A 60948-nucleotide genomic window follows, 5' to 3' on the forward strand; every position below is an offset into this window, starting at 1 on the left:
GTTAAAATCTTTCTCTTTTTTCAGGTACCACCTTCTTTCTTCAAGTCTTGCCGGATCTTCTCTCCCTCCTCTGATTTTCCTAGAACACTTGTATAGATCTCTTCTTTGCTGCCACCATGCTCTAACTCGTGTTATGCTAATACAGTACTATCCTAGTCTTGTGGCTGACGAGACCCTGACGCTGACTGAAAAGACAACATCCAGGCCTGTCAGGCACTGAGAAAGGGACTTGAGGGCAGAGACTATGGTGTTTTTGATCTTTACATCCATCCTCAGGACTTAATGAGAATTTGTTGAATTGTCTGAATTGAATTGTCTGTTCTTGTCTTAGTCCCTGTATCTTTCTCTCTGTCTCTACCGTTTTGCCCCTGTTTGTCTCTCTATCTCTGCCTCTCTATGTCCCCTTTCTCCTTTGGGGCCCCTGGGATCCAGGATTCCAGCCTCTCCCCTTAAACCAGCTCCAGGCCTTGGGAGTGCCCCTTCCTTTCCCAGAATGTAACAAGGTCCCTTCTGATTACACCCCATCTGCCAGGCCTTTGGGCATCCGGGCAGAGCTGCATCAGCTCCTTCTTCAAAGACAGAGGCACCCTGTGCGTAGTGCCCCCCTTTTCCCCCCTTCCCTCCACCCTTTCCTCGTACTAGGGTTGAGACAAGGGGATCAGGACAATGCAGCCCAACTGTCTGTCCTTGCACCTATGTATCTGTATCTCTGAGGGAAGACAGCTGCTCATATCCCCTGTAAGAGAAATGAGGGTTTTCTGGTTTGATCCTCTCAAATCCTGTGAGAGATGGGGATTAGGATAGGGAGGACTGTCTACTGATTCTTACTAAACTTTGAGCTCGACAAAAATATTGTCTTTTCCCTTTTATATTTCTTAATGTGCTGTATAGGGTTGGTGCTCAGTTGACGTTTCTTGAGGGAATGAATTCATGAGAAAATGAATGAATGGTTGGTTAAGGACTTCCCTGTTTGTGACACAAATTATATCAAATGTGGTATAGGAAAAAGGGCACTGACCTTGGTATCATAAGACTTGAGTTTGAGTGCTGACCTGATGTTTTCTAGCTATATGACATTTGACAAGTTGCTCTTGTCTCTGGACTTCAGTATCGCCCTCTGGAAAATAAGAGACTTTCATTAGAAGCAGGGGTTTTTAACTGCGTGTGTGTGTGTGTGTGTGTGTGTGTGTGTGTGTGTGTGTGTCCTGGACCCTTTGGGCTGTCTGGTGAAGCCTATGGGCCCCATTCCAGAATCTTGAAATGCATAAAATGAAAACAAAAGATTACAAAGGAAAACAATTTTATTGAAATACAGTTATCTTGTGGAAATCAATGTTGAAAACTAAAAATATTAAATAATAAAAAGAAATTAAAAAAGAAATACAGTTATCAAAAAAAATTTTGAAAAACCAAGTTCATGAACTCGAACTTATTTCAATTAAAAGAAACAGGTTCACAAATAGTTAAGAATCCTGTCAAAAATGTCTAAGCCTCCTATTAGCTCTAAATACTTCTATTTATGATCAACAAATAAGCACTTATTAAACAGTTACTATGAACCGGGCACAGAGATGTCTTTGAGCCCGTTTTCTCCTTTCCAAAATTGGGATTAAATAATATTTCTACTGCCTAACTCGCAGGGCAGTTGTTGGGAAAGAACTGGATCACAGAGTTAAAAGATACAACAGCTGGTCGGAGAACCATCCTCAATACTCAACAAGTGGTCACCTAGACTTTGCTTAAAACCTCATCCAGGACCTCCTCCAGGCAGTCCACTCCACTTTGAGACAGCTCTAATTGTAAGGAAGTTTTTTTCCATAAAGCAAGCCTAAATGTACCTCTCTGAAACTTTCCAACTCAGTGCTCCTATTCGGCCCTAACGGGCCAGGAGGACCAATTCTGATTATTATTATTATTATGTTTACGTATGCATTGTAGGGGGAAGGGCCACTGAAATAGAGGGATAGAGGGAGATGAGATGTTGTCAACGGCATGGATGCATGATTGGAGCTCTGAGGGTCTTTTTTGAGAGGTGAAAGAGGAGAGAGAAAGAGAGGGAGGGGAAAGAGAGAGAGAGAGAGAGAGAGAGAGAGAGAGAGAGAGAGAGAGAGAGAGAGAGAGAGAGAGAGAGAGTCTTTAAAGTGAGAAGGATATTGATTAGACAATAGTTAAGACTTTGTGGGATGAGACCCTGGAAAGGGAGGGTAGAATCGGCCAAGGGCAAGTGGGTCGCTATTCTCAGAGCTTCTTCCAGGACAGATTTAGCCTCTTGGGGTGGGGGGAGACCAAGGCGGGGGATTTCCTTATAAGGCTCAGCAAGCAGAGGCGCCAGAGGGTGAGGTCAGGGCCCTGAAGCTTTTGTGAGACATCTCCTCTCCTCCCCCCCCCCCCAACCAGCTCAGAGGAAACAAAAGCTTTGGTGACCTGGGTTCCAGCCAAGGAAAAGGGAATTTGGCCTCTTAAAGGGGCCACCCCAGCTGTCCAGCTTCTGCTTGGCTGGCCTCTAGCCCCTTTGTGTGGAGGGGGAGGGTCCCCTCCATAGCTGGTCCCTCCTAGGGAGGTTCTTTCTGCGGTCTAACCCTAAGCCCTCCCACTGAAGTTTCTCCTTCTGCTTGATGTAGAAATGGAGTTTAGCTCTCTTCCCGCTCAGCTTCCTCCCCCTTCCCCCTCCCCTTCCCGATCCTCAGAGCCCCGTCGTTATCGCCTCTCAGTCTTCTTTTCTTCCCTCCGGACCCTAACAGGCCCTTCTCCCCTGCCCTGTCGTGCTGAGGCTCTGCGGGCCACTCCCTGGGGAGCCAACTGTTGCTCTCCACATGCCCCACCCCCACCTCGGCCTCCTGCTGTCATCTTTCTTTGTCAGCCCCCAGAAGGGAAGTATGTGATTTAATTACAGCTGGAATGTATCCCTTCCCCGCCCCCCCACACATATGCTCCCCAGCCCTAAGAAGCCAGCCAAAGAAAAGGACAGAAAACCAGAGCCACCGAGTGCTTTGGACTGTGGGACAAGACTTCTGAGTGGTCTCCTGACTCTGTTTCCCATTCCTGTTGTTCCTTTCTGCAGGGAAGATGACACCCCCCTTCCCCCTATCCTCGAGGTTTCATCGCAGGAGAGAGGGGTTGTGGTTGTTGAGCTGTGTCTGACTCTTTGTGACCCCATTTGGGGTTTTCTTGCCAGAGATGCTGGAGTGGTTTGCCACTTCCTTCTCCAGCTCATTTTATAGGCGAGGAAACCAAGGCAAACAGGGTCTTGCCGGGGTCGCACAGCTAGGAAGTGCCTGAGGCTGGATTTAAACTCAGGTCTTCCTGACTCCTGGGCCTTGTGCTCTACACACAGAAGCACTTCGCTGCCTTGTAGAGGGTGGGGTCCTGCAATAGAAGTGGAGATCATCAGCACCCTCGTGGTCCTAGACCACGCTTCGAGGGGCAATAACATCAGCCCTGTTAGCCCCATTTAACAGAGGAGGAAACCGAAAGAGAAGGGACTCTGAGCTCCGCAGCTCGTTCATTGTGTGACCTTGGGCAAGTCACTTCTTTCTGGATGTTTGTGGATAACTTCTAAGGGTCCTTCCAGCTCTAAATCCTTTGACTTGCTGAGGAGCATAAGCTAGTAAATAAGAGTCAGGATTTCAATCCAGGTTGCTCCAGACTCCAAGTCTCCAATCATTTTATCCACTCATTGCATCATTCTGAGGTTAGGCATTCAGGAGGCCATGACCCCATGCCGTGGGAAGGATGGAGGGATGTCGATGCAGGATAAGCTGGGAAACTCCGGAGAAGAAACACAGATCTCTTGGAGCTGAGGTGTAGGTTGGTGAGAAGACCCAGCTGCTCTTGGGCTAGGTTACATGTTAGCATTAGCTGAATGTTAAACAACCAGCTCTCCAAAAAAAAGTACACAGGATACACTTATAAGTTTAATCCGCATTTGTTACGTTTCTCTAGCACCGTTTGAAGTCTAGAAATCAGCAAAACGATAAGCCAAGCTCTGATTTATAGCATTTGCTGATTTCTAAGGTATAAATGTTCACACCAGAAATTTAACGCTCATCTCTCTGAGCTGGTCAGAGCTGGCCAGAGCTAGCGCCAGCACATTCCTGCCCATAGGATCTGAGCTGGAAGGGACCTTGGAAATTATCCAGTCAATAAAAGACAAAACTGAGGTCTACAAAGTTTAAGTGACTTGCCCAAAGTCATTCACGTGAAGAGAAGAGTCCAGATTTAAATTTAGGGCCTCTGATTCCAAACTAGGTGCTTTCTACTATGCCAAGCTTTTTCTTATATAAGTCCCATGGAAGGAAGGCCCCAGGACACTAGCTACCACTAGGTTGAATGAATCTCTTTCTGGGAAGATTGGAAGAATAGGCAGTGTGGTGTATATGAAAGAGCAGTGGATGGGGAGTCAGAGGATGTAGATTTGATTCTATGGCTCTGCTTTGTTATTGCTTAATCAATTAGTCAGGTCCTCCTTTTTGTGGTCCCATTTGGATGGATGGGATTTTTTCTTGGCAGAGATACTGGAGTGGTTTGCCATTTCCTTCTCCAGCTCATTTGGCAGATGAGGAAACTGAGGCAAACAGGGTTACACAACTAGGAAGCATCTGGGGCCAGACTTGAACTCAGGTCTTCCTGACTTCAGGTCCAGCTCTATTCACTGTGTCACCGAGCTGTCCATGTGGTCCTGTTCCCTATCACCTAGATGACCAAAGAAAGGAAGAGAGGGAGGGAGGAAGGAAGGGAGGGAGGAGGGAAGGAAGGGAGGGAGGGAGGAAGGGAGGAAGGGAGAGAGGAAGAAAGGTAGGAAGGGAGGGAGGGAGGGAGGGAGAAAGAAAGGAAGGAATGAAGGAAGGAAGGGAGGAAAGAAGGGAGGAAGGAAGGGAGGAAGGAAGGAAGGGAGGGAGGAAAGAAGGGAGAAAGAAAGGAAGGAATGAAGGAAGGAAGGGAGGAAAGAAGGGAGGAAGGAAGGGAGGAAGGAAGGAAGGGAGGGAGGAAAGAAGGGAGGAAGGAAGGGAGGAAGGGAGGAAGGAAGGGAGGAAAGAAGGGAGGAAGGAAGGGAGGAAGGGAGGAAGAAAGGAAGGAAGGGAGGGAGGGAGGAAAGAAGGGAGGAAGGAAGGGAGGAAGAAAGGAAGGAAGGGAGGGAGGAAACAAGAACTTATTAAGCCCCTCCTATGTGCCAGGCACTGTGCTCTGCACTCTATAAACATGCTCTGACTCATCTGATCCTCACAACCCTGGGAGCCAGGAGTTATCATTACCTCCATTTTATAGTTGAGGAAACAAACCAAAAAGGATGAAGTGACTTGCCCAGAGTCGCACAGCCAGGAAGTGTCTGAGGCTAGATTTTAACAGGTCTTCCTGATTCCAGGTCCAGCCTTATTCACTACGAGACCTAGCTGCCACTTGGGTAGTGTGGTATAGTGGATAGAGCATCGGACTTAGAGTCAGGAAGGCCTGGGTTCAAAACCCACCTCAGACACATATTAGTTGTGTGACCCTGGATAAATCATTTACCCTCTCCAAGTCCCAGTTTCTTTGTCTGTAAAATGAGGGGTTGGACTTAATGACCTCTGGAGTCCCTATTAGCCCTAAATCCTTTGCTCCTAAAAGGATGAAGTCCCCAGAGTTGGCTGGGAAAAGGACAGGGTGACCTTAGGAAGGAAACAACTGGGATCTTTGACAAGGGCTTGAGCATTGGTCGAAAGAAGCCAGGGGTCAATTCAGTGCTCTCTCTCAGCTGAACTGAGAACTCCCCAAACTAAGCAGCCCTCCTCGCTTCCATCCTATGAAGATCTCGGTCTGAGAAGACAAGAAGAGCCCTTGCCTCTCTTCCCCCATTCTAGTGAGCTTCACAGGGGAAGTCCCTCTTGTGAGCTGACCTCCGAGAACTGCAGAATGCTAGAGCCTCTTAGAGAGTACCTTTGAGGTCATCAGGCCCAACCTCGTTGGACAAACTGAGGCAAGTGACTCCAGCAAGGTCCTACAATTATTAGTGGTGAAGTCCTCACTGGCACCCAGATCTCTGGGCTCCCAATCTGCTGCTTTCTTTGCCTAGTCACAGAGACTCGATCTCTTCCCCTGAGAGGCTGAGCTCCCTCCTTCCCTCCATACAGATGAATTCCATTGCTTCCTGCCTCCACACGATCCTCCTTCAGAACCTCTTAGTTCCAGACTCTGTCTCTTCTCACTTCAGTCTTCCCCCAGGAGGTCCCAGCCCCCTCCTCCATCCCTCAGCTTTTCTATGACTCAGCCTTGGCTCCAGAAATGAACCCAGACAAATGCCGGCCGGGCCTCTCTCGAGGAACCCCCTCCCCTCCACCTTCGCATCATCTCTCTCTGTCACCATATTCCCCATTTCCCTCCCAGACGCTGGAAGCCAGGGCTCTGTGATTACAGAGGGAGCTCCTTGGGAGGTGCCCCCGGGAGGATTTTTATATAGGGATAAATGCTAGACCCCAGGGCTCCTTGGACCTGGTGTCTCATTTGACCTCCTGCCCCCAGCCCTGTATATGGGGTTTGAGAGGTTTGGAGGGAGGGCTTTAGGAGGCGGAGAATGGAGAAACAAAGCCCCAGATCTCAGCCTTTTCTTTCTCCTTCCTACGGCTCTGCTGCTCAGCTTCCTCCATGCCTCATTCCTCTTTCCCCTCCCCCTTCTCTTTCAGATATCTTCCATTTTTAAAGAATCATGAAACGGTGGACTTTCAAAGAGCTAGAATAGACATCTCTTCTGTACTCCTTTGTACTCTTTTCTCTTGGTCTCTGTCTCTCTCCTGCTTTCCTCTCCCTCCCTCCCTCCTTCTCTCTCTCTCTCTCTCTCTCTTTCTCCTTCTCTATCTCTCTGTGTCTCTCTTTCCCTCCCTTTCTCCCTCTCTCTCTGTCTCTGTCTGTCTCTCCCTCTCTATCTCTCTGTCTCTCTTTCTCTCCCTCCCTCCTTCCCCCATCCATCCTGCTTTCCTCTCTCCCTCTCTTTCTCCCTCTTCTTCTGTCTTTCTCTTTCCTTCAGCCTAGATCCTCCTTGATCATTTTTGAGAGATTGAGTAGAGAAATGGAAAATGTACCAGATTTAGAATCAGAAAATCTGGGTTCCAGTTTCAATTCCACCATGAACTTGCTGTGTTACCTTGGGAAAGTCATTTGCTCTCTCTAACCCTGTTTCCTGATCCATCAAATGAAGGGTTTGAATAATAGCGACAAGGTTCCTTCTAGTTCTGACAGGCTATGATTCTTTTCCTTTCTCAATTCAGCCCAACATTTTTTACCTATAGACAAGTTCCCATGAAACGTTTCTTCACACCTCTCCCTCTCTCCCCTCCACTTCTCTTTTTCAATACCCCCTTCCCATTTGAACTCAGTCCTTACTCTCAACCTCCCCCTATGGCGATGCCCTTAGGAGACCAGCTGCCACTGTAGTGGACAGTATGAAGGTTAGACCTCAGAAATGTCTCCCCACCCATGGAGTGAACAGTATCTTGAAAGAGGACTGAAGAGTTAGCATGTGCCTGGGTCCTACCCTGGGGAGCCCTCTCCACCCCCATAGGCTCTGAGAGGCTGAGCATTTTTGGAAGTCTTTGGGAGGGTGGTGGTGACCTATAGGGCTGTGTCACACTGCTGGGGGCCAGACAAAGGGGCCCATTCTCTCCCTTACTGGGGGCAGACCCACAGGCATCTCAGCATATCAGACAAAGGCTCCAGTGAGGGGGAGAGGGAAATTCACTCCTCCGCACACAAAGAGCAGGAGATAAGGGGTGGGGAGCAAGGAGGGTCACAGCCACTGGGACAAATTAGGGAGAGGGTGGGTGGTAGAGCATCTCCCAAACCCCCCATCTCCCTGAGCACTCCCCAAATTCATCTCCTACTTTTAGATCCCTTGTTTCATCTTTCATAAACTTTCATCCCCCTGTCCCATTTCCCACCTTGTCTTCCAGATCTTATGAAAAGAGAAATAAAAACCCATATTTATATACAACCTTAAAACATTTACAAAGTGCTTTTCTCACTACCATGTTGAAACAGGTAGTATAAATATTATTAACATTTTATAAATGGCAAAACTGGGGCATAGGGAAATATAATGACTTACCCAAGGTCATACAGCTAAGAAACAGAAGAGTAAGGATTTGAACTCAGTTCTTTGGCCTCCATATCTATTTCTCTTTCTACTACATCCTTAACCTGGCATCCATGAAAATGCTTTAAAAATATTTTGACATTTCCATTGGTTATACTTCTTCTTTGCAACACGACTAATATTAAAATATATTTAATGTGAATGTATATTTAGAGCCTATATCAGATTGCATGCCGTCTTGGGGAAGGGAGGAGGGGGGAGGAGGTGGAATGAGAGGGACGGGGAGAAAATTTGGAACTCAAAAGCTTGGGGAACTGAATGTTGTAAACTAAAAATAAATTAATTTATTTAAAAGAAAAAAATAACCCCCCAAATTTTGATGACTGTATTTCAATATATTTGGTCTCTTGCAACCCAATGTATTTAAAAACATTACTCTGAGAGGGGTTTCATAGACTTCACCATACTCCTAAAGGGAATCTGAAAGGTTAAGAGCTCTTGCAGCACACCCTCATGCATCCAAATATACCTGCCTTCCCATTAGGCAACCACGTCGAACCCTGCTAGCAGCAGTGATTAGTCACTACTATTTGGGGAACACTCACCACTGTACAAGAAGATTGTAAAAGAGCAAACATAGGGACAGATATAGGGCCAGACACAGGGGTGGCCTTGGGGAGACCCAGCAATGTCAGTAATTTGTCCCTCAGCCCTGCCTCTGCCTGAGGTCAGATGACAGGCAGCCCCAAATATTCGGTCATCCATCTCTATGCCATATCCCCATTACCACCCCGAACAGCTGATGTCCACAAATACACTGCCCAAGAATAAATGCTAGATTTAATCCCAAGCTGTTGGGTTCACAGTTGTAAAGATGTCTATCATTCAGCTGCCTATGTATCTGACTTAAAGCTTCTCAAGGGTTTCTGATCTCTCACGGCACCAATGGTATTCCATTGACTAGCTTATAAGTCTTCAACCTTGTCTAATCTGTAGACCTTCTGGTTCAGTGTGGCCCCCCTCATTCTGCCTTGCCTGAACATAAAGTCCAGAAGCAATCCTTCTCTTCTCCCCTCTTGAAATATAGCAAGGGGTAGGTTAAAGAGCATTGGATGGGGGCAGCTAGGATAGAGCACCAGCCTAAAGTCAGGAGGACCTGAGTTCAAATCTGCCCTCAGACACTTACTAGCTGTGTGACTCTGGGCAAGTCACTTAACCCCAATTACCTCAAAAACAAACAAACAAACAAATAAAAAGCATTGGATGGAGTCAGAAACGTGGGGCTTGAGTCCTACTTTCTGTTCCTTAGCTGCATAGTTCTGGACAAGCCCCTTGCCCTCTCCCAGCCTCAGGAGCATGTGTAGAATGAGGGGGGCTGGATCTCTAACATCCCTCTCAACTCTAGATCCTGTGGAGTTTTGGGGTCCTCTCTCAGGCAATAGTAGATGATGATGGCTGGTCTGTAGGTGTTATGCTTGGTCCAGGCTGCACCTATGATCCATCATGGCCCCCTCTACCCATGCAGATTATAACCCTTCACCCCTTCTCACGTAGTTAGATTCTTATTCATGTCCATTCATTCTCCATAGAATTTACAATCATACAGAATAATGAATTTTTCAGATATTTCCAGATGAACATTATAACCATTGGGAGATCCCTCACCTCAATAAATACACACTCACCGCCTTTTCTAAGCAGATGTGCTACTACTAATAACTAACAATTATAGAGCTTCAGGTTTAAAAAGCACTTTATAAATACCGTCTCATTTGATTCTCCCAACAACCCTGGTCAGTAGGTGCTATACCTCCATTTTATAGATGAAGAAACTGAGTAAGACAGGTTAAGTGACTTGCTCAAGGTCATACCAGTTAGTAAGTGTCTGAGTCAGGATTTGAACACAGTTCTTCCTGACTCCAGGTCCAGTGCTCTATCCACCAGCTGTCTACCTATTTGATGATGCCCTTTATGGCACTTCTATCATGTCAGTCATTGTTGGTAACCTGACCTCTGTCATGCCTTTCCCCACTGCCCTTTGGATCATCAGCAGCTGGGATTCTTTTGAGATCCTGGTGCTTCATGTCTAGCAGGAGTTAGAAATGCTTCTGGGCTATTCAATATGGAAATCTTTGTAGAGGAGAAGAAGTGGTGGCGGGGAGGGAGGGATTGAATTAGATGACTTCTTAAGATGTCTTCTTGCTCTAAGAGTCTATAAAAACTCCACTTGGGGCAGCTAGGTGGTACAGTGGAAAGAGCATCAGCCTGGGAGTCAGGAGGACCTGAGTTCAAATTTGACCTCAGACACTTACTAGCTGTGTGACCCTGGGCAAGTCACTTAACCCAGATTACCTAAAAAAAAAAAGAGAAAGAAAGAGAGAAAGAAAAGAACCCTACTCCAAAGCCTGAGACACTATTGCCACTACATGGTTACCTTCTCTGGCCCTTATTCCCCAGTCCCTCTGTGCTGTATCCCAGCATCTATGCTGCTGATTAGCAGCCAATAATGGGTTAATGCCCCATCTGTCCTTTAAGATATGAGTTCGGGGCAGTTTGCAACAGGGATCAGTTTTCTATGCATGGAACTGAGTCACCATCCAGGCCAAGCTCCCTGCTTCCCTAGGAAACCCAGACAAAGCCTAGAGGAAGCTCCCAATTTCCCAATCATACCCAAGGACTGCTTCCCCACTCCGAACCCTCTGCAGGTGGCCAGTTCCCTCTCCCCAGGGCCAAACTGCAATCTTTGCCCTACAGAGATCTGCTCAGTCTGTATTAAACATCTATTAGGTGCACTGTGCCAAGCTAACCTGGATGGGAGTAGAGCTACAATCAGCTTATCCAAATTCTTCCTGACCCCTGTGTTTTCTTCCTTCTCCCCCTTTTGCCTCAAGTTCCCAAATCTTCAGGATGTTAATTCCCAGGAAGTCATCTCTGCTGGCCAGCTAAGATGACTTAGGAGAATAAGGGGCTCAGAGGACTCTCAAACCCCTCCTCTTCCCTTCAGAGCCCTGGATGTCTTCCCCTAACTCCACCTCAACTTTCTCTTCTCTGGAGCCCAGAAGCCCTTGGTGTTTCCTCACAATCATAGACCTCTTTGGCAAACTGGTAAGCCCATGACCCCCTTCTCAGAATAATGTTTTTAAATACACAAAATAAGATACATAATATTTGAAAGGAAACTAATCATGGTGAAAAATAATTATCAAAATATTTTAAAAACCAAGTTCACAGACCCCAGGTTAAGAATTTCTGGGCAAAAGGCAAAAGGCTCTCTGAGAGATAACAGAACAGGCACCTCCTGAGTCCTGTTAATGCAGGATCAACTTGGTGTCTGAGGTGCCAAGATGTTCCCCCTCCTTTCGGCCTTCTTAGGAGATAGCTCCCCCACCCTTTGTGGGCTCTGACGGGGAAAGAGGGGCTGGAGCCTCCATGGCTACCAGAGAGGGAAGAGGAGAGAGACCCCAGAGAGACTCCTGAGCTTTGGGCTGCAAATGTGGGAGGAATGTGAAGGCTGGTGAGGGAGCAGCTGAGATTCCAGGGTCAGCATCTCCAGAGACCCAGCTGACTGAGATTTTGGTTTCTCTCTCTCTCTCTCTCTCTCTCTCTCTCTCTGTGTGTGTGTGTGTGTGTGTGTGTGTGTGTGTGTGTGGCTACACATGCATAGTTCAAACACTGGAGATTAGGGGCCCTGCTAGCTCAATCCTTCTTTGTAGCCAGTTTCAGAGCTGAGGGAAGAAGGCAGATCCTACCCTTCCCCTGGCTCACTCGGTAGTTCCTGTCCCCCCTCCCATCCCCATCATCTGTCACTGCCTCTCAGTTTCTCAGCCCGATTAACTTTCCTTCCGCCTATCTCTTTCTATGTCTCAGTTTCCATATGTCTCTGTCTCTCTCCATATCTGTACCTCTTTGTCTGTCTTCACCTCTATTTTGGTCTCACTTTCCAGGGATGACCACTTTCCTGGCAAAAGGGATGATGTATATGTATAAGAGTGTGGATGTATGTGTGTGTGTTTTTTTGCTGCATACATATGGTAGGCATTAGGGGTAGCGAGGTGGTGCAGTGGATAGAGCACCAGGCTTGGAGCCAGGAATATGAGTTCAAATGTGACCTCGAACACTTACTAGCTGTGTGACCCTGGCCAAGTCACTTAACCTCTATTTGCCTCAGTTCCTCATCTGCAAAATGGGAACACGCTGGAGAAGGAAATGACAAACCTCTCCAGTATCTTTGCCAGAAAAAACCCCGAAGGGGGTCATGAGGAGTCGGACAGGACTGAAAACAACTGAACAACAATATGTGCATATGTGCGTGTGTGTGTGTGTGTGTGTGTGTTTTCCTTTTGTGTACTGTCTGTACATGTTGTAGATCTGTGTTTATCTGCAAATCTAATGTAAGTGAGATGCAACAATCACTCTCACTCCGGATCTTGGGATGACCTCATCAGTTTAGCCTTTGCTGAATCACAGTCAGTTCATGCCGGACAGGAAATGTCGGCTCACATAGTCCTACTCCCCTCCTCCATCCCCCACATCCTCCCTCTCCACTGGCCAAGACCTCCTACTCCTCAGCTAAAGGGCTTGAAACTGACCCTAGAGAAAATACATCTAGTCAGAATTTATCCGGGCCCACAGCACCCTCTGTTGGCCACTCTGAAGCACACAGCCCACCCATGTTCCCAACAGGTCCCTGACTCCAGAGATGAACTCCATCCTCGCCCCTGCCTCCATACAGGACGACCCATCCTAAAGCTCAGACACAGCAGGGGTGGAGGTGAATACCTCTCTCTTAATCCCAATCCCTTTCTTGATTTTCTGCCACCTCTGATGGCAGAAGCTCTCCTTATAGCTGACTGCCGTTCCTCCTTGTCCTAGGAACAATCCCCTTCCCAGGGGCTCAGAGCTAAGAGACACAATCATTTCAAATGTTTCTTTTCCATTCCTCAGGTTCCAAACCCTCTCCCCTCCCTACCACCCTGGGCTTCTCATGACTCCCTTGAGTTGGAGCCTATAGGAGGTGGTTTAGACATTCAGTATTCTTTCGTGTTCCTCCACCCAACTCCTTCTACAATATACTAGAAAGAAACAAAGGAGTTGGAAACAGGAAAGCAGGGTTTAAATACTGCCTCTACTACTTCCTGACTGTGAAGACATTGGGCAAGTTATTTCACCTTTCTAGAACTCAGTTTCCCTCTCTGTAAAATGGGGACAATAACATTTGATCTACTCACCTCATAGTGTTACTGTGAAGATTAAATTAGATAATGGACAAGGCCTTGTGTAAAAACCATAAAGTCTTACGTGACTGCAAGGTAGTAGTAGTTGTAGCAGTAGTAGTTTAGAGTCAAGAAGACCTGAGTTCAAATCTGTCCTCAGACACTTCTTAGCTGTGTCTGTTTGCCTCAGTTTCCTTACCTGTAAAATGAGCTGGAGAAAGAAATGACAAACCACTCTAGTATCTCTGCCAAGAAAACCCCAAACAAGTTCACGAAGAATAAGATACAACAGAATAACAACACTAAAGGAGAGATCTTTGCCCAATGACTTGATACAGCGCTGGGGAAATGGCCTCATTATTGACATCACCACTATAGATTAAACCAGAAAGTATATTTCTAAGGGAGTTGTAGCTGAATGGAAGCAGAGTCCACTGATCCTTTCACAGAGGTCAACAACTGGAATTAGTGGGATTTTCCATCCTGTACCCAAGTGAAAATATTATTTCATGAGATATTCTGTCCCCTCATTTGGAAACGATCACAATAAACAATTGCAAAAAGATCGCTATAAAGACAATTGCATTTTATGTACTAACATATCTATTGCAGAGGATGTTAGAAGATCCTCCAACAGACTCAAGAGATAAGTAAATTTGATACTCAGTCATTTCAATGTGAAGTTAGACATAAGGGAGGAAAATAAAATATTGCCATGGCGGGGTCATTTCAAAAGCAACTTTCTGGTTGTATTATTCAGATTGCCAACTAATTAGAGCAAAGATAACAATCAAAAGGGTAAAGATACCACATGCCAACCTATTCTTCTTTTTGAAGAAGTTCTGAAAAATGGGAGATAGATGAAAATAAAGACATTGAGTCTATCACCATTTCTTAGGGAGATTTAATCAGTGTAAAACATTTACCCCAATGAGATTGAAACAGCCTAGAAACCACCTTAGCCAACAAATGTGATCTCCTTGTTATGCAGACACGGAAGCAACACGGATTTAGAGTAAGTTAGAGCTATTTGCAAAACATATCAGAGGATGATGGTGGTAGAATTGTGAGCAGTGATGACTTAGAAAAACAGCACACACACACACACACACACACACACACACACACACACACACAAATCAACCAAAAAACGGTACCTGGGGGAAATGAGGCTTCAATAAGCTAGTTGTGAGATTCATTTAGACCAGAAGAGCATGTATAAATATAAAGGTGTACAACAAATAGGGGCAAAATAAAACAGATTTGCCACCCTCTTTTTTCATCATCGATGATAATGGAACCAGCTAACACATCTGGGGCCTAACACCTTAGCAAGTGAAGTACTAGATGAAAAGACAGAAATGACACTTAGGAAGAAGGATTAATGGCATTTTCTAAAGTTCACTAAGAAGACATTGGCAACTACCAACCCATAATCCTACGTTTATTATCTCTTCCAAATTTCCATGAGAATGGTTTACATATGTTACCAAGGATGTCATTGATGAAAATATGAGAAAACACCGATAGGCTTTTGTAAATGATTTTCTAAGGCAGACCCCCTCTTCACAGTTACACAATTGACTAAGAGGTGTAGAGACTACAAAATCTGATATATTAATTGTTGATTACAAAAAGTATTCGACTCAATGGAGCAAAATGCGGTCTTATTCATCATATGTCAAGGTCATCCAAGATTGTCCTTGATAGAGGCTATAATAGAACTTTGTCTAACAATCCTCTTATTCTTAGTACGGGCTGAGGTATACAGCAGGGAGATGTATGCTTACTGAAAGTTTTGGTCACTGTCCTGGAGGGTGCCTAGAACACAGTCCAAACGAAAGAGGGATTCCCTAGAGATGGCAAGGTCCCTCAGATGCTTCTGGTTTGAGGATGACATTATGCTGATGGTGCCAAGCCTAGATCCACAGTTACACCGAAGAGGTCAGTCTAGCAATCGCACAGGACAAAACCAAACAGATGAAGAATACCCAGATCATGGTATGAAACTGGATAGGTGACCCATTGAGTTAATCCAATGATACCCATGTTTTGGTGGATAGGTACTGCAGATGGACAATGGCCTGGGCCCAGAATTGAGGGCAAAGAGGAGAGTGGAATGGGAAATTCCATTACAATTTGGAAAGTTGTGATGCGTCTGTAATGATTTCAAGCTGTTGCCTGACACAAAAACCCATTTTTCTCTGCACTGATATTCTCTCTTCTCTTGAGCTATGAATCATAGAACAGTGTCATCACTAAAGAATTAGAATGGTGGGTGATGGAAAGGGCAGTGGAGAGACTCATGGTGGGTAGAAACAGGTCACATCATGTCATTCATCATGATTGTAAAGGAAGTAATCAAGGGTGAAGTATTCAGGGCAAGGGATAGATAGATAGCTCAGAGGCTGTCCTGGTACCCACAGATTGCTTCAAGGCCTTCAGGGAGGCCTCCAGCATATAGGATAGATACTCTATGAAGAATTTAGGGGACAACCTCGGCCTTTGTCACTCTGACAATCTGGGGTCTGCTCAATCCCCAGATATTCCTCTGCTACTTTAAAAACAAAAGTTGATTTTTTCCTAAGTGGCAACAGCTACGTGACAGAATGGGCAGACTGGGAGACTGGGAGTCAGGAAGACCTGAGTTCAAGTCTTGACTCAGACTTGAGTCACCAAACCTCTTTGTAGCTCAGTTTCCTCATCTGTGGAGTGGGAATAATAATGGCGCCTACCTCATAAAGGATCAAATGACGTAAAATATCTTAAGCAAACTTTAAAGTGCTGTATTAAGGCTGGTTGCTAATATTACTATTATTAGTCTATTATTAGAAATTCCCTTTCCCCTTTCGTCCAAGCACAATCTCACCCCCAATCTCAATGTCAAATAGTTTTATTGCCTGTTTCCCTCTTGAGGGCACTCAGACCAACACCCCCCTGCCAGGAACCCATCCGTCCCCATGGATCCCACTTTATACATAGCTGGGTCTTGTCCTTTAACAGTAAGGGAGGACCAGGCCTCAGTAGGCACAGGATCCCCTATGGAAGTGGAGAGGAAGGGCTGGGGGAGCGGAGCGGACAGAGGCATTTGGAGACTGACGGCTGTAACCAGGGAAGCCGAGCCCCAGCAGGAGCAGGGAGGGCCCAGTGGCCTTGCAGCGGGAAGGACCCGGGATTGGCACCTTTCCCTAAGCAGCCTGGCAGGAGCAATGAGGTTTCTTCTGGTCAATTCCCACTGGTCCCTATTCATGATGAAACTCCCTGCACCAAGGCCATCCTGGTTACAGCGTCGCATCCTGTGACCCCAAGGGGGAATACTAAGAAAAGCACCAACCAAGGAGCTGCCTATCAGGGTAGACGTGTTGAGTTGGGGGCGGGGAAGGGGGTTTAGGTCGATGAGCCCATGTTCGAGGCCCTGCCCCGACAAGAGAAAGGGAGGGAGGAAGAGAGAAGGTGGGGCCTGGGCATCCTGGGGCCTGGGATGGGGGTCAGCAGTGTCCACCTGTTGCCCGGCAGCCTCCAGCCCTCCTAGCTGCCTGTCGCTCCTTCAGGGCCGTCCTCCGGAGCTGAGCTCGAGCCTGACGGGGAGAAACCCATTTCTGCTGCAATCTTTTCCCCAACCTTTCTCCCCACCCTTGGCCCTCCCAGTCTGACTCTCAAGCTCAGAGAGACCCAGATTTCTAGAGCTAGGAGGGATCTCAGAAGCTCTCTAAGTTATTGTCCCATGCTCCTGCCCAGGAATCTCTTCTGCCATATAATGGCAAGCGGTCATACATGGCCTTAAGTAATGAGGAACCTATCACTTTGTCATTGCTATTAATATCGTTCTGTGGCAGCTCTTTACGTCCATGGAAATAACCGGGACATCCTCCATCACCCTCCTCTTATCCAGGCTAAATAGCCCCAGCTGATCCTCTTGTGTTAAGGTGTCTGACAACCTATGACCTTGATCTCTGGCCCCTATACATAACCTCCACTTGGCTGTTCTGGCCTAGCTGCACACCCTATTTCCTCCCAAACCCCTCTAGACTCAAGTACTCACAGGTCGTTTAGGCACACAGGAAATCTGAGGGGGCTCCCACTGGCCATCCTCAAGGCACCGGATCATGGGAGAGTTACGCTGGGCCAGCCCTTCCCGGCAGTGATAGCGAAGCACATCATCCACTTCATAGCGAGACCTTGGCCGGCCAAAGACCAGTGCCAAGGGCAGCTCTGGGGGTGGTCCACAGGACACTAGGGGGAGGAGATTGTGAAAGGCAGTCAGGGAGGGAGAGTCCTAGCTGGGACTAGTGACAGCTGCCACAACAGGGACAGCAGGGATATCACCCAGACACATACCTTAGGCCTTTCAGCTCCAAGTGGAGCCCATATCATACTGATTGATAATCAGCCCTCTTTTCCCTTCCTGGGTCAGCGTTGCCAGTTCAGTATAATATGCCCCAACCACAAGGTTAGTACAGCATCTCTAGTCATCATGGCACCCATTTTACAGTTATTTACTTGGCAACCAATCATTCTATTGTCCCCAGCTCCAGCCCCTCACCCCAGTATCCTCAAGCCCCTACCCCTTTCCAGTCTGTCCCATCCCCCTTCATCTCTCCCTCAGTATCAGCCCTCTTTTTCCTTTTAGCTCCAAGTGGAGTCCATATCATACTGATTGATAATCAGCCCTCTTTTCCCTTCCTGGGTCAGCGTTGCCAGTTCAGTATAATATGCCCCAACCACAAGGTTAGTACAGCATCTCTAGTCATCATGGCACCCATTTTACAGTTATTTACTTGGCAACCAATCATTCTATTGTCCCCAGCTCCAGCCCTTCACCCCAGTATCCTCAAGCCCCTACCCCTTTCCAGTCTGTCCCATCCCCCTTCATCTCTCCCTCAGTATCTTTCAATCCTCTACTCCTCCTCCCCAGTATCTGCTAGTTCCCTGCCTGTCTCCCCTAGTGCCTCCTAGCCCTCTGACCCTCTTCCCCATGGTTTCTCCTCTCTCTCCCCGTTCCCTTCCCTCTGGCCTCTCCTCACCCAGCCCCATCTTGCAGGTGTAGGATAGGTGGTAGTTGCAGGGAACATCACTCCACTGTCCCTGGTCATGCCAGACCATGACCACACAGTTTTCTCCAGATAGGAAGTAACTGTCTGGCTGCCCTGGGTTCCAATTCTCATAAAGCTAAGGAAGGGAAGAAAGAAAGAAGACATCTGTGGGACACTGAAGAAGGGTAAGAGATGAGGGAAGAGGGGCAGGATCCAGGAGACACTAAGGAATAAGGGAAAGGGTGTGGAAGCCCTGGGAGAGGGCAGAGCTGGGGGACATGGTAGTGAGATGAGCAGGGGGAATACTAAAAGAAAAGAACAGGGCTTAGGGGTAATGGGAGAGAAGGTGACGTCTGGGAAGACACTAGGAGAGAGGGACAAGGGCTTTGGGGGCATGGAAGGAGAAAGCTAGGGACTGGGGGACAAGGGAGAAGGGGAGGGGCTTGAGGGAGACACTAAGGGAAGAAAAGGCTGAGAAGAAACCAGTATGTGTATGTGAAGACTTGGTTCTCCTCTCACCAAGGGAACTCCATCTGACCACAGAAAATCTCCTTCAATGGTTCTGTCATTCAGCCCAATCCATTGGTATTCTCTGTATTGATCTAGAGAACAGGAGACAGAGATAGAGATTTTAAAGAATGAAGCCTGCAGTGTGACTGCAGGCCAGCAGAGGGCACCATTTCCCTGTTAGACCAGCATACTACATTTAACTGCTATGGGAAGTTGTTTTTAAATTTGTTCTCAATCTCTCCTGCTGCCCTCTTCTCATTCTTCCCTATGTGGGAGTGCGACCCAGCCAAAGGCAAATGGGGAAATGATAGTGCTTGATGTTTGGCAATCAGGGGTGCAGAAATGAGGTTATAGAACTATCCAGAGCATGAAAGAAAAGGTAGGGGATTGACCCTAGAAAAAAAAAGGAAACTTTTAAACAAAGCCAGGAGTTCTGCAGGACAAACTGGAACATAAGAGTAAGAAAAGGAAGACTAGATGACAGGAGAAGCCAGAGGAGCCACAGTCAATAAACACTGGGGGCTGAACCTCGAAGGTCCCTTTTCCAGCTCAAAATCTATTATCTTATGAGCTGCTTTCCTATGACTTAGAAGATGTAGTATCTTTTTCCTTTCTTGTACACCCTCTAAGCTGTAGGAAAGCTGTTCGTATGATCATAGATTTAGAGGGTGGAAGGCATTAGAGAGTCAACTCCTTCATTTTACAGATTGGGAAAATGAAGCACTGAGAGGTTGTAACTTGCCTGGTTGTACTGGTAGTAGATGGCAGAAATGGGGTTTGAACTAGGTTCTCTGACTCAAAATTCAGTTTTCTTTCCTTTGCATGCAATATCATATCATAACCCAAAACACCTAATTTCTATCCTGGTAGCCTGTTCCCCAAGAGGAAAGAGAAAGGAATATATTTATAGGGGGGAATGGGGGGTGAGGAACATGGTAATAGCATAGGTATCCTGGATCTGGGCTTTTCCTCTTCTTCTAGAATGTGGCATTAAAGGGAACAAGGCTTAGAGACCAGGGAGTAAATTCTGACAACCAGAAAACAGGAGGGAGGGGAAAAGGTACACATATGCAGGAATGATAGAAAATAGAGAGTTCCTGGTTCACTGGGGAAAAGAGAGTGGGGGGAGGAGGAGAGGAATTGGAAGACCATCAGGGACTAATTCAACGAGGTAACCAGAAAAACATGGTCAATTATTCCAAATATGGATATAGGACAATCAGGTTCTAAGTAGCAGAGCTAGAAATGAAACCAGGTCCTGTGACTAAATTCTGAGCATTTTCCACCATACCAATATGGCTATTACTTCTATATTCCAATATTGGTATATTTTCACTATCACAATGTGAGACAGGAGAACATTAAGTGCAAATCATAACTCATATACTTACTGGTTGTGTGTCACTGAAAACACTATCCGCCACCAAAATTTTGGCCATCAGAAATAGGTGTATTTTGGTTTATTTCAACATGATAAATAGCTCTAAGCCAGGGCTGACCCCTGGAGTTATGACACAATATTGTGGCCAGGCTCAGTGTATATAAGGGTGCAGCATTCTTGGTCCAGCCTGGCTGATGGGGCTTCAGGAAGGATCATATTTCTATTTTCAGCACCTTGGAAAGCACAGGGCCTTCCATGACCACAAGCATACAAGTGTTTGTTTAATCAATGCATTAATATCACCAGTGGCTTCCCAAAGTCCTCCCAGGGCCCCCTCATCCCTGCCCACAGGGGCCCAGCTTACTGTTGATGAAATTCTGCTCCTCAGGTGTGCTGATGCTGGTTAAATGGGCTCCATGAAGCCGGCACTGAGTTTCGGCTTCTTCCCAGTTCCTCCGAGTTGAAAAATGCTTGTAGCAAGAGCCCTGGAAGGCATCCCAGCCAGAGCTGCAGGACCGGAGTCCTGAAGTAGAAAGGGGAGTGAGGTCAAATGGAAGGGAAGTGGGGGAGGAGCACCTCTTGACCCTACTGGCGGGGTTATTGTTGCTGGTCAGGAAGGTTCAGTTTAGCTACCTTCTCCTCCACAAAACATTTCCTTATTTTCTTGGGAGGTATAAAAGCATTCTCAAAACTCAAGCTCCTTCCCTTTCTCAGGAGAAAAGTGGGAGAGGTTACTTAACAGGTTATCAAAGGCATGGTAGTAGGAGTGGGAAAAGCAGGTGGTCCTGATCCTACCCCGCCCCCCCCCAAGCTGACAGCATTTGAAATTCCCTCCTAAAATTTTCCTAGAGTACTTTATTTCTGGATTTCTCTTTATTTTTTAATCTAATTACAATTAGATTGTAAACTCCTTGAGGCCAGGGACTATCTTTTGCTTCTTTTTGTATACCTAGTGCTTAGCAACGTGCCTGGCAATTCACAAACATTTATTGATTGATCTCCATCACACTGTACTTTGTGTCATACTTATGTGTATATACTAATGTACCATAAACTCCCTAACAGCAGAGAGCATTTTGTTTTCCACTTTTGTATCCTCAGCACCTAGCTGCCAGGGCTATAGGGCACATAGCCAATTAACCAATTTAATATAATTCAAGACAACGGCATTTATCAAGTGCTTACTTAAGCACTGTGCTAGGGGTTAAGGCAGGGGTGGAGAACCTACAGCCTCGAGGCCACATGTGGCCCTCTAGGCCCTCAAGTTCAGCCCTTTGAATCCAAACTTCACAGAACAAAACCCCTTAATAAAAGGATTTGTTCTGTAAAACTTGGACTCAGGCAAAAAGCTGCACCCAAGGACCTAGAAGGACACATGTGGCCTTGTGGCTGCAGGTTCCTCACCCCTGGGTTAGGGGTACAGATGTTTGTTGAGGTGACGTGAATTGAGGCAGTGACAGTTACAGTCCAAGGACTAGGAAAACAGTGGTCAAGTTACCAGAGAGGAAAGGGGGAACAGGGACACACTTTGAGGCTTTCATATCCTTTCTCTTTCTAGCCTTCTTCCTTGACTTCTCTCCCCCTAACTTCCAAGATGGGACTGGCCTCTCTGATCTTATATTGTGGAAATTTGAGGTCTGGATCCGTAGGAATAAAAACTCTGGACCCTAGGGCTCTCAAGATTTATCCTCCTATCCCTTATGCTTTTAGAATCTTAGAATGCAGGCTGGGGGCAGGAGGGGGGAGGGAGATGTGGATTTGGTTCTGAGTACACCCCCACTAGTTGAGTTGCCTGATCCCCTATTTCTCTTGTCCCTTCCCATCTCCACTCACCAATCTCGCACAAGTTCCCCCCATAGCCGGGTAGACATAGGCAGTGGACGCCATCACCCTCCTCGTAGCATGTCCCCCCATTGTGACAAGGGCTGGGGACACAATCACCTGCAAGGGGGCAGAGGCATGAGACATGGCAATTGTGGTGCTAGGAGTTCAGGCACTTGTAGGCGATCTCAAAACACATGTGAGATCCATCCCAGAGTAGGGCCTTGGCCATAACCAAACCTCCTCCCTGTCCAGAGCTCTCATCTTTCTCCCCCTCCCACCACCTCCTAGATCCCTACCCCCAATCCCTCAACCAATACCAGACTTGGATAGGATTCAATCCAGCCCAGACCCCAAGTCTGCCCTCCCATTCCCACTAAGACCAGGACCAAGCAATGGACAGAAGCCACAGGAAGGGCATACGTTCTCCTCCCAACACTCTAACTTTCTAGAAGTGGCCAGTTAGAAAATCCTGCAGGTACCCCTGGTCATCCCTGTTTGGTTCCCAGGTATTATAATTTACAAATCTCACTGAGCCTGGGATTCCATATGGTAAGTGCCAGGTGACTGAAGGTAGGAGGAAGGGCAGCAGTCAAAGCTTCAGAGGAGAAATTTGACTCCCCCCTTTGTCTGCCTACAGTATCAGCCTGTTCTGGAGGCCACCGGAAGCAGGAATTCAAATCTGGGAATTCTCAGACATCATTTTCATTCCATACCTTTCCTGCTCAATATTTCTGGACTTTTGACCCTTTGTTTTCCAGGACTCCTTCTCATACTCTTCACTCCTGCTACATGAACTTGCCCTTGACCTCATTCAACATCACAGCTCTTTCTCTAAGTCTTCTGTTATATAAGATTCTGTATTTCTTCCTTTTCCATTAGTTCCCCTCCTTCCCGACACTATTCCATATTCCCTTCCCCAGAGAAGCTTTCCCAGCCATCACTGCCATCCCCCATCCAGCTCTATCTCTCCCCCAAGGTGATATCTAGAATATTTACTGACATGACCATCTGTTCTAATCTCTGTACCTGGTATAAAGTGGCAGAGGATTCCATATCCCCCAACAAAGTAGGAGCTTCCTGAGGACAGAGATTCTGTCTTTTCTTAGAGATTGGGAACTTTCTGGGAGTTGGCACTGTCTTCCTCATCAAACTGTTGACTTCTTAAGGGCAAAAACCAGTCCTCTTCCTTCTTCTGGATCCTTTCCACCCTTTACCTTCCCCCCACCCCAGATCCTAGGCCAGTTATCTACTAATAAAATGTTCTCAAGATAGAAATATGAGGTGAGAAGGACTAAATGACTGAAACACGAGTGGACAGAGCTTATTTTCTTGGAAGGTCTCAAAATGCCTTCTTTCAGAAAAGATGTGTGGGAGACCAGGGAGTAATCAAAGATGATGAATAGGAAAACCAAGGCAAGGTTGTTGCAGAGTAGGTAGGGCAAGTGGTTCTTGGTTATAGAAATAGGCAAAAGGTGATCCCTACTGTGCAGTGGTTCAGGGATCTGTGCTCAGGTAGCCTTGTCCCCACTGGCTGGCTGTCTGCCTGCAGAGAAACTCAGTAAAAGTGATATAGATGATATCAGGGATAATCTAGTTCACATTTTCTAGAATGAACAGAAGTTTACAAAGTACTTCTCAACAACCCTGTGAAACAGGTATTAAATTATCCTTAAAACCACTTTGCAAACAGGAAAGCTGAGGTCCTAAACTTAGAGACAAGATTCAAGTTCCAGCTTTGCCGTGTTCTAGCTGTGTGACCTTAGGCAAGATGCAGATCACCTCTGAGGCTTTTTCCTCATCTGTAAAATGGTGAAAATCTCTATCCATATTATATAGCTATTATGAAGAAAGTGTTTTGTAAATTCGGAAGTGTTACAGAATCAAGTGATGTCCCAGGGGCACACTGCTAGTGGGTCTGAGCTGGGGTTAGAACCCAATCTCCTGAACAGAGCCAGAGCTCTTTCCATTGCATCAGGTCATCCCTCTAGACTAATGGAGAATGTATGACCTTGGGCAAATTCCTTCCCTCTTTGGGCCTCAGTTTCCTCAACTGTAAATGAAGGGATTGCCCTAGATAATCTCTCTTATGCATGCCAGTTCTAAGTTTATGATCTTTTTAACATCACCCATCTCACCTGCTGCAGTCTCAGTCACTTCGTAAAGTTCCAAGTCTACACTGCAAAGTGGAACTATAATATCCTCTACAAGGGAATTTGAGCTCACAGAGTTAAGAACCAGCAGGACCTTACCAACTCCATGGTGACAGTGTATAGAGAAAATGTCCCCTAATGCATTAATTAGTTCTATAACAGGACAACAAAGGGTCTGGGGAAGAAGAAAGGATGGAATTGGTTCAAATAACTTTCCTGGAATGACAAGGCCAGTTCTGGAAGAACGGTCCAGCTGATTCAGTCCTATACCCCTCTATTCTCCCTCTACTAATCCAACCATGTTGGTTTCTCCCAATATGGTCCATGCTGCCCTCTGCAGGGGATGGTTATTTCTTATATTAACTCCTTAAACATCAGATCAGGTGAAGGTTGTGAAGGGATGACCCTTGCTTGCTATAGCAATACTCCGGCACAGGACCCTTTCCTACTAAGAACCTTCAGATGACTCAGTCTGTTCTCCACCCCCATTTCCAGAAGAACTTTCCTCATCTCTCAAGTGATCTGGGTCCCACATCATCTTCTTCCTCACTTTTTACTCTGTTCTTTGTCCAGCAGGGAGATGAAAGACATCTGTCTTTTCCATCTTTCCTACTCTCCCAATCTCCCATTCCTGGCATTCCAAACTCCTGAGAGTAGAGAAATGCTTCTTGCTACTTACTTATCATCTCTCTTGCCTAGCAGCTCTGTCCTAGATACAACATGGACAGGGAGCATAGGAAAAGTCCAAGGGGACATTTCTATGCCCTCTTCCCCCTAAAAAAGTGGGGATCATCATGAAGAGAAAGAATGAGAAAGCTTAGAATTGGAATGAATTCCAGGGTCTAAAATAGGAAAGTCATTCCCACCCCATCGCCATCCCTGTACTTTTGAAGAGACCAGGAAGCAGAGTAATTGACATAATAAATTTTCATCCTGAATTTCTGCCGTGAGTGTATTTGAGTGGTAGAATATGTTCTCCCTTTCCTTTCTCTCCAAATCCCCAAATCTCTCCTCCACCCACAGCTTCAGTTCTCTCTCCCTCAAGGGCTCCTCCCATACACCTTGTACATACATAAGTAAAATGAGTGCTTTGAGTACACTATGGCCTAGAAAGAGGGCATAAACCCTCCCAATTGTGAGAGGAAAGTTATTAATAATGAGGACTGGAGTAGTGTAGATGGGAAATCCAGGTGGGGAATAAAATGCTGATTATGGATACCAATATATACTGCTAAGATAAAACACTGATGTTAGGGAGGAAACGGGAGGCCCTGCTATGGTTTAGCACGCTAATGTTGGCTCTCCCCAGGGACCCAGGAAAAGGTCTCTCCTGTGAAATTGTCCCTTCAAAGGAGAAGGACTCACTAACTCATGTTTATATCTACACTGGAATGACGTAAGTCATTGGGAAATAGAAATCTCCCCCCACCCCACCACATCTGCCAACCTTTATTGATTTCTCCCAACTGGGAGTGAGACAGCATGTTTCTTTGCTTCTTTCCCTTCACCACACACATTCCCAGACTGGTAATAAATACTCAGAGTTGGGACTTCAGAGGGCTGAGTGAGAGACAGTTAGTGTAGACATGGCCTGGGGTGGGGTAGGAATGGAATACTGGTGAAGAAAATGAGAGCACAGCATGGGGGTGTTAGAACATGGATCAGGGGCAAAGGCAAAGAGGCTGATGAGATAAAAGGAGAAACATAGAGAAAATAGGGAATCAAAGTCAGCCACTGAGAGAAATAGAGCCAGAGCCAGAGGCAGAAAAAAAAAGACAGAAAAATAGAATCCTTCATAGAGCAGAGGAGACAAAAAAGCAGAGATGGAGAAAGGCAGAGGTAGAGTGACAGACAGAAAAAGGCAGAGAATAAAGGAAAAGACAGAAACAGAGAAGCAGACAAAGGGTAGAAAGGGAGAGACAGAAACTAAGAGTAGGACAGAGAGCCAAAGCCAAAGACAGAGAAAAAGAGACAGACAAAAAGACAGACAGAGACAAGAAAGAAATAATTCTTCAGAGAAAGAAGAGAGGCAGATTGGGGGAAATGGAGACAGAGGGACCCGGAGTTTGGTTATAAATTGGTTTTAATTGAGATTTATTTCCGAGGCTTGTTTTCCATGAAACAGTCATAAAAATACTTCACAGAAGTAGTGTCAATTAAGGCTCCTGGGGGAGGGGTTTGTTCCCTGGGACTGAGAGAAGGGGCTCCAATCCAAAGGCTTCCCTGATATCATCCAGAATGGGATACATGGTTGAAAGAAAGGGAGTGGGAGTACATGGAGAGGGAGAAATGGAAGTAAAGGTAAAAAAAACTGGGAGACTGGAGGAGAAAGGATACTAAACTGGAGGGAGGGCTGAGGGGCAGAAATAGAAGTCACAAACTAGGAGGGTATTACAGAGTGAGGAGGTCTTGGGCAAAAGGAGGATTCCAGAATGGACGAGCTGGGGAAGTCAGAGGGGGTAAGCTATTAGGACCTGGGGAAATGACAAGAAGGTCTCAGAGGGAGCCACAAAGGGAGTAGAAAGGAGTGCACCAAGCCTGGAGTAGGGAAGAGGAGAATTACAGAGGGGACATGGAAAAGAGGCATGGTGCTCTTAGGGTAAGATAAGGGAGTCAGAGTGGAAGGGAGAGGAGAGAAGAGGAGTCACAGGGCCAGGGGAAGGTGGAAGAGGGATCACAGGAAACCATGGCAATGGTAATGGAAGGGAGATTACAGAAGGAGGCTGGAGAATGGGGGGAGGTGGAAATAGTCATAGAAGAGCTTAGTACTGTCTGGAAGGCTGGAGATGGTATGGGACAAGGGGCAGGTTAGAAGACAGCAGTCCAGAGCAGCAGAAGGAAGAGGGAGGCAGAGTAGTGGGTTGGATTACCTGGTGAAGGGGCTGCAGCCCCCGCAGCTCCCAGGCCTGCGCTCTCAGTGGGTAGCGCTGGCTGGGCCCTGACGGAGGTCTCCACAGGTGCTGTCCTTCCCAGAGCCTCTTCAGGGGGGGCCACCCTGTCCCCTGCCCCCTCCTTCCCCTCCACTCCTGGAAGTGTCCCAGTTGCTGGAGACAGACTGGGTGCCTCTTCTGAGCTCCCCATTTCATCGCTTTCTCCATGAGGGACCCAGGGAGGAGTGCCCCCAGACAGCTCTGGTGCCCCGACCTCTTCCTCATCTTCTTCCTCAGTACGGACAGGTGTAGTGGGTGGAGGGGATGCTTGACTCCCTTCCCCGTGAGCCATAGACCCAAGGGTTGGTAGGGTCTCGATGGACTGCCCCCTGATTCTTGGATGCCTGGGCCCCTCTGGCTGCCCCCCAGGAGAGGGCATGGCGCTATCATGCACAGACACCTGGGCCACCAGAGGAGACTCAGACAGCCTTTTCTCATGGGGAGGCTCAGTGGAGAGGGAGCCATTCTCTATGGCTACTTCCTGGATCTCACTTAGTACGGGAGAAGGAGCTTCATCTTCCACTTCCTCCTCCTCTTCTCCCTCCTCTTGCCCTTCCTCATCCTCTTCCTCTATTACCTTCTCATCTTCCTCCTTCTCCTCCTCCTCAGAAGACCGCATGGTCGGGGTAACTGATGGGTCTCCATCCTCTGAACAAATGAAAGTAATATCAGGACCATGGACAGCATTCTAGGGGCAGATTGACTAAAGAGGAACTCGAGACCCAGGGAATTCTCAGGGACCCAGGGAGAGGAGTGTGGCCTAGGGAAGAGAGGATTGTGGGTCACAAGGGGAGAGGGGCATTGGAGACATTGGGTGGGGGATCACCTGAGAAGAGTCAGGAAACTGAGGGGTTTCCAGGGAGAGGAGAAGGATGGGGAGGGTGGGGTGGACACTGGAATAGAGTGGAGGGAACTGTTGGACCCTGGAGGGGAGGGGAGGGGCTGGGAGACACAGAAAAAGATGAAAAAGGGTTGGGGGACCTTGAACTTGAGGTGAGGTGATGAGGAGGCAACTGGTACATGAGTAAATATGACTTTCTCTTCCTTTCTCCAATTCAGCACTTTCTATGGTGGAGGGGAAAAGGAAGAGGTGCCAAAGAATGGAAGCCTCTCTTTCCCAGCCAATATCTTCTTAGGTTAAGAATCCTCAGGCCTTCCAAACTGGACTCATATAAGCTCTTTGTCTCTGCCCAAGAACACCATCTTATCAGCAGGAGGGATAGAGGCTGAGGAGGGCAGGTAGAGATGCTGGAAAAGTAAATTTCCTCTAATTTCTGAGTTGGGAGACAGAAGAGATGTCATCCAGTCTTAGACTTGGCCAAAGGAGGGGTTGCAAGGCACAGATGGAGTGGTAGGGATGGGTGTACCTCAAGAGCACACGACTGATGAAGGCTCTGGTCCCTACACCACCTTTACCCTTTCATGTCACTGCAATTTGCAGGGCATAAAGAAGGATTTACCTAGGAATGTCTTGGGGGCCTCTTCAGGGTCCTCTGGGGTGGAGCTAATTCCCCTGCTGTCCTCTGAAATGGGGACAGAGTAGATGGCTCCTCGAGACTCACTCTGTGTGGCCTCCTGAAGTAGCTGAAGTTCCTGAAGGGTCTCTGTCACTGTGACAATGGTCTCCAGCCCATCTGAGGCTGGATAGGAATTCCTCGGGGAGACAGAGGATTGAGCAGGGTCTGTAGTTGAAAGGAGAGTGAGGAAGATCATCATATGACCCATCTGGGTTTGAGTGGGTGGGGCTGGATAGGGATTTCCTCCATCCTTAGCTACCCTAGGCCCCTGAGACAGAGGTATCCCCAAGGCACAGTCAGTGCCTTGCACAGATAAGGCACTTGATAAATATCAAATTGAGTTGAACCAAAGAAGTGCCCAAAGGTTATTTTGTATCATGTAATCCTATTGTATGTGAAGTGAACACATGAGTTAGTAAACCAGACAGTTTTGATGAAGTGGAGAGGGTCCTCAATTATGAATTAGAGAGCTTAGTTTCAAATCATGATTGCGCCATCTTGGACAAGTCATCTCCCCTCTTTCAAATGAAGGGAAGAGACCTACTAATCAGTATCTACAGAAAGAATTTATTGAGAGAAAATGGGCTATGCTTACAGCAGAAAAGATGATAGTAAGATCATAGAAAGGACTTTCTAAAAGTCAGAACTAGAGGCAATCTCAGAGTTAGGGAAGCAAGGTAGAGATAGACTTTCTTAAGAATCTGGAAAAGCATAATCCTTCCTTCCCCGTGAAATGAGCTGAGGATTATAGAGTGAGTACAGTTGGGTATAGAAGAAGTGGAAAGGCCATAATGATCCCAGGGAAGAGAATGATAACATAACTGCCCCTACTGCTCTTCAGGACTCCCTGCATTGGAAGAACCAGAGGGGCTGGAAATGAATCATTTCAGACTCAGAATGGAAAAAAGGAAAGGAGAAAACCAGTGAATTGAGATCAGGGAGGCAGGGGGTGAAGCTAAGAAAAGAAAGACTTCATCATCCCTGCCCTGCCCTCACCCTGACTCTTAGACCATCTCTCCGCCCAGCCAGGCGAGACAGGAACAGCACGTCTTCTCACCACCTGCTTACAGCTCCACTCCAAACTTGCCATCTCCCTCCCTTGCCAGCCTCATGTAGGTCTTGTCCTTTCCTCTCCCTGCACTTCACCTTCACATAGTTGCTCCTTCAACCTTGGACAACTTTCTCCCCTCCTCCTTGCCCAATGTACCTATCCCTCCCCTCTTTAACTTAATACTCATCTTCTTCAAGGGAAACTTCTTTGACTGACCTCTCTCAATCAGGACTCCACTCCTGAAAATCCTCCCCCATCCTTCCAGTACAGAATTGCCTGCCCTCATTCCTGTCCCTGGGTTTGTGTCTGTGCCCAAAGGGTGCAGGCTGAGGTATCAGGCTGAAGGCCCAGCAAGTGCAGGGACTATGTCTCCCCATGTTTACTCCCAGTGCCCCTTGAAAACAGAGATTTCCATTACTACAATTGGAGATTCCATAAGGGCAGAGGCATTCTCCTTCATCAGATGGGGGATGGGGAAGGTGACCTCTCTGGTTTCCTCTAATTCTCCTTTGCACAGCTCTAGGCTATAGACAGGAGGACTAAGGAATGGAGAATGAGAGGCTAGAAGAAAACTAAGAGATATCTTCAGTACTGCTTCCACACAGAACACTTTGCCCTGGGACTATCTGTTATACTTTCTTCTCTTTGACTTTGGTCATACTGGATCTATTCTCTGGTTGGAGTCCTTCCAACAGCTATCCAGAGGTCATAGAGACTTGCCTCCTACCTGCACACTAAACTCTTCAAGTCCAGTCTGACTTAGGGGTCCTTAACTCTTTCACCTCCATAATTTTCTCAGTTCTTCATAATTCCTGTTGCTTTCCAGTTCCAGGCACCATATTTTAGGAAAGACACTGACAACCTGGAGCAAGTCCAGAGGAGGCTGACTAAGCTAGTGATGGGCAATCATATAAGAGATTGGCAAATGAAATAGCAATTTTCATCTGGGGGAAGTGAAGCTTTAAGGAAACCATTATTTCAGTCTTTAAATATTTTAAGAACCTTCAGGAAGAAGGATTACACTGATTCTGTATATCTTCAGATTGTAGAACTAGAACCAATGGGTGGAAATTTCAGAGTGGCAGATTTTGTTTTAACAAAAAGAACTTTCTAGCAATCAAGGCTATCCAACATGGAAAGGACTACCCGAAGTGGGAATGAACTAACTTCCTATTCTTTAAAAATACTCAGACAGAGGCTGAATGATTATTTGTAAAGGATGTTATAAAAAAAGACTCATTCATTGGAGAACCTCTACCCTCTACCCTCACAGTATTTCAACTCTAAAATGACATGACTCTTTGTAAAAAAAAAAGACATCTGAATAATCCTAGGGGCGCTTAAGTTATAAGTGACAAAAGAGAATGGAGGAACGGGCAGGACTGGGAATCTGGACTGTCAAATACAGTATCCCCTGTTGGACTCAAAGTATATTAGTCATTTCTGCTCTTACAAATTATCTGAGACCCAAAAGCTCCTCCCCTTAGTCAAGAAACATTTGGGATGGTCCAAAAAAAGGGGCAAGCACTTGGAAATAGGAAGAAACTGAGAGTCTGCATAAACCATTAAAGGAAGTCAACATCATAGAGGGAAAAACTAAGGTTGTCACAGAGGCCATTATGAAGACTTGGCCTATTGAGAGACTAGAACAATAGGTGATGAAGACAAGCTTCATCAAAGGATGGATCCAGCTTATCAACCAACTAGTAAGGATGTTTCAGGGAAACCTAACAGGTCAGAGAGAAGGTACCTGGCATAGTAGAAAGGACAACAGACTAGATATCCAGAGATGAGTTCTAATCTTACCTCTGCTACTTACTACTTGTGTGACTAAGCAAATCATTTAAAATCTGTGCCTCAATTTCCTCCTCCATAAAATTAGAGATCTAAATGGTCTAGATGATCTAGAACTTGGGTTTCTTGGGGGCATATATTATTTCCTTTTTGTCTTTTTGTCCCTTGCACCTAGCAAGTGTATCCTTAGCACCAGAGTCTATTCTTATTTTTTGTTGTATTTTTCCCTCAATCTCTCCCTGTATCTTTCACTATATATTTTTTCTTTCTAAGTCTTTCCATTCTCCTGTGCCTCAGTTTCTTTGTATGTATACCTAAGCTGATACCAAATGCTTGTTAGATTATATTGAATACTAAGGTAATGATTGCTAAGTTCACAATGAAAACAATTTAAAAAATAAAAAAACAATTCTAAGGACTCTTCTAATAACCTATTAATTTAGGAAATGGGTCAGAAAGAAGGTAGGACTTCCAGAAGTGAGAACCATGAAGACTTCTAGGAGGGACAAAGGCAGCTATCAGGTTTGGTGTAGGGCAGCTAAACCCCACTCCAATTGAGGGATCTTTGGGGCCAGATGAAGAAAGGCCTTCTTCACCTGGAGGGCAGGGACCAGGGAAGACCCAAAGGGTTCAATACAGCTGCAGAGCAGGTGTCCAGTGCAGTCCTCCTCAAAGCCTGATGGAATCAGGTGGGGGCAGGTTCTGGGAGGCAGTAAGGATTCCATCCAACCAGCCTTAGAAACAGTGCCAGTCTAAAGCTGCCTATGGCTGTGGGTCTGGATAACTCTGTTTAGCAACAGTACGCCATCTAGCTTAGATGGCTGAAAAGAGAGGAGAGCTGAAGACTAGAACAGCCAAGCCAGACTAGGACAGGAACAGCACTCTGCATTCAGTGAACACATTCTTTTCTAAGCTTGTGTAGTTTGTTTCTTGAATTTCCTAGTGAAAATTCCTTTGGAAAGATTCCAACCTTGTCTCAGCAAAACTGAAAGAGAAAGGATTTTTTTCCATCTTTCTGGAAGAACAGGCAAGGGAATCATCATGCAGTGATGGCAATGGAACCAGAGTGGCTCCAGGAGAGGCAGGTGGAATTGGGGCAGTTGGAATCTGGGAGAGGAAGAGTGGGAAACAGCTATGATGATACTCTCCTGCCTGGAGACATCCCCGTGGTGTTCCATCTCAAAGCATCTGAAAGTCTACCCTCCTATCTAAACTGTGTTCTTATTACATGACCAGAATGTTACACACACACACACACACACACACACACACACACACACACACTTTCCTTTTCCCTTCCAGGTACCTCAGTGGGTTCCTCTCTCTCTTTCTGTCTCTGACTCTTTTAATCTCTGCCTGTTTTTGTCTCCGTCTCCCTGCCCTCTTCCTCTATGTATCTTTCCCTATTTCCATCTCTGCCTTCTTCTGTGTTCCTCAGGGTTTCCACTTCTGTTTCTATCTCTATCTCCAGCTCTCTTATTCTGCTCCTCTGTTTCAATGTCTCTCTGTGTGTCTGTCTTCCTCTATCTCTCTGCTTTTATTTCTTTGTGTGTGAGTGGATTGTTGGTCTGACTGTCTTTAGTTCTTCTACCTGATTGTGTTTCTCTTCACCTCTTTGTCTCATTCTATCTCTATCTTTCTATATTTCTCTGTGCCTCTGTATCTTTTTTTGTTGTTTTCCCTTTGTCTCACCCTGTATCTCTTTCACTATATATGTATATACATATATATATATATTCTTTCTAAGTCATTCTTTTCGCTTATGCCTCTGTTTCTTTGTATGTGAGCTTCTCTATGCCTCTATGCCTCTGTGTCTCTAGCCCTTTCTCTCATTATCCTAGAAGGTGTAAGTCTCTTAGGCAAGGCTCACCTCTGAAGCAGTAGACGTTGAAACGGCTGTGTGCATTAGGAAAGCCAGTCTGATTGGGGAAGAGGAAGAGTGTTTTGACTCCAGGCAGGCCTCCCCCACAGCGCTGTCGTGGTGTGACGATGGGGTAGCGCACGCTGCCATCAGCTAGCCACCCAGGGCTACACCGGTCCAGGCCTTCATCCCAAGCTGCATAAAGCTGTCCTGTTGTGGCGATCTCTGCTCCCCGTTCCCAGCAATAAGCCCGTGCCTCTTCCAAGGTCAGTTTGTCCGGGGTAGAGCCCAGAAATAGCTCCCCTAGGAAGCACAAGGAAAGAAGACAAGGCTACTTAGAGGAAGCAAACAGCCTAGGCAGGGATGTCAGGATTGAAAGCTAGAAGGGGTTTTACAAACCATCCAGCCTTGCTCCATTAATTTCATAGATGAGGGAATTGAGGCCCAAGGAGGTATAGTGACTTGTCTGAGATGATACACGTATCCCAGTTAGTTGTGATTCGAACCCACTGACTCCAACTCCAGAAATACAACTTTTGGGTTGTCCCCATTATAGATTTAACTCAATGTGTAACCGTCAGCAAATCATTCAACTTAACTTGGGTCTCAGTTCTTTCATCAATGACATGGGATCAGTGAATTTAGAGCCAGAAGAGACTTGAAGACTTTCTCCCTGCATTCTAGGGTTGGCAAAAAGATATAATCACAGGTAGAGGGGTCTTAGAGATCATTTGTTCTAACTCCTTTATTTTGTGAATGAGGAAACTGAAGTCCAGACAGGGATGGGGTAGGTCCCGAAAGCCTCACTCAGGGCTTACATGGGAATTTTCCACTGGATTTGGGTCATCTCCTTCCCTGGAGATTCTGAAAGGGGATCTTTCCCTTACCCACAAACCCTAATCACCATTTAGATCCTCAGCATAGCAGTAAACATCATACAGATCCTCTGGATCCACCATGCCATAGTTACGAACTCCAGGGAATCCATCCATGTCTCCATAACAGGCCTCTCGAGGAGTCTGGATGGGATACCTGGAGAGAAAAGAGGACCCAGGGTCAGTACATGTGTGTGTGTGTGTGTGTGTGTGTGTGTGTGTGTGTATAGGGGGGACAATCCCAGGCAACACACCTGTTCGGGACAGGAACTCATCATTTCCTCCCAGTTTCCCTAAAGCCCCTCCCCCCTCCAATGTCTTCCAATTCCTCTTAGGGTCCCCTTATTCCAAGTCTTATCAGCCTCATATCCTCTTACCTTACAGTCTGGTCTGATAGCCATCCTGCATCGCACTGCTCATAGCCCCCCAGGTAAGCAGCATAGAGCTGCTCAGGGCTAGCAATTCGGGCCCCAATACGGGCACACGCCTCTTTTGCACGGGAGAATGAGAAAGCATATCGGGCAGATCCCTCTCGGTACAAAAAGACGACCCCTAAAGGACAGAGAGCCCCCCCCCATCCAAGTGTTCAGCCCACCCCCCTCCATCACCTGCCTACCTACCCCACCCTACTTAAGACTCAAATGAGATAGTATGTATGAAACCTTAGAGGAGTGCTTGGCACATAGTAGGTGCTTAATAAATGCTTGTTCCTGCCCTCTTCTCACCGTTACTTATTACTCCTGAGAGACAAAAACTAAAGATCAAACTCAGATTATCTTATAGCAAGAAGGATTTAGGTTAAACCTCACACAGAAATTCCTTTCCATTAAGGAAAGGACTAGAGACAAAAATCTATCTACCCATGTTTCTCTGTTCCCCTCCCCCTCTCCCCCCACCCCTGTCCTTTGCCCCACCTCTTCCTCCACAAGACTTGGAGCTTCCTGAGGACAGTGACTGTCTTCTTCTCACACTGCCCCCACCCCACCCCTCAGCCTACTCAGCCTACAGGCGCCTACTCACAAGGCACTCAGGATAGTGGGGTTTGGGGGGAAAGATGTTCTTTTTGAGGTTTGACTTCTGCACTCCTCACCTTTAACCTTGACCTCAACGGCATCACTGCCATCATCAATCCCATGCTGGACTTCACAACGATACAAGCCAGAGTCATTGGATCTCAGTTCACTCAGTACCAGAGAGACATCAGTGGTTGAGGCTGGATATCCAGGTAGAGCCACCCGGTACCTGTAGCCTTCACTGACCTTGACCTTGAGTCCACGGGCCACCAACACCTCAGCCTCCCGACCCCCAGACAGGAAAGTCCATTTGACTCTGGGAGAGCCCAGGACAGCCCTGCGGCCTGGGGGAGGGGTTGGGGGTGGTGGCCTAAGGTAGGAGATGTGGCAGGGGATAGTAATGGAGCCCCCGAGGACTCCTCGAAGTGGGGAGTCACCCCCAATGGACACTTTGAATGCCTGATCCTCTGTAGGGAGAAGGGAAGAAAGGGGAAGAGGATGGATTCTTTTCATGTTATAACTGGTCCCCCCTCCCCCAGTGTTCCCAAGGCTCCTCCTCTCCCCACCAATAAAACTTAGTCCCCTTGGTTCTTCTCTAGCATCCCCCCATTCTCAACCCCTCACCCCCGAGTCTCCTAAACATTTCCCGATTGTTACCTGAGCTGTCACCTGTGAAGGCCACAGATGAGGAAGTTAGGGCTTGAACCAAGGCAGTCAGGAGCAGCAGGAGCATCTGTGCCATGCCCAGGGCTGCTATTGGGAGGCAGGAGAAGCAGGTGGGATGCTAGTCTAACCTGAAGTCTAACTTGAGAGCCAACATTTTCCCTGATGGAGAGACCCTGGCTATCACTTTTCCCCTGGCTCACATGTCTTCCTAAGAATACCTCCACTCCATCGTCAGGGAAAGATTTTGAGGCAGAAGACCTGGCTTCTACTACTTACCCCTGTGACTTTGTATAAGTCACATCACTTCTGAAGGCCTCAGCTTTATCTATAAAATTAGAAGGTTGAACTAGACAAACTGGAAGGTCCCTTCCAGAATGAAATCATATGATTCTATGATCCTATGATTACCCCCTTGTGGCTCCTTGTTTCCATCTTCCCCTCTGACTTTGCTCTCTCCAGGCTGTACTCTCAGGGCTCTGAGTTCCCTTTCCATCTACTCTCCTCCCCCAGCCCTTTCTTGCCCTTTCATTCCTAATATCGGTAACCAAGGCTGCCGACTCCAAGAAGGGCTCTGGGATTGAATCAAAGCCAGCTTCCCTAAAATACTCTCTTAACATTCCCTCCCCGCCCCCTTACGTAATGAATTCCCCCCTTTCTCCCCAGACCTTGCTCCAGGGAACTCCACGACTCATCCTCTTTCCTCTTAATACCCTGTCCCTCACCCCCTCCCCCTCCCTGACAACCTCTCCTTTTCCCCTGGCACTGGCTTTCTCACCAGATCTCCCCAGCTCAGGAACCAGCCTGGGACAAAGCCCCTCTCTCTGGTTTCCTGGCCCCCTTCCAGCACTTTCCCCCTTCCAGGCAGCACCTTTTGTAAAGGGCTATTCTCCCTCCTCAGGGAGGGGGCTGGGCAGCTAAAGGGATATTAAAAAATAAAAAAGAGACCACAGGACATTCTGTTGCTCAGATTAGTGGCCACCATAGATAGGCTAGCACTTTCTTCTATCAATCTCAAAGCAAGTATAAGAATGGATCCTTCGCTCTAACAGGCTCTCCTCACGGGCCAGAACGGAAGCTCAAAAAGGACACATGTCCAGAGAGAGACACTAAGGGTAGAAGGAAAGGTAGAGGAAGAGGATCCAGGTGTTCAAGAATCCCTTGCCCTTGATTTTCAGAGTGGTCTTCATGTCATCAGGCCCTGGAGCTGAAATTCTTTAAACATTTAGTAGCTCTTATCTTCCAGAGAGACAGAGATGGACACCATCTAGCTGCCATTGTATTGGTCTCAACTTAGGGAGGAGCGTGGGGGAGCCTGCCATAGAAGCAGGACAGTGCATGGTCTGGAGAGACGGAGGTGCAGGAAGGCTGATGTAGGAACAGAGAACTAATAGATGAAGTGACATCACTCTCTCCCCCATTCATTCCGCACCTCCACCCCCACCTCTACCACTACCACCAAGTTGAGTCAAAGCCAATTTTCCTAGAAACCTCTGGGGTTAGGGAAGGGAACATGGCCAGGGAAACTGGAAGCCTGGGGCTTCTTGCTAACCTTGGAGGACAGGGGTCTCTCAGTCAGTGAGGCCTCAAGGATATTTGAATATCTTGAGACCTCTTACTCTCAGAAACATAGGAAATTCATAGAATCTTTCAAGTTTGGGGGCGGGGAATCGACAAAAAGCTATGCCCACTGAGTGCTCTGGAGAGTTTTTCTCCTTTCCCTTGGAGCTATGCCAGGGAAGTGTGCCAGGCCTAGGCATCCCCCCTCCCCTTAACTGTAGACTGTCTCACCCCAATTTTATTTTCCTGATTCTCCCTTCTCTCTGGGACTGGCATAGCTCCCCATATCTGGTTTTCTCTGCCAGGGAGCACAGGAACCCCCATTCCTGGCATTGCTTTCCCTCCAATGTCCCACAGACTAAGAGTCAGTTGGGCCCATATCCTGCAGCAGTGAGTAAGGCAGTAAAAGGAAAAAGTAAGAGAAAAGAACTCAGGCACCTGTGCCTTTCTTTCTCCTAATTTTAACAATCCTTCCTTTTCAGTTCTGGAAATTTCAAAGCACGTAGCTGATCTGATTTCACCCTCACCTTCTCTTTGCCATTTCAGTCAATCATCTGCAGTTACAGTGTCAGACACTCCCAAGCTTCATCTCTGCTTATAGACTCCTCCTCTGCTCCCAGCTTCTGGAAGGAATTGTCTCAATTCATCCAGTCTTGGAGCTGAACCCAGAAAGCCTTCTCTGTTATTGTTTCCTCCAGCCTTTTCCCTATTTCACCATGTTTTGCACACCAGTCTTCTATCATGTTATTGGATGGGGAACATTAAGGGAGTCTAAAGGCCTTGGAGGTTGGTCTGAGGTAGTTTGGGACCCCAAAGTCATCCCAATTCCTCTTACACTTAGTGTATCCCTGGTCTTTGAACCACACTCTCATAATGAGACACTATTGCAATCCTCAGCTGCAAGGGCATCCACAGTTCTCATGCCACAAACCAGTGACTGGGGTGAGGGGAACAGAGGGGTCTCTATGTGCCTGAGAACCTAAGAATGGGTGTAGTGTGTGTCTGTTTCTATGTGTGTAAGTATGTTTATATGTCTGTCACTTGATTTGGAGTCAGACATGAGTTCAGATCCTGAACCTGACACTTAGTATGTGTACATCCAATTATACACATTTCAATTCTCTATTAAAATGGGGATAACAATATTTGTACTACATACATCACCTATTTGTGAGGAAAGTACATTACAACTCTTTAAGCACTATGGAATGTGTACTATAGGTTATTAATTCATATGGTGGCATGTGCTTATTCGTTGTTCTGTATCTGTGGGTACGCTCCTATGTCTGTCTGTTCCTGTGTATGTTTCTGAATATGTCTATATACATGGGGATCTCTTGATATATGTCCATCTGGGCTCTCCTGGCTCCTATTCCAATTATTTCTCCTTCGCTTTCCTAGGTGGTGAATGGGAAATGGAGGTTGGAACTGAAGGGAAATGGAGGTTGAGCATATACGGATAGAAGATCTAGGTGGGGAAACTTTTTCCCTTCCCCACTCTTAAGGAGACACAGCCTCGGATTCCCCATCTCATGACCAGAAACCCTGACAGATAGATTGAGGGGTACCTCTCCCTCCCTAGATCTGGACCTGGGTGAGGCTTTTCACTCAGGCTGTACCTTTCTCCTAACCCTCTGCCTCCCGAGTCCAAAATATCCCTAAATTGCTTAGGGAGCTCCTCCAAATGGGAGTCCCCATTTGATTATCTGCTCCCTAAACTCAGACTGGGGCCTCAACACTGCTCTTCCCAATTCAAGACTGCATCATTCAGAAGCCCTAACTGCCTCTACCCTCTCTATCTAAGCACACCAGGCTCAGAATTGGGTTAACCAAGTGATTAGCCTTCTCTCTGACCTCTCCCTGCATAACCACCAGGACTCTGCCAGGACCTCCTCAGCCCTTCCATTAGATATCTCAGAAGGAAAAAAAGTATTACCTCTACAACTCACCCCAAGGACCCCTGAAGTCTTCCCGTACCTCTCTCTTGCTCCTCTTCCTCTCCCTCTCTCCCCACCTCCTATGCACCTACATGCATGTCCTTGTCTGGGATACTCCCAGCTGTTCGAGAATGTCCATTACTATTACATCATTCACAGAGCTTGTTGAACATCCTGCCCACAGTCATTAATATCACTCTAAGACCTCACTGAAGCAGTTCTCTATCCAGAGAACCATGGCTCTCCTCTGAATTACAGCATGCACATCCAGCCCCCTTACATTTCAGCTGATAAATCCAGAACTAATTATGTCCGTATCAGCCCTGCCTGTAATGTCAGCCATTCTAGAAGCAATAATATTGGTAATATAGTTCATAATACCATTCATGCCATTCATGATCATATTAGTATGAATATGATCATTAATAATGATGCCAATAAGATTAGCAATAACAGTGAACATACTTTGATCCAATGTGATGCAAGTAAATTTTTTGAGGGGATGGGACTTGTAATTTCATCTTTGTGAAGAACTCCCAATGTAGAAACTCTTCACTAAGCAACTTATCTGTAACTTAGTCTTAGAGAGTTGTTTGGGGGCACTGAGAGGTTAAATATGGTCATGATCATAGTCAACATAGCCAAACAACTAGCTTGTATCCAAGGCAGAACTTTAATCCAGGTTCTTCTGACTCAAAGGTAGGCAGACCTTCTGTCTGCTGTGCCACAGTCCCAGCAAGACTATTAATAGGATGAGGACTAGACTTGAGGTTTCACTGGTATAGGGAACACCCTGATGAGGGAACTCCATCTACTAATGCAAGCCAATACTTTCTTGACAACTTAGAATCTTAAGAGAGTTGCCTAGGGTACTGAGAAGCTAAGTGATTTAACCAGTAAGCGTCAGAAATGGACCCCGAACCCAGGTCATCCTGGCTCCAAGGCTGGCTCTTTATCCACTACTATACAATACTTCTTTTAATATTAGCAGCATAATTAATTGTACTAGTTATAATCTCAGTAAAATGAGCCACACTGTTGGCAATATTGCAAGTAACAACATCAGCAGTGTTAGCCATGGTGCTTTTAATGAAACTGGCCACACTGCTAATTAATACTGTTAATAATCAATTCATGATGTTATTGGCAGTATTGCGGGCAATGCTGTTGGCAACACTTTTAGTGATAACATTAGCTTACCAACGGTGGTATTAATACATCAGGCAAGAATACTATTAGTAATAGTAATAGCGCTATAGCTAATCCTGTTAGTAACATCATTAGTAGAAATATGACCAACTTTATAATAATAGTAGCTAGCATTTATATAACACTTTTAGGTTTACAAAGTGCTTTGTAGATGTTATCTCATTTGGTCCTTACAACAACCTGAGAGGTAGGTTCTATTATTATCTTCATTTTACAGATGACAGAACTGAGGCAGAGGTTAAATCACTTGGCCAAGGTCACACAACCAATGAGTGTCTGAGGCTGGATTTGAACCTAGGTCTTCTTGACTCCAGGTCCAAAGCTCTGAGCCACCAATACTATTAGAGATCATATTAATACTAACTAGGATTAAGTACTACTATGAAGTGCTAATAATCAGTATTTGCAATTCTGTTATCAGTACATTAGCAATGCTAATAAAAGTACTATTAATGGTATTAGTAGGAGTCATGTATTGGTAACAGCCCTATCATGAGCAATGCCATTGGGACTGGTACTGAACCAGTCCATGCAATTATTGTCAACACAATTGGCAATGTAGCATCAGCACTACAAAGATCGTTGGTAGCACACTTGATCACCCTGTTAGCAACTGTTAACAGAACCGGCAGAACCTCCTAATAACCACGTCAGTCATAGCAATGCTAGGAGAGCTCCCCGTGGTACTCATGCTAAGACTGTAACTGTCCGGTAGTAATGCTGTCAGTAACGTTAGTTAGTCATACTATAAGCAGGGCTTAGTTCCCTCACCCCCGCAATTGACTCTCTAACAGCCCAGGGGAGCCCGGCAAGCAGTGACACCCGTGTGAACGAGCAGAGGCTGGCAGGAAACTCCCGGTGGATCAAGGATACTGTGTCCTGGGACACAGGGACCCCCTGGGAACACCCCTTCCCCGCCCCCTTTCTCCTTCACCTGTACGGTCTCTCCTGCGGGGGCTGCTGGAGCACGGCTGTGGGCTTCTTTTGCAAGGTATCTCCCCTCAGCTGGGGTGGGGGAGGGAGATGAAGGGTAGCCATTGCTCAGCTCTAGCGGGTTGGGGATTGCGGGATGGGGAGGGAGAGCTGAACCGAACCGGGACCACGCAGGGAGCATAGCATAAACTGTGTGCGTGGGGTGAAGGCAGAAGGCATGGCCATCCGGGGGATCTCTCACTCACCTCTCAGGAGAAAGACGAGCGGAGTCAGGGAGGCGCTGAGGCTTGGGGCGCGGAGCCCGCAAACTTTGGCGCCCCCGGGGGCTGGTCCTGCAGCAGAAAGGAGATTGCAGAGGGGACTGCAGAGCGAGAGGAAGAGTGAGAGCTAGAGGGAGGGCGAGTGCAGGGAGAGGACGCTATAAAGAGGGCGCGGAGCCGGGCCCCAGAGCACCGCACAAAACCCCCTTTCTTCCCCCCGGGCGCCCCGGCTTCCCTCCCCTCCCCTCCTCCCTCTCTTCTCCTCTCGCCCCCCGCCCCTCTGACAAGGCCGGCTCCGGCCAAGAACAGCCTCTGTCGCCCCAGCTAGGGGGCTTGGAGATCACGGGTTATGGCTCTTTCTCAGAGTCTGGCCCCAGTAGCACCACAGAAGCGAGACAGAAAGGACAAGCGAAGTAGGACATTATTCTGGGGACAAGGAACACAAGACAGACCGAGAGGGAGGCGGAGGGAAGGGGGCGGGGCGGGCTCCTTAGGGTAAGGCAAAGTAAGAGGCTGCTACTACAGCAGAACGGATGGAGATTAGACCGCAGGAAGGACTTCCCATTAACTCAGGAAAGGATGGTTAAGGGGAGCCAGGGAAGAGCAGTATATCCCTGGAAAGCAGACCTCTCTATTTTTCTGCCACCCCCACCCCCACCCACCACCCAACGCGCATAGTTGGGGGAAGAGGAGAAAAGCGCAGTGGATAGAGTGCTGGCCCTTGAGTCAAGGGGACCTGAGTTCAGATGTGACCACAGACACTAGCTGTGTCTGGGCAAGTCACTTAATCCTGTTTGCCTCAGTTTCCTCATCCGTAAAATAAGTTGGAGAAGGAAATGGCAAACCACTCTAGTATCTTTGCCAAGAAAACCCCAAGTGGGGTCATGAAGAGTCAAACACCACTGAAAATGACTGGTCATCCTCATACACTGAGATGAAATGAATTGCCTCTGCTCCACCTACTTTCTGTAGCTTGGGGTTGACATTGCAGCAGCAGGGCAGAGAGTTAGACTTGCAGGTGTATTGGGCAAGCAAAGAAAGTAATGAAACTTTTGGAATTTTCCGAGCTGGAAGAGGGGTAGTATCTAGGGGAGCACTCTTTGGTCAGAGGAGACTAGGAAGGGGCTGGTGGGCTGATATGAGGGGGATCAGACGAACCAGCTCGTATAGATAATGAGCAACGCCATATGCAGTTACCGAGTGTGGAGGAAGCCTCCTGGGCCAAGCTGCTTCCATAAATGAATGTGGCAGACACCTTGGTGCCAGGGGGTGGATCAGAAACACTGGCCGAAACAGAATGCTGCGGTGCCCAGAATACTAACCATTTCCCCTCTACCATCCCCCAGGACCCAGTATCTTTGCTTCCCTTCTCCTTCAGGACCTCGCCGGGGTCTTTCCCAGACTTGACTTTCTTTACAGCACCAGGGAGACCAGACATGATCACTGGCAGGGACAGAAGGCTGGACAGATGGATGCCTAGAGTCTTCCAGGAGCTGCTCAGCTATTCTCTGCCCACCCGTTTTGTTTCTCCCCTTTGTGACATGGGAGATTTTGCTCAAAAGTACTTTGAAATCTTCAGCAAAGAATCATACTACATCATCTCCGTGTCAATGAAGAGGGGAAAAGGAGGGGCATACAAAACTAATCCTGGGTCCATCCCAGGGGAGGGCAGAGAAAGGCTGGTGGTGGAAGAAATTAGGATTAGATAGTAGGAGGGATTCCCAATAGTGAAAAGGGGGAACAGAGAATTGCCATCTCTTCCCAAAATGACAGAAAAAAAAACAAAGTGTTGGAACCTGGATATTGGAGTGGATGCTTGAGGAATGGCACAATGATCTCTAGAAATTTAAAAAAAAAACATTCTGGGTTGGAGATGGGCCGGAGGAAGGTGTGTGGCGGGGGGGGGGGGGGGGGGGGGGGGGGGGGGGGGGGGGGCAATTCCCTTCTGTGTTGGGTTAACCTCCAGTCTCTGGCCCAGTTTAGACCCTGCCAGACATCAGCCAAGGGAGTGAAATTCAATCGCACAAGCGGTTCATACTTAACCACTGGCCCCTGTCTCTTGGGAGCTGAGCAAGGGGAGCCCCTCTGTTTCTTGGTCTGGGACTCAAAGTCATCTACATTGCCACGGTGCAGAGGCTAAGGTACATATAATAACTCTGAATACCAGGACTGTCAGAGTATCTCCTCCCGGGTCCATTCTGAATTCACTCTAACAGCATCAGCCCGCCAGTGGCAGCGCAAAGTAACTAACTTTTCTGAGCTGAAATCTTCTGTGATATGACTGGCATCATTATTATTTTAGCCGCATTAGTATCATTAGGAGGCTTCCCCTCCAACTATCCCCACCACACTACCATCACTTCGGGGAATTTCTGATCGCTAGAAACTGTATGTTTTAGGACAGAGAGGTCAACATATCCTTACAGCTACGCTACAGGGATACTGCACACACACCCCCACCCCCACCCCACCCCACTGCAGCCCTGCCCAAGAGAGAGGGTGGGGCAAAATGAATCCCCTAAATATCCGGATTTTCCGGGGAAGGGGATTAGGTTCCTCGCCAAGTCGGTTACACAAAACCGACTTCAAAAAGCTGCAGTCTATCCTAAAGCCCTTCTTGCTCTCTCTTGGTTACTCTTCTATTTATTCATTTATCTATCTATCTATCTATTGTCATTGACTTTTCAGCAAGCTTCCTTAGACTAAAGCCTCTTGCTTTCAGGGATTTGAAGAATGCCAATCATCTCGCTCCGAGGAGGGCTGGGAAGCCAGACTTTCTAACGACTATTCCTCCTTCAATTTTCCAGAAACCCATAGTCCTCCTTAATGACTGGTTGGTGAAATTGTACCGGGAAGGATGAAAGTTTAGACACAATTACCTAGTTACAGTAGAGGGGCATGTGAGCCTTTTCAGTTCCATTTAAATGACTTCATATGTATAATAGGTATCATATTTCTTGCCTTTTCAATGAGTGAGTGAGGAGCTGGAGGGAAAGAATTCGGAATTGGAAATAAAAATTTAAATAAAATGTATTAAAAGGGCGTTGGATAGGACGATTGTAGATCCTGTCCTCGCCCCTCGGATGGCAATTAACTCCCAGTCTATCCCCTCACCTCAAAGATCGGAGGAGAAACCGAAGCCACTGAACACCAACCCCCACCCCCCGCCCCGGCTCTGCACGTGGCAAGGACACCTGGGGCCTTTGCCAACTCTGTGCCAGCCGCCACCTCTGGGGGAGCGGACAGGAAGGGGGCTGGCAGCGGAGGGGGTGCGGAGCGGAAGCCGCCAGCACGCAATTGCCCAGCAGCTGCGCGGGGAGAATTGAGGCTTTGAGAGAAACTGAATAGCGGGGTGAAATGCCTGGGACCTCGGTTCCAGAGGAGGAGGGGGAGGGGAATGAGTCTAGGGGAAGGAAGCCTGTACTCAGACCTAGAGCAGTGGGGGGTGGGGGGGGGGGTGAGTGCAAGTTTCTTGGGCCCTATACCCTCCCTGGTAAAGGAAGGAGATGGCTTTCCTGCTCTTTCCTGACTTTGCCATACCCTGCAGTGGCGCTGGTCTCTCAGCGTCTTCCATATCGGGCCCTGGTCCATCTCATCCCGGTCTTTGTATCTCCCTGTTTTTCCCAACTCCAATTGTCTTTCCTCCTTCTGAAAATCTCCCTCCCCCCACTTGACCCCAATTTCATAAGAAAGACCTTCCTCATCCTCCCCCCCCCCCCACACACTCGAGCTCTCAAGTTGCGTGTCAGGACACCTAGGTTCTCGTCTTCCTTCTGTTTCCTGGGTTTCCTGCCACATGATTTAGAACAGGAAGTGTACTTTAGGCTCCCATTTGCAGATTGCTCCCCTTTCACTACAGCCTCCCTCCCACTATATGCCTCGGAATGGTCCTTTACAGACCCCTAAGTGAGGGTGATGGAGGAGTGGGAGCCGATGTAGTTAAATGCTTTTAACTTCTCTGGAAAGCGAACGTCTCCACGGTTATTTTATTAATCTACAAAGATCAGTTAATATTTCGCCAACAGACTTTGTTCAGTTCTCGCACGCCGGACTCGTTCTCTCCAGGGGAAGCACCATTCAAATGCTATTAGCCCTCAGGGCAGGTGCACCCGGTCACCCCAAAGGCCTGCTCTAGCCAAACCACATCCAGGAAGGGCAGCGGCCCTGGAGCATCCACAATGCCTCCCTCCCCCGCCCCGCCCGGACTTTGGCACAGCTATCTGCAGTGCGGGAAATGGAGAGCGTCAGTAAGTCCTTCACCGTCTCTCCCAGTCGGTCTAGCAGGAAGGAGAAGCTCGGAAAGGAGGGAGGCAGAGCAGACACACCCTGTCCCCAACTCGACTCTCAATCTCTTTCCCAGTTGGACTTAGATCCAACAATGGGAAGAAGGGTTGCCATCTGGACTGGGGCTTTGGAGAGGATGTCCGCCTAGGTCTCGGCAAAGCAGTAGGTCCCATAAGCCGGCTGTTCCGGACTGGGGAACCCGAAGCTGCGGACTCCGGGATCCGGGAGGCCCCCACAGCGAGGCCGTGGGGCGGTGATGGGGAAGCGCACACTGCCGTCCGCCAGCCAGCCCCCGTCGCAGCGGTCCAGGCCCGAGAATTTCCAGGCCGCATAGAGGTGACCAACCTTGGCCAGCACAGCCCCGCGCCTCGCGCAGGCTCCTCTAGCCTCTGCCAGTGTCAGACGGCCCGGCACGAAGAACACGTGGCCTGGGAGGAGTAAGGGGGCGAGGCTAAAACGAGGCCTCGCCCAGAAGGCGGAAGTAAGGGACTGGGGCTGACTCTGGCTGGATGAAAACTCCATGGACCGGCCTTTTAAAACTGCCCTTTTCCCCAACCCGCAATCCCCACCTTGTTCCCTAAACCCTCTCCCTTTTCCCAACCCGCCTCTTTTTCCACCACCCTCTTAACCAAGCCTCGTGCCCTGTTCCCCTTTTCCACCTTTCTCTAGACCATTCCACATTTCTCACACCTCGCCCCTGTTTCCTAGCCCTGCTAATTTCACCGGCACTTCATCTCTTTAGCCCTACTAGACGCCCTTTCTTTTCTCCTAAATTCTGGCCCCGCCTCTATGTAGCCGCGTATTTCTCTTCTTTTTGTAGCTTGGACCCCTCCCCCCCTTTTCTAGTTTAGCCCCAGACCGGGCCCTGCCTCCTCCTCTAATCCCGCCCTTATTCTCCTAACCCCACCTCATTTAGCCCTCCCCTCCTCATCTTCTCTATCCCTCACCTCATCCTAGGCCCCTATTTTTTTCTAGTTCCAGACCCCACCTCGTTCTCCAATCCCGCCCCATTTTGATGGTCCCTTTTCTTCTCTAGCTCCATGTAGATCCAGACCTGCCCTTAGCCTCTTCCCATTTGTTTGCCCCATCCCTTCTCTAGTTTAGCTCCATCTTCTTCTAATCCCGCCCTTTTTCTCCTAGCCCTACTTCCATTGATCTGCCCCTCTCATCTTCTAGCCCCACCCCATCCCAGGCCCCACCTTTTTTCCAGTTTCAAGCCCCATCTTATTTTCTAATCCCGCCCCATTCAGATGGCCCCGCCTCGTCTCTAGCCCCGCCCCACTGGGCTCCTCCCCCTCCCCCGCCTCTTTGCTACCCCATCCCAAGCCCTTCTTCTCTCTCTAGGCCCGGACCCCACTAATCCCGCCCTTGTTCTTTTAGCCCCGCCCCATTGATTGGTCCCTCCTCTTTCCCAGCCTCACCCCAAACCTCTATTTTCTTCCGCCTCCCGGAGTCCCAACCCATTTTGCTCGGGGAGCTTCAGTCTGCTTTCCTCCTCTTTGTCGCTCCCATCCCGCTCCCTAGCTCCCACTCCCCGTACCCTGCAAAGCGGAGGTGAAACAGAAGGCGTCGTAGCGATCACGTTGCTTGTCTCTGGGTCCATAGCTGCGAATCCCTGGCCGGCCCCGACCCCCGCAGGGTGCTCGAGCTGTCAGTACCGGGTATCGCACGAAACCCTCCAGGAGCCAACCGGCGTTACACCAGTCCAGGCCCTCAGTCCATGCTATGGGCAGGACCGGGAGAGGACGGGCTGTCACTCTCCTCTCCGCGTCGTCGCCTTCCCCCTTTTCTCATTCCCCTCTTTGCCAAACATCTCCTTCCTCACACCCACATCTCCTATTCTTGCGGCTCCCAGGGCGATCCGGGGCCAGGGAGAAGAGGATGGTGCCAAGAGCCAGGGAGAGGGCCCAGCCCGCCCGGGGCTTTAACCCGAAGTCTGCTCACCCTGGTAGAGCTGAGGGTACGTCGCCAGCCGCCCGTCCTGCTCCGCACATGCCTGCTTAGCTTCATAGTAATTAAACTGGTATCGGCCCTGACTGGGTTGGTACGGGAAAACTACACCTGGAGGTGAAGAGATAGGGGCTGACGGATCCTGGAGGTGGGGTATTGGAGGGTCAATGGGGGAGAGAGACACCTGACTTCCTTACCCTCCAGCCTGAGGGTCAATGCCAAGCTCTCATCTTCCAGTCCATTGATGAGCTCGCAGCGGTATCTCCCCTCATCCTCCAGCGCCACACTCGTGATCACCAAGGAGGCATCCAGCCTGTGCCCCCTTCTCATCTTAGCACGGTCTCCCAGGGGCCCGTAGCCCCGGGCATGGTGCCCATTGGTAATCAAGATCAGTGTTTCCCGTAATTCCCCAGGCTCCACTTTGCTCCAGCGCACCTTGTAGCTGGGGGGTGGGGTGCCCAGAACGCAGGGTAGGGTGACCGTGGCACCGCGGCGAGAGTGAATGACCTCGTGGATGGGGGGCAGGAGGTAGTGGGGACCAGGGTGGGGTGCTGGCAAAGGGGGCCAGATTGACAGGGACACCCTGGCCCCAAACTGTCTTCTGTGACCGGTTCCAGCCCCTGCCCATCTCCCTACCAGTGTCCCCCTCCCCACCCCAATACCTGTTCCCTCCCTCTGGGTGTCCCTCAAGTCTCTGCCCCTTCCTCTCAATATCTCATCAGTCCCCGCCCTCCATCCTTCCAATGTCTCTCACCTAGTCCCTGTCCCTGTACCCCAGAGTCTTCCCAGCCAGCCACTCCTGTTCCCTGGGCTGGGGCCATCTTACCTGGGTTCCCTATGCCTTTGTGATAGATAGCAACACTTAGAGGAAAGAGGAGACTCCAGAGGACAGGGAGGATTAGTTGATTAGGCATGACAGGAACTCAGCTAGAAGGTGATCTACAACAACAGTCATAATGGGGCAATCATGACTTCAGAAAATGAAAACGAAACATCGTGGGGTGAGCAAAAAGATAGGTAATATTTGTATGGTGCTTTGTATTTTTCAAAGCATGCCCACATACATTATCTTGTTTGAATACCTCTAAGCACGGAGAAAGGTGGGAACAGGGATCTACTTCCTTACCAAGAAGAAGCTAGCTCCACAGTAACAGAGTAAGGCAGTAATTAGTAACCTCTTGTTCTGTTTGAAAAAAAGAGAATCCTATTGAAAATTGCTCCCATCTCCAGATCTCCAAGTACTTTATAGCACAAAGATCTCTTACCATCTTACAGATCTAGTCTCTACTGTCTTCCCCCCACTCTCCCAAAAAAGGTGCTTGCTCATTTCCAAGACTTGAAGAGAGAGACTGAGATTCCAAGACTCATCCTAGGTTATTCCATAAGTCTAGGCCAGGCATGGGACTCAGATGTCCAGCTTCCCAGACTGGCACTCCATCTGCTAGAGCTTATTGCCATAGGAACAAAGGGAAGATGCCAGTCCTGGATGGGAGGGGTGGTACAATGGGGACCCTGAGAGATCTGTAGGACTATAATGGGCACTTAGTAAATATTTGTTTGGCTGATTGCAAGTCAGTTGGAGGACAGAACTGACGCAGGATATTCTGACAGTTGGTATTGAAGAATGGGGCTGTCTTCCCCCGAAGATCTCTAGAATGCCCAATGGACTGTGCTGGAGGAAGGGATGAGCTAGCTTGCCTCACTATGGTGTTTACATCTGTGAGAGAGGAAAGGTTGTCTGTAAATTACAAATGGGTATAAATACCTATCATGTTCCTGCTAACTCCATACTCCTTTATAGACCTCCCAGCCAGAAGCTCTCTCACCTTTGCACACTGCGTCCTGGTCCTGGCCCCGATCCGAGCATTGCTTGGTAGAAGGGATTCTTGGGGTGAGACCCAGACATCCAACAGCTTCAAAACCGTGACCTCTTCTGCCCAACCCCCTGTCTGTCTGTTTGTCCTTTACTTCCCTGTCCCCACCCCATCGGAAGCACAATTTCCCATTGTCTTTGCCTTTCTCCCTATTGTTGTATAACAGATGCCCTTTCTTTATCTGGTGGGGAATGTCAACGAAATGTCAACAGCTGGGGATGTGGGATGCAGGGCTGGCTGGCACAGGCCACCGGAAAAACTGGCCAGGGATTCAGAGAGGGGGGATAGAGGTCTTCAAGGACAAAGAAGGAATGGGGGTCCAGAGAAGAGACAGTTAAGTGGGACAATATCCCAGTCTCTGAATTTTCTTTTGGGGGGGGGGAAGAGGGGATAATTCGAAGCTAGGTTGCACAGTGGATAGAGTGCTAGGCCTGGGGTCAGGAAGACTCAGCTTCCTGAGTTCAAATCTGGCCTCAGATACTTACAGTGATCCTGGGCAAGTCACTTAACCCTGTTTGCCTCAGTTCCTCATCTGTAAAATGAGTGGGAGAAGGAAATGGCAAACCACTCTAGTATCTTTGCCAAGAAAACCCCAAATTGACTCATAAAGAGTTGGGCACAACTGAAATGACTGAACAACAACAAAATAATGGGCACTGGGCCCACCTCCACAGAGATTGAATGAAGCTACTACTACAACAGAAGAGACCGAAGTTAAACAACACAGATGCATGTCTAGGAGACACTGAACTAGGGAGCTGAGGTTTTGAGAAACTCTCTGAAGGAGTCATTTGTTCATTCATTTCTCTCTACTCCACTTTCTCTAGCTGTAACTGATAATTATATCTTCTGAGGTGAAATTTCTGTAAAGAAGGAATTTCCCTGTGTGATAAATCACTCATTTTTGCCATTGGGAAGCCCATTCTGGCCTAATTTCAGCATCCTACTATTTTGAAAATGATTTTTTATTGATTTTTCATTTTTATAACCACTAACCAGTATTCACCCTTCCTCCCCCAGAGGGCCACTCCATATAATAATATTTTTAAGGAGGATAATCCACAAAACCAATCAATATATCTAAAAAATCTGAAAGCATATGTAATGTTCCCACACCTCAGGACCTCCCACCTCTGCAAAGGCATGGGGTGGAGGCAATGTTGTTCTCACATCTCTTCTTTAAGATCAGGCTTGTTCCTTGTAGTTCTACAACATTCACTTTCAGTTGTGGTTGTTCTTTTGTTTACACTAGTATAGTGACGTATGTTATCTTCTTGGCTCTGCTTACCTCACTGTGCCCTCAGTTCGTGTAAGTGAGCTACCACAAAAGTGCTGCTATAAATAAGTACATCTTGCTCTCATTTGAACCCTTCTCCTTTATTCTGTCCATAGTATAAAGAACAGTGGAGCCCCATACTCTGTAGCACAGGGTTTAAACAGTGTCCCAGATCTTTTAGCTTCACATAATGTTCTGCTGCTTTCTTGCTGGATCTCTCTTCAGCCTTTTCTCTTCATTCTCTGTACCCTTTAGATTCTGGGAAACCTTAAGATTCTCACTAGGACATGACTGGCAGAATCCAGTAGGAGGGGACCCATTCTGTCCTACAAAAATCAAAGAGTCACAGAATTTTAGCATTAGAAAGCATTTCCACAACCATCTAGTCCAATCCAAAAGGAATCCCCACTATATTATATCTGACAAGTGGTCATTCAGTTTTTCTTTGAAGATCTCCTGTGAGAAGAAACCCTACCTCCTAAGGCAGCCCACTCCAATTTTGAAGAGCTCTAATTATTAGGAAAATCTTCCTGATGTTAAATCTAAATTTGCCTTTTATCTATTCCTATTTCTAACTTCTGGGGCCAAACAGAACAAATCTAATCCCTTATTCACATGACAGCATTTCAAATACTTGAAAACAGCTATCAAGTTACTCCCCACTCCCCCACCTCTTCTCTTCTCCAGTCAAGAAGCATTTATTAAATATTTACTATTGGCGAGGCACTGTGCTAAGCACTGGGGAATCAATTATAGGAAAAAAGGCCCTCCAGGGGGCCAAGCCAAATATCCCCAGTCTCTTGAATCAATCCTTACATGACATTGACTCAAGGCCCTTTCACTGTCCTGGTTGCCCTCCTCTGAAAGCTCTCTAGCTAGAGTTCAGAGTTGAACACAATATGCCAGCTATGGTCTGATAAGGGCAGAGTAAGGAGGGACTATCTGCTCCTTATTTCTGGAAGCTATTCTCCTCTTAATGAAGCCTACATTTGCTTTTTAAAAACTCACATTAAAAAAGAAAATTAATTTAAAAAATAAAGCTCACATTAGCTTTGCTGCCTGCCACATCCTACTGCCCAGCTCATATCAAATCTTCAGTCCACTAGAGCTCTCAGTTCTTTTTCAGACAAATTGATGCCTGTGATTCCCTCATCTTGTACTCAAGACATTGACTTCTGAATCCAAGTATAACATTGGTCTCTATTGAATTTCATCTTATTAGAGTCAACCAAATGCTGTCAAGATATTTTTGGATCCTCTCATCCTCTAGTGTTTTGACTATTCAGCTTTGTGTCATATGCAAATCTGATGAGCATGACATCTATGCTTTTATCCAAATCACTGATACAAATGCTAAATGGTTTCTATTTTTCCCTCCACTGATCTTCACCCAAAAGCTCTCCATCATGCTTCCCCCACTCTGGTTCCTAGATTTCCTCACACTAGTGTGCCTTCTTAATATACAATGCTATGCCCCCAGCCATCACCCCAATTCCCCTTTTATCTATTCTGTTTGTTTTGAAGAAGGTATCTATACTCTCCACAGCTACGGTCTAGCCATAGGTTTCATTCCACCCAATTTTGCTTACTTGAATTAAGATATCTTGCTTGTTGTATAAAATTTGAGCATTTGTGGATAGACATTTGAAATTATGGGTTTGACTACAGACTCCTTTTTGGGAGATTTTGTGAACTTATGTAAATCCAAGAAGCTATTCTTCCTTTTCTTCAGCTGCTCTCTATGACATCTGGTTTAAGGAATACACCTAGGCATGCTCTCCTTCCCCCATCCTTTTTATTTTAAAGCTCTTTTTTTAGATATGCAAAATACTGAGCCAATATATCCTCAATACCCTTTGTTAAGTACACTCCATCATTAGCAAGTGGTCTCTGATCCCTACATTGTAAGTCATGGTCCAGAAATCCAAATCCTATTCCTGGATACCATCTTCTTGGCCAACTGTTCATTTCCCCAAATAATTTTCAGTTTTGTATCCTTTTCCTTCAATTTGCAGCAGAGGGGGAAATATAACCTGCCCCCTTATGGTCTTTAGGTTTTGTTTTTGTTTTTCCAGGACTTTGTAATCTTTGGCAATATTTCTTAGGTTCTTTCTGGCAGTATCACTTGTACCTTGTGAATCACCACAAGTGGTTTAGTGTTAGGGTCTTGACCAGCAAGTTGCCCTATCTCAGTACGCAATGATGAGGCGGGAGCCAAGATAGATATAACTCCGATTTATTGGCAGACATTATCCAGTTTTATAGAGTTTTGCACTACATAAGCAGAAGCAGGTGTTCAAGGAGTAAGGGGATGAGAGCATGGGAAGATCGATATCTGGTGGGAAGAATGTGGATTGTTGTAAACTATGTTTCCTACAAGCATATGGGAAAAACTAGGGCTGTGGTAAGGTAGTTTCCATGGGAGTATGGGAACAAAGCGGGGTGCTGTTCTACAGTATCTACGGAGGCATGGGAAGGCTCAGGCATGTAGCCAGCTGATATCAGAGCTGTATGAGCTATGTGAGGCATGGGGCAGGATGCCCTTGTAAAGTATCAAAGAAGTTCCCGTTAATTAAAGCATGTTTGTGTTAGGCACTGGTTCAAGAGCATTAGGTAGTGGCCAGCTGTGTTCTTCCTTCTGGGCTTGTGAGTCCTTGGTGAATGGACTCTGCCTGCATGAGAAAGGATGGCTATCAGAACAGGAGGGGGGGTGCTGTTAGGGGGGCTGCTAGGGACGGAAGTCTTTCCTCCAGGCGCCTACCGTTCCAAATCCTACTAAGCCTGTCTGGTTTTACCCAGGGAACAGGCCAAGCACTAGGGTCCGAGCAGCCCCGGGGTCGGCACTAACTCCCTACAGTTTAGTAGTCATCCGTTTTGACAAACCTTAAGAGATTCTCTTTTATTTCTTGAATATTTGCTCTAGGAAGACAACACACCTCTTTATTGTTATTGGTTTGACAAATAACTGTCTCCACCCTCCTGATCAGAGAGCCACAACCTATCAACTTTTTCCCCCTCTATTTCCTCTGCCATTTACTGGATGAACTCTTACCTGGTATCTTTTGGGTTTCCACTGCTTTACTCCTTGGAGTATAAGCAACTGCTTCTTCCTCAGAACCTACAGATACCCTCTTGAAATCCAGATATAAATGCCATCATCAAAGAGATGTATCCTTCCCTTAGAGCTTGGAGTATGAGTAGGCAAGGTAACAGTATATACAGGAGCAGAAGAGGGACTTAAGATTATTTTTTTATAAATGCATCTATTTTTAATGCCAGAAGAAAAAACATGACTGTGCTCATTATGTCATGTAAGTATTAACTCTGTGGTAAGTCAAGTTGCACGTATTATAATGAAGGCTCAGAGTGATCAGTAATCCAGGGGGTGCACAATTTTCAACCCTTCCCTTTGGCTTGAAAATGCCTTGTCCCAGCTCTGCCTTCCCTTTCCTCTCAATTCCTTTTGTCCCTGGTCCTTTCCCTCCTCCCCCTGGACCAGTGGCTCTCTAGAAAGAGGACAAACAACCTCCTGTCTCCTCAAACAGGACACCCTGAGCCAGATCATCTGCTTGGCCCTAAGCCAATCTAACCCAAATAAACAGGCTTCCTTTAGGAGTGTGAGCATGCCAGAGGCTCTCTACGCCTGGGTCTAATCTCCATTTTAGGCTCTTGGGCAACAATACTATTTTTAACAATTGAATGGCTCTTGGTAAGTGCTTTGAGATCTTCACGGGACAGGAAAAAATAAACAGAATGTAATCGATAAGGGAAAGAAGGACTGTTTCCTGGAATCTTAGAGTTGAAGGAAACTTCATGATGATGATGATGATAGCTAATATTTATATAGTATATATGCTTTACCTATGTTATCTTATTTGATCCTCACAACAACTCTGTGGGGGAGGAACTAATATTATTCCCATTTTACAGATTAGAAAAATTAAGTGACTTGCCCAGGGTCACATAGCTACAGTGTCTGAGGCAGGATTTGTACTCGGGTCTTCCTGACTCCAAGTCCAACACTCTATTCACTGCACCACCAAGTCACCACAGAGACATTTAATAGCCCAACCTATTGCCTGCTACCAGGCTTCTGGAGAATCCTCTTTAAAAAAATCCAAACCAATGCCAGGCCTTGCTTATGCTTGCCAGAGGTAGAGCCCCAAGACATGCCACTCTCTGCCTCTTGGACTCCCAGACTCCATGGAACATACCCCTACCTACTTGTGCTTGCCATGAGGCAGGCTTCCTGAGACTTCAGAGAGTGCAACAAAACCACCTGTCTGGAGGTCACTGAGAGATGACTTTGAACTTTTAATTATCTTCCTTCCTGAGTAGACCTCTCCTCATCCACTGATACCTGCACTCATCCTCCAATATTCACCATACTTCCACACCCTTTTATTTTCAACATCCCATTTTGAACTCCCTGCTATGGAAAGACAAAGTTTCTCCACAACCTCATCTGTCCATTCCCTCATTTTCATTTACTCCAACCTTATCCCACAAATGCCCCATTCTAAATCTACTCACATCATTCCATCGTGCCCTCTGGAATGCCTGCTCCATAATTAACAAACTTTCTTTCATCTTAAACCTCTTCCTCTCTCACACTTTCCATCTTCTGGCACTCAGTAAGATCAGGCTCCCTTGCGATGACATTTCATTCTTGACCACCCTTTATAGCACCAGCTGCACTTTCTCTTATACCACAATTAACTGTTTGTGTTGGGGGAGTCAGAATACTCCTTGCTCCCCATTGCTGCTTATAAACTGTCCTGCCACCTCTTCTCCTTTGAAGTTTATAATATCTCAATAGATCACCCAATCCACAATTTGGTGGCCATTTAGGATTAGGGGGAAATACACAGGTGGGGGATCATGACTGAAAGTGCTAGAAACACCCACCATTCAGGATTAGCTGGGATCCCTAAGAAGTAGTAGCCAGCCATCTTTGGGGGATCATGACCTGCCGGTGCAAGTAGGAGTTGGAGAATTTTCCAGAATAGGTGCTACACATACAAAATTTCTTGAAAGAAGTAACACAGATAAAATTTTGTTCAACAGCCCTTTGACTATTTATATTAAGAAAGACATAAAGCAGGGAAACATACTCACCAAAGTGTTTGCTATTGAGGACATTGTACTTATTACATCAAGCCATGGAACATTACAAAGCCTTCTAAACAATATCCATCAAGAATTCAGGCTAACTCTATATGAAAGACCAAGTGGATGAAGAATGTTCATTGTTTGAATATGGTATGAAGTTGGATGGGCATTTCATAGAGCTGGTCCAGTAGTATGAATCTTGAACAGACACTAAAGATAGACAATGAACTGGCTCAGAACTGAATAAGAAGAGGAGGGAAGGATGGCTTGCCTTTGAAAAACTGTATAGTCTCAAGCATTACCCTGAATCCAAGGCCCTGATGCTATATGGATGCAAAGCAAGTAATACCACTGTCTCTGAAGAATAAAAGTTGGAAATCATCCAAAAGTAATGGAGAGATTTATGATGTGAGTGAGTAGGTTACAGCGTACTGGCGTCATTATTGTTCAGTTGTTTCAGTTGTGTCTGACTCTTCATGACCCCATTTGGGGTTTTCTTGGTAAAGACATTGGAGTGGTTTGCCATGTCCTTCTCCAGCTCATTTTACAGATGAGAAACTGAGGCAAAGAGGGTTAAGTGACTTGCTCAGGGTCACACCACTACTAAGTATCTAAGGCCAGAGTTGAACGCAAGAAGATAAGTCTTCCTGACTTCAAGCCTGGCACTCTATCCACTGGGCCACCTACCTGACCCAGGTTACAGCATATTATCAATAAATAATTACACAGAAGTTGTAAAAACATTATCATCAAAGAAATATGGGAGGGGGCATCTAGGTGGCTGGCCCTGGAGTCAGGAGGTAAGTTCAAATCCAGCCTCAAATATTTACTATGTGACCCTGGGCAAGTCACCTTAGCCTGATTGCCTCCAAAAAAAAAGGAAAGAAAGAAAGAAATATATGACTGGAGGAGGGGGGTTGGCTCAATAGTGAAATCTAAGTATTATCAGTGGGCAGTCAGCATGTGCTCCATTGGTATCAATTCAACAGTGACTTTGGGCCCACTGTTTATCTGTGCTCAGTTTCTCCATCGATCTGTCCTACACAATGAGTTCATAACAAGATAAAAGAAAAAGCATCAAATTGTATAAATGTTAAATATTATTATTATTATTACAGAAGTATGAGAGTCCTGAAGGGAGACTTAGTTGGCTCAGCTTAGCAGAAAATTGACCTTGCAGCAGAGATACCATGTCCTGAAGTCAAGGGAGTGACCCAACCCAGCAGTGAGCCAGCCCAGCTAAGCAAGAGAATAACTTGTCCTTCAGCTCTGCCACACCCAGGAGTGAATTTGGGGGGACTCTGAGAAGTCAGAAAAGGCCTCAGAGAACCAGGAAGTACTGAGTGGGCTCAGGGAGGACGTTTTGTAGCAATCACTTTCAAGTTTGTCTCCTCCTCCAGGGACCAAATGGGCACATATGGCGGAGAGTATGCCCTGTTTAGAGGCTATGGGCGGGAAGGGATGTTTTTGTATCCTGGTCCTTGCTATGTCTTTTCAGCAAATATTCCTATGTAAAAGCTAATTGATAGCAATTGGAGAGATGTTAACTCAATGAATGTTATTATGAGAGTATATCAGATTGGGGCTCATGAATGATAATATTAGACATCCTCAATCTCTGAGGCTTACCCCCTAGAACCCTGGGTGGTATCTATGGTTTAGAGACTCCATTCTGGAATAGTTCGTGTGGGTTAGGAAAGTGAGCCCAGAACATATAGCATCAACACACCAATAAGTGAATACAATCCAAATTGAAGGCGACAGTGACACCATAGCCTTAAGAGTCATAGGGTCCCTCTTTCCTTCCTTCCCCCCTACCCTCTTCTAGCTCTTTGAAGGAAAAAATGGGAAGGAAGTAGTAAGCTTGGCAATGGCTAAGGGGGAGGGGTTCCCTAAGGAACAGAGGGCTTCTCACTGACCCCAGACATCTCATCCCAAAACACCTACTGTTCTACCTCTTAGCTCTTAGGTTTGGCCTCTAGTTTGTATCTAAATAGCTACCACTTCCTTAGTTCTCAATGGTCAGTAAAAAGTCTGGGTTGGGGTTGAGGACGGGGCTACTTTTCCCTTCTTTCAGCAATACTGGCACTTATCTTAATCAACAGGAGTCCTGCATGCATACCAGATTCCTTTCAGTCACCCTTCCCATTCTCTGCAGATATTCCTCATTCTCCCAGGCCACCGAGATCTATAAAAATTTGAGGCAAGACATTGTGCCCATATTCCTCTCTAATCTTCTGAGACCCCTTATTGTCTCCTAAGAGGTGTAATATAGCTTCAGAAATTGTGCCTTCCCTTGCAAAATTACTTGATGTATATTTGATATCTACAAATACATGTCACAAGAATTAAGATAAACAGCGATGCTTAAAATAACAATTATCCTGGAAGGGTTGGAAAGGAGGGTAGAGACAAAGTGGTTAAGAACTATCTCCTGTCTAACCCCTGACCCTCAGCTGTAGGGATTAATTCCAAGTACTGTCAGTAACCTGGAATGAACGATGACTGTGGATGTCCTGGGCTGGTGGAGAGGGACTGCAGAGGATGGGGAGATTTGGCTGTCACCATGGCTAGAGGGGAGTAAAGTTCTAGAAGGGATTCCTTCTGAAGACTAGTAACCAAAATTCTTGTCAAATCAGACAAGAACTAGGGTCAGAACTAGGGAAGGTACATACTGTCTTCATCCCAATCTGCAGAATTGTCCAGCAGTCTTTATCCTGAAGAGATAGAGGGGCAAGAGCAGGATGAGGCCTCTGTGCTTTAATTTGGGCCACCTCCAACAAAGAAGAGAAATGGGTCAGAAGCCCTGGCTCTTTCCTTGCAGTGATCCACATAGAGCTCAGATTCACAACAGTGAGCCTATCTAGCTTTTCAGAGGCTTTGTGCCACGCACAGGAGGCATCTTGGAACTGGCTATCTGGAAGGAAAAGATCAAACTTGAAACTACCGAGAGACTAGGATCCTAGTGCTGAAAGGGTCCTGCCTTTAGGCGATGTAGCAAAAAGATCAGCCTGGCAAACTCCGAATTCAGCTTTCTTTGAGCTACTCACTTCATTCCTATGCCTACCACTTACAGAGAAATTGATTCACATTCACCTTCAACTCATAACAGTCTGAATCTCTTTGGCTACTAAAAAAGATAAACTTCTAGGATTAAGTCAGAAGGTCTGGCTACTAGTCATGACTCTACCGCTAATTAACTCTGCAGACAAGTTCCTTAACCTGCCCGAGCCCAGATTTCATAGGACTGCTGAAACTTTGGAGATACTCTAGTCTAATTCCCCTCATTTCACAAATGCAGAAATTGAAGCCCAAAGGCCACACAGGGAGTAAGCCGCAGAGCTAGGGTTTTAAAAGATTCTCTGACTCCCCAACTCATGCTCTATCTACTACTCCTGGCTGCCTCTCCTGTCAAATGGGGATAGTAATATCTGTCCTGTCCTCCTGGGGGAGGGAGGATAAAGTGAAATGAGGGATGACAAAGTATTATATAAATGCAAGGAATTATTTATTTTACCAGCTCATATGAATCTAGTCTTGGCTCGTACGCCAGTGAAATCATAGCATCTGAGTCAGAAGTATTGATCTGAGGTAGCTGGTGGCCTAGTGGATGGAGCACTGGGCCTGGAGTCAGGAAGTTGCTCTCTCTTTTTTCAGTCACATCTGACTGTTGGTGAGCCCATTTGGGGTTTTCTTGGCAAAGATACTGGAATGGCTTACCTTTTCCTTCATTTTTTGAAACTAAGGCAAACAGGGTGAAGTGACTTGCCCAGGGTCACACAGCTAATAAGTGTCTGAGGGCACATTTGAACGCAGGAAGATGTCTTCCTGACTCCAGGCCCAGAGCTCTATCTGCTGTGCCACCTAGTTGATCCAGAGTCAGGAAGACCTGAGTTCAACAATTAATCACTAGTATTTACATAGCACCTACTATGTGCTGGCAACTATGCTAAGGGCTTTATAAACATTATCTTATTAGATCCTTACAACAACCCTGGGAGATAGGTGCTATTGTGATCCCCATTTTACAGTTGAGGAAACTGAGGCAAACAGAAGCTAAATGATTTGCCTGAGGTCATACAGCCAGTGTCTGAGATGAGATTTGAACTCAGGTCTTCCTGACTCCAGGCCCACTGCTCTATCTACTCCTCAACTGTAAAATGGGGTTAATTATAGTATCTAACAGGGCAGGTAGGTGGCACAGTGAGTAGAGCACCTGCCCGAGAGTCAGGAGGACCTGAGTTCAAATCTGACCTCAGACACTTGGCACACTTACTAGCTGTGTGACCTTGGGCAAGTCACTTAACCCCAATTGCCCTGCCTTCCCCCTCCAAAAAAAAAAGAAAAAAATAATAGCCCCTAACTCACAAGATTTTTGTGAGGATTAAATGAGATAACATTTGTAAAAAGTGAACAGTGCCTGGCACATAGTAGGTACTATGTAAATACTTATTCCTTTCCTCCCTTCCCATCTCCAGTCCCTTCAACCATTCTTCATGATACATATTTTTCATTGGCTCAGTATATCATGATAACTTACAGGTGGAACAAAAATGTCCTAGTGACGATTGTCTAAAACTATTTTTATAGCTACTAAGATTACATTTTACTTAATAGTAATGATCATTAATAGTAACTTATACTAAATTACATTTTCTTAGCAATAATGATCACAA

General features: G+C 46.8%; 2 protein-coding genes across 2 annotated transcripts; both read right to left on the minus strand.

The window, feature by feature from the left end:
* Nucleotides 1-16152: 16152 nt before the first annotated feature.
* On the minus strand, nucleotides 16153-35961 carry BCAN (brevican). Its single transcript, XM_036756122.1, has 13 exons — nucleotides 35872-35961; nucleotides 35292-35681; nucleotides 34579-34753; nucleotides 34231-34358; nucleotides 33336-33629; nucleotides 28564-28785; nucleotides 27044-27751; nucleotides 22033-22140; nucleotides 20564-20722; nucleotides 18828-18910; nucleotides 18300-18444; nucleotides 17318-17508; nucleotides 16153-16853 (listed from the first exon to the last, which is right to left on the minus strand). The coding sequence occupies exons 1-13, from the start codon at nucleotides 35954-35956 to the stop codon at nucleotides 16764-16766; spliced, it is 2778 nt and encodes a 925-aa protein (XP_036612017.1). The 5' UTR covers nucleotides 35957-35961; the 3' UTR covers nucleotides 16153-16763.
* A 10011-nt stretch (nucleotides 35962-45972) lies between these two features.
* HAPLN2 (hyaluronan and proteoglycan link protein 2) lies at nucleotides 45973-48924 on the minus strand. Its single transcript, XM_036757368.1, has 5 exons — nucleotides 48837-48924; nucleotides 48208-48561; nucleotides 48005-48121; nucleotides 47601-47783; nucleotides 45973-46488 (listed from the first exon to the last, which is right to left on the minus strand). The coding sequence occupies exons 1-5, from the start codon at nucleotides 48922-48924 to the stop codon at nucleotides 46205-46207; spliced, it is 1026 nt and encodes a 341-aa protein (XP_036613263.1). The 3' UTR covers nucleotides 45973-46204.
* Between the last annotated feature and the right edge of the window lie 12024 nt (nucleotides 48925-60948).

Source organism: Trichosurus vulpecula, chromosome 4 (assembly GCF_011100635.1).
Source record: "Trichosurus vulpecula isolate mTriVul1 chromosome 4, mTriVul1.pri, whole genome shotgun sequence".
Classification (NCBI taxonomy): domain Eukaryota; kingdom Metazoa; phylum Chordata; class Mammalia; order Diprotodontia; family Phalangeridae; genus Trichosurus; species Trichosurus vulpecula.

What these genes read in the sequence shown, in the direction of transcription:
- BCAN (XM_036756122.1), bottom strand. Translation starts at nt 35,956, where the DNA reads ATGGCACAGATGCTCCTGCTGCTCCTGACTGCCTTGGTTCAAGCCCTA. An exon ending in CTTCACAGGTGACAGCTCAG is followed by an intron (nt 35,682 to 35,871) that starts GTAACAATCGGG and finishes TTCTCCCTACAG; the next exon opens with AGGATCAGGCATTCAAAGTG. An exon ending in GGTCAGATGGAGTTCCCTTG is followed by an intron (nt 18,445 to 18,827) that starts GTGAGAGGAGAA and finishes TCCCTTCCTTAG; the next exon opens with CTTTATGAGAATTGGAACCC.
- HAPLN2 (XM_036757368.1), bottom strand. Translation starts at nt 48,924, where the DNA reads ATGCCTAATCAACTAATCCTCCCTGTCCTCTGGAGTCTCCTCTTTCCT. An exon ending in CAAAGGCATAGGGAACCCAG is followed by an intron (nt 48,562 to 48,836) that starts GTAAGATGGCCC and finishes CCCCTTTGCCAG; the next exon opens with CACCCCACCCTGGTCCCCAC. An exon ending in TTTCACCTCCGCTTTGCAGG is followed by an intron (nt 46,489 to 47,600) that starts GTACGGGGAGTG and finishes TACTCCTCCCAG; the next exon opens with GCCACGTGTTCTTCGTGCCG.